Source organism: Strigops habroptila, chromosome 10 (genome assembly GCF_004027225.2).
Source record: "Strigops habroptila isolate Jane chromosome 10, bStrHab1.2.pri, whole genome shotgun sequence".
In the NCBI taxonomy this organism is placed as follows: Eukaryota; Metazoa; Chordata; class Aves; order Psittaciformes; family Psittacidae; genus Strigops; species Strigops habroptila.
The window spans coordinates 23,611,653-23,664,806 of NC_046359.1; the positions used below are offsets into that span (position 1 = coordinate 23,611,653).

Genomic DNA, 53,154 nt, shown 5'->3' on the forward strand with positions numbered 1-53,154 from the left:
CATCAAATATACAGGTTGGGGGAAAATGCCCCTGCGTATGCCTGAAATACCAGTGTGAGCATCTCTGCTTAAACATTGTAGTGTCATGAAACCACTGAGCCGTTCCAAGCACCAGGGTACTGTGATGGTGGGTTTCTGTCATTCTCCCGTTCTGCCTTTGTCTTCCATCCTGTATTGGCAAAGAGACTTTGAGAGAGATTCAGAGATTCAAGCCTCAGGGGCAGGATATTGTGTCTGCTTGTCTTTCTGTGCAGTGCCCAGCACAATTACATCCCAATTGTGATGGGTGCCTTTAGGCAGTCCCGTAAGAGAAGCAGCGCTGTGGGTTGGGATGGGTCAGCACTGTTCTGTTCTTCAGCTGTTTTTCCTGGGGATCCTGACAGCAAACTCCATGAGTTTTTTTGAGGATTGTGTCTTCATGTTAGAATTGAGCCCCAGCCTTCACTCTTATGTAGCAGGATGGACCAAATTGTCTACATGAGTGTTGTTAGGAACTGTTTTACTGGTGGGTTATATTCTTCTGGTAGGTGCACACTGCAGGCATGCTGGCAGGATGTGTGTTAGCTGCCTAATTCTGCATCCACAGACTTGTTTGGCTGTCCCAGGCTGGCTGAGTTTCACTGATCTTATTGTTCCCAAGATGCTGTTGGTTTTGTGTGCTGAGCTCCTCTTGTACTGGCATATCCCAGAGTGCAAGCTCTGCTCAAAATGTCTTAGTTTTTTTTTTTGTTTTGATGGGCTCAGCCCATCCATGAAGCCTCTTCTGCCTCTGAGCATTTCCCACTTGAGGTCTACTGGGGAATCCTCTGTGCAGCTGCAGTCAGAGAAATAGCAGAGGAGGTCCCTTCAGAACTGCAGAATCCAAGCTGGAGGAAATGAGACTTCACACAACTCTCAGGCAGGTAACAGTGTCCAAGCCACCAAAGGGTGGTCCGGCATCCACCACCTTCCCTGTTTACCCGGGTGGGTGGGGAACTTGAAAGGACCAACCATCCACTGACTTCTGGTGGGGAGACTATTTCTGGCATCCACTTCCTCACTAGCCAAGACCATAGGTACTTCAGAGGGATTTGTCCCTCCACAGGGTGGCACCTGCCCCTCCAGGGGTTCCTTTTATACAGTTACAGGGGTCTATATAAAGTGCTGCCAGCTGGAAAGTATTTTGAAGAGATTCCTCCCTGCTCTTCACTAAGGGTCATAAATTCAGCTGGTATTTGAGAGAATCTCAAATGTACTTCCAGGACTGTTTGCTGAGGGGTTTACATCCGCCAGAGGCCCCTTAAAATAAAAGGATTATTGGGAGTCAAGTGTTAGATTACCTGATGCTTGCTAATTGAACTTCAGAGGCTTTAGCAAGCAACTGGCTCTGGCAGAGAGCAGCACTTTGGCATTAATGGTGTTATATAAATGAACATAATGTAACCTAACGTCATGCTTCTGCATCATGTCACATCTCCGGGCTCAGGGCAGTGGTGAGTCCAGTTCACAAGCATACCAGAAACAGGAAAAGGCAGGGGGGATGCGTGTGGAGAGGGATTGGGAATCAAGGCCTTTGGGATCTGAGGAAGGAGTGCTTTTCAGTGCTTGGGTGTCCAGGCATCCCGAGTTAGTTCCTGCTTCCCTTTGGCTGTATGACCTTGGGATCTGATTTTGAGAAGTGTCGAGTTTAATGGAAGCAGTAAATGCCGAGACCACCTGAAAATCAAACACTCTCCTTCCCGCAGGGCTTATTTCACCTAGACTTGCAAGAAGCTTGAAGATCCTACTCTGACAGGCCACCAAAAGAAAGCAAAGGACTTTAATCATTGCTGCCATCAGTGTTCATGCACAGAAACCTGAACAGACCACAACTGTGAAGGCTCCAAGGCAGCAAGGCCTGGTGGAAACGAGAAACCTCATCAGCTATGAAAATTTCATCAGCTGGCGCTATGGAAGCAAGAATCTGGAAGTGCAGAGCAGATGGGCAGCCTGGATTCTTGGAGCCATTGTCCTTCTGCTTGTTATCTGACTCCAGCGTAGGGAGGATTTGGAGAATTTATGGGGGCACAAGTACCAAAGACTTTCTTGAAATATCCCTGGCTGACACGTGGCATGGTGCAGACGCAATCGCTGGGTGCGCAGCAGACGTTTTTGCACAATATTCCCAAGGTCATGGAAGCAGGGTCCTGCTGAGCACCTGTCTTTTATTGTGTAAGAGAGGGGACCATTTGGGCACAGCTTGCAGTGCTGCGAGCTGGTACTACCTGAATGCCAATATGAAGGCTTAGTAAATGCTGCACATCATCCAAATACTATCAGGACTTTTCTCAGCCACATGAATATCCTCTGGAGTAGGCTCCAATATTTACCATGTGAATAATCAATTCAAGGGATGTTTGTGAAAGAAACAGTAGTAGGGAAAGGGAGCAGAAGGTGAGCAAGTCCATGTACCAGACATGGGAGGCAATGGACAAAGTACCTGTGTGAGTCGAATAAATGGGGCAATTTGTTTCAAGGTTAAAATGCATTGACTTCTTGAAGTCCCGAGGCTAGAACAATAGAGTGGAAGTTTTTGCAAATGAAGACCAAAGCACGTTACTAAATTGAGTCCAGGTTGGACTAGCTCTTGTCCACCTTTGACTGTCCTCTCCTCTAAGAAGGCAGCAGTTGTCCTTGGGGACACCACCACCTAAAACCCCCAAGGTTTTAGGTGGATTTTCCCATTTATTACTCTCCCTCCTTCTCCACCTGGCCCCACGGACAGGGTACCCTTCCCTAGTGAGAGGCTGTGATATGCCCCAGTCTGTCATGATGTTTCTCAGAAAGTGAGACATATAACAAGGGGAAGGAGCTGATCCTGGACATGGCTCCCAGGGAATTGTCCTGGCTGGCAAAGAGCTGAAGTGGGCAGATCACTTTGGGGTCCCGAGTGCACCCGCAGGCTTTTTTCTGTCATCCTCATCAACTCAGGGGTTGAGCTGCCTCTTTTCGAGGTCTGCGCTCAAATCTGTAAGCTCGGGGGTGGCCGGTGAGGTGACCAAAGGCTGCAGCCCGGCTGCTCCGCTGGAGCCTCCAGAAGCACAGGCAGGGGCTGCATCCTTTTCCAGCCGGGCGAGAGGCCTCTGCCAGCGCCGTGCGGCAGCTGAGCAGCCGCCGGGCCATCAACGCATCTGCGGACATCCCACCCTGCCAGCTCCCACCCGAGGGCACCGGGTCCCGGGCAGCCGCTTTACCCCTGTCCCGTACCCGCCGACCCCGTTCCTCCTCCCTCCCCGCCCCGGCACTCGGGTTCGCTCGTCCCGACGCTCCCCCCCGCGCGGCCCCGTTGGTTTCGCCCCGCAGCCCCTCTCCCCTGGCCCGCCCCTCCCCTCGCGTTGCTGCGGTGACGGGGGAGACGCGCCGCCGCGCCTGGCCCCGCCCCCTCGCGTGCTGGGCGATGACGCAGCTGCGCTGCGGCGTGGGGATTCCGCCGGATTACCCGGCGTGCCCCGCGGCAAAATGGCGGCCTGAAGGGAGAGCGTGGGGCCGGGCCGAGCGGGGGCAAAGTTTGGGGCGGGCCCGAACCGGGGCAGAACCGGCCGCAAAGTCACTGGGACCCCGGGCGGAGCCGAGCCCGACCGGGTCAGAGTCGGGCTGGGGCCCTAGGGGCGGGGAGCGGGGAACGCGACGGGCTCGGGAGCGAGCCCGGGCCCAGCCGGGGCCCCCCGTGCCCCCGGCCTCGCCGGCCTCTCCTGGAGGGCTTCGGGCCGGCGCCCGGCGAGCGGGAGGGCTGTTCCTGTTCCCGTGTGTGGCCCGGGGCGGGGAGGAGGTGTCGAATCCCCCGAGGGGTGCGGGTCCGGGCGGGTCGCACCGTGGCCAGGGGCGGTGAGCCAGGCGGGGTGGGCGGCGGGGGGTGGCCGCATGCGGGAGCATGGCAGGGCCACAGCCTCGGCCCTGAGGAAGGGGCCGTCCCCATGGGGAAGGGTGGTACTACTGCCGCCTCGGCCATCAGGGCTTTAGGGAGCTCTCCTCCCTGGGGGGAGAGCTGTGGTGGGGAGCAGAGCAGGCACTGAAGCAGCAGGCCAGGCTAGGTCCGTGCAGGGTGTAGGCTTGTTTGGGTGATGGGAGAGGTAGGTAGTGGGGGGATGAGAAAGTATCTGTGCAGGGAGCATTGCTGGAGTAGGAGCTGGAAAGTGGAACAAGTCTGGGCCGGGATGTGTGTGTCAAAGAACCAGAGTGTAACTGACAGAGGCAGAACTGGAAGGGAGGGAGTAGCACTTGCCTGGTGCCAAACCTGTCAGGTGGAGAGGGGAAATTCTCCACCAGCCTGGACACCCTCTCTAGTGGAAGGGATGCTTCCTACTATAATAATTAGTGAGCAGCCCCTGAGAACATATGAAGACTCTAAAGAAAAACAGGCGAACAGTAAATACCAAACGCATCATGTTCTGGGCTTGAGCACACTGCATGGAGCAGAGTAAAAGATCAAGTGCTAATAAAGAGATTTTTAGATGGGCAGGAGATTGTATTGGTAGGCATCACAGTGTGCAGATGATATGCAAGTCTGGCAAGGCTGAGAAGGACCTAGATCTGAGAGATGCCAGGTGGACATTGTCCACTGAAAAGAATCATCTGTGAAATACAGATAGTTCTGTGCCAGCAAAAGCTTTTCAGAGGTATGCATCTCTGTTTTACAGGTTCAGAGAAAGAACTGAGATAAAGGGCCTACGTAAGAGGAAGCAATGAATCCTTGTTGAAGCACCAGGCAGCAGGTAAGAAAACCAGGAATGACCTGATGCTCAGTCAGACTTCATTCTTTTGATCCCACTACTTACATTTTTTTTTTGAACCACATGCCTGAAAAGCTGTCCTTCTCTGTGGTGATCTCTGCATCACAGTAGGCCTGTGTTACCTGAATTGAGAATCCAGGAGTGTCAATGAAATGGGAGTGACCTTGAAAAATTCAGTAAGAGCTCCTGGGAGGAAATTTCAGTTAAAGCTGTAAGGCAGTGCTCTTCACATGCCACCCAGGGAAGCAGTCCAAAGTCTGTGCTGAAGTAGCTGTGTTGTCTGTGTAATCACAAGAGGTCTGCCCTGCCAGAATCCCAATGAAATACATTCTGACGATCTGCTCTTCCCATAATTGCAATGCCAAAGTTAGGTAGTTCTAGTGACCCTTTCTTCTCTTAGGTTATTTCTTCCAACCGCATTGTTTTTTCCACCCGTATTTTGACTGTCCCCCTGATGGGTGCTGCAGGTGTACTGCTGGCCTTTCTGTCCTCTTCTGAACATACTGTTGAGATCCAATTTAAAGGGGCAGCTATTTGGTACCCAGCAGCTGGTCCTTTGATCATACCTTTCAGTACTTATCAAATCACTTTTAGTACAACTCCTTTCTCTTTTCTTCACTTAGTGAATCACTGCAGAAAGTGTATGTATCCCAATAATGCTTTGCATACATTGTGTTTCAGCTTCTGGATGTTAAATCAGCATTTAAGCAAGCAGGTCTTAGCTGTGGTATTATGAGCTTTTGGCTTTCTGTACCTTCCCAGGCACACAGTGCTCTTGAAATCACGGGAATGCATTTCAGCAGGGCCAGCAGAGTTCCAAAGTGCAAGCCATGGCTATCTTCATCTTTAATATTAACGAGGCAGTGGGTCAGGAGGGGAAGAGTTACGTGCCAAGACCTGTTGCCTCCTCAAACCAGCTTTCTGAACCAAAGATGACCTCGCATTCTTTTCCAGTCTGTTTCAAGTTAGTTGTTGGCTGCTAAGTCACTTGCTTTGCAGCTTTCAAACCCTGAATTCTTACCCCTGCCATCTGCCCTAAATACAATCATGTGGCATGGTATGTAGGGGAAATAGACTACAGCTATGAAAGAGGTCTAGTCCTTTGCAGGTCTGACCCTTTTTTGCCCCAGAGCAGGACAAATAAAGTCAGATGGGGTGATTTTTGGTCAATGTGCTGATGTGAACGGTGCCAGAGCTGTCTTGGAGAAAGAGTTTGTGGCAGCTGGTGTGGCATATAAAGTGCTTTTAAAAAGTTAAAGAAAGCCAAGCTGTTTGAACAATAGCAAAATAAACAAGTTTCAGTAGTATGCCGCTGTATTTTTCAGTAGTTGTTTGAAATAGACTCAATGCTTGTGAGTTCTGGAGGTGAGTTCCCTAACCTCTTAAAATGTCTGCTATGTTTTATGGAGGGTCTACTGAAAACTGGACTCTGGGATTCCCATGTATCACCACATCTAGAGCGTAGTCCCATGAAATAGTTCTGGAGATCATAACAAATTAACAGTGTTGTGTGCTTGTTAGCAAGGGCCTAGCTTTTACAGCACAGTGTGACAAGAGTAACATAGTAGTAGCTAATAAACTTCTGCCTTTCATGTTGCTGGGAGAAGTGCGATATGTAGGGGTCTGAATGAATCTGCACGTGATACAGATTGAGAACAGGATTCCTCTGCTAAGAAGTGAAGATCTGGCTTGGCACCTTTTTGACTCATCTCTGCTCTTTTGACTGGGTTGTCAGGAACTGGAATTGTCATAATAGAGCAGAATTTCTTGGCTGTTCAATTTAGTTGATGCTTTGAGATTAAATTTAAGGCCCTGAAGCTGTGTATGTTCATCTCCTTGCTTGAAGACTTTGATTGGGAAGATATTCCCTTTTTGTATGACATCTTGAGCTATGGAGAGAGTGAGTGCTTGTGGCATTTGTGCTGGCTGTTTATATTTCAAGTCACTAGTAACTAGGTAAACATGATCCTCTCTGAGGAGGATTCTTTTTACACAGGACTGCAAAGGAGCTATGTGCGTAATCTGTGCAAACAGGGATGATGCCTTAGGGCATGAAATCGTCCATCCTATTTCCCTGCCAGTTCCCCTACCTGAGGGCTTTTCCTTAGATCTAGATTGGCTGAGTCTGTAAGTGTAGTAGGAAGAATGTTACTTTTAAAAATTGAAGTACCTTTACAGCTGGTTGGAGGGGAAGGGTGACCTGTGGTCAGAATTGTGAACTGCAATGTAGGGTACCTAATTTCTGGCAGATTTATTGTGTGACTGTGTTCAGATTGTTACTGTTTCTTGCTCTTCATTCTTTGGTTGCAATATACAATTGATGCCCATCTTATTGGGGGTTTGAGGAAGAGTTCATTAAGTGTCTGCAAGATGCTTGGATACTGTGGCGTTGAATGCTTTGGTAAAGTTCAGTGGAGGAGAGATGAAAATGATATTCCAAGCTATGACTTCAAAATGAGGCAGCCTCCTATGTGATCCGCTGTCCTGGATATTCTGTAGCATGGTGAAATTGCTATAGAGTGGAAGTCAGGCCCTGCCTTGTTTAAGACAACTGGGCACTTTGAGACTCTCCCCCTTTTTTACCTTCCCAGGAGCTGTTTGCTTGTTTCCCTGGCTTTTAACACCTTATCTAGCTGAATCTTTTTGACTTGGATTAATCTTCTCTCTCTTTTGCCCCACCGTTTGTTCCAGGCTTGGAAATTGTTCTCTTCATGTCAGGATGTTCATGTATGGTCTTACTGCTCATATCCTCAGACAGAGAGGGCTGAGGGCAGCAGCCTGCAGGCTGGCTCGTATTTGGAATGACATGACCCACCCTCTCTGGAGTGTTGTCCTGGGAGCTGTGCTCAGGATGGAAATGGCATGGAAGGCCCTGTAGGAGTGTGAGAATAGCATTGCGATGGTTGGAATGCAGGATAAGCATCACTTGGGTGGGCTCAGTTTTCCTCTGCTTTTCAACAATGCTGGGTGCCAAGCCTGAGGAAGACTGCTGTGCAGAGGTGAAGGAGCTGGAATGTATTCTTCAGTTGAGGTGAATGCAATTCAGTGAAACTGATAGGCATCAAACTGAATAATGATTTTAAAGTATTTTCACATGATGTCTAATCTGTGGAAATTCACTACCACATAATAGCACCGAGGCTAAGAGCTGAGCGGGATTCAGAAAGATCAAGCGCTTATGAGTGGAAATGTTCAGACTTGCTTTAGCTAAAGAACTTGCTTTAGAAGGTGTATTTTTCAGACACAACCCAGTCTCTTAACAGGTAAAGGTTTGAAGAAAGGGCAGTTTGTTCCATAATTGTCCACTGAGACTTTTTGCTCCATGTTTTAAACCACCTTGTATTGGCGCATGTCAGAGACAAGTACTGAATCATGTGTATTTACTATGTTAGGTGGCCACTGACCTTTTTTTTTGTGATAACTGCATTAGGGAAAAAACCACCAGCCAAAACACAAACCCACAAAGCACTTCAGTGCTCTGATTAGTCCTGGCACTTGAGGATTTTAAGCTGGTGGAGAGCAGGGTCCTTGGAAAGATAGTGCAGCCCATAGATAAAGACTGTCTTATTCATGAATGTGAACACAGGTAAGTATTGTCTCTTCATGCCAAGTGGTCAGGGAAAGCGCTTTGTGCTTCTTGCCGTTGCTTGTAAAAAGGAAAGGCATGTGTGGAGTTCGGCCTCTCCACGTTGCAGTGGACTTTAGTCCTGAAGGCGACTCGAGTGAAGGGCTTTAAGGCTGTTAAGTGAGATCCAATATGCTGTAATGTGAGCCTCAGCATACTAGTGTCTGAGAAGACATAATCTGTGTCCTGTGCTCATGTCCAATCTGTGTTGAGGATCAAGAAAATTGTCAGTGCTGCTTGGTCAAGTAGGCATAAATTCGGTTTGATTGATAGGCTACTAAAGGTAAGTGGCAGTGGTATGGAGATACGTGTAAAAAGGTGTGTGTTTGTAAAGTTTTCCTAAATGCAAGGGGAACTTCTGAAGAAAAGGGGGGGGAGGATTTTCTGAGCTAGGCGCAGGTCATGCAAGCGTTGAGATCCCTGTATGGGTGCCCTCCCTATGGGCTGTTCTAGGAACAACGTGCTTTAGGGTACAATGTAACCCTTTTGTGGCAGGGGTAATAATGTCTGAGTAAAGGGTTACTGATGTTCACAGAGGCTTTGTGATGCTGAGAAAGTGAAATGGATCAGAATTGGAAAGTAAAGTTTCCTGCAACAGTTAGGCTGGTTTTTAGGCACAGAGGGTCTGGCCTGCTGCTAGTGGCAAGAGAAAACTGGTTTAAATTTCTGGGGGTCAGCAAATTCAGAACTGAAAGTCCCATAGTGACTACTGTGTCTTTGCTCGAGTTCCATGTTTGTATGTTGGCTCTGCGGTAAAGCTGGCTTTGGCAATGCTATAGGAGTCATAACTGGATTTTCTTATCTTGTGTTTAAAGTCTCAGTTGTCCTGCTGCATTAATGTAACACTCATGCATGAATGGTTCTGAAATGAAAAGGGACACATGAGGTAGTTTTAGCTATTGGGAAATTAGGCTCAGAAACAGCCTTACAGAATTTGTTTCCGAAGAATAGAAGTTATTTTCCTGAGATTAATAATTAGATAATCATTGTGGAAGTAAGGTTTTTGACCATTGTTTTAGCATATGCTACTCAGGGTAACTGCTCTTAGACCTGGGTGCACAAGCTTTCTACAATTCCCAAAGATGCCTTGTTTCATTATCTCCTAAATCAGATTTCATCCGGCAGCTTTGCTGTTCATTATTGAGGACTCTGCTGCTGCTTGTCAGGAGGTGACTTGAAATCTGGTCTGTCTCACATAACTTAAAAGTGATTGCAGTTAGTTCTACTGTCTGGTTTTTCTTGTGTGTTTTTATTTATCTTTTTTTTTTCCTTATGGAGAACTTTTCCCTTTTACCTGTGGGAGATCTATACCCAGTGTACTGTGTGCGCAGCCCTTTTAAGGGGGGGGAAAGAGGGAGGGGAAAGAAAATAGCGGGAAATGACAGGATATTTGTTTAAAATTAGAGTTGTTTTAAGTAACCTTTCTTGAGAATGGACTTCAAGTTCACATCCTACCTTTAAGTGGTTTAATTTTTCTGAGCAGAAAGTGTCTCATGCACTAAAATATGCAAAATATATTTCTTGAACTTTTAGAATTGAATTTCTAAGCATTGCTTGCACTATGGTTATGTGAATACCATGAAATGAAAACTGCTCAGAAGGATTTTCTCAGGTAATTGCATTTTGCTAGGGATACACTCTGTAGTAGATGGTTGTGTAGGCACCCAGTCCGATGTCTTCCTGGGCTGGTGCAGAGTGTCATTTTTGGGAAGCTTCTCGTACCAGGTTGGATTGATTCCTGAAAGGAAATCCTCCTTGCTGGGCTGCAGAATTCCTGCAGAGTCTGCTTATAAGTGTATCCGTTTTTTCTTGATTAGATGATGCCTTTGTAAATAGGTCCCCAGGTGCATCTGAAATGGCTATAACAGAATTCAGTGTCGCCAAGGCTCCAGCTGAATGGGTGGAGCTGTATTACTGTTCAGCTCCAGAGATGATTTACTACCTGACTGACAACTTGCAATATAAACATTAGTCCAAGCATGATCTTGTCCCAAAACCCTGCCTGCACAGGGAGCCAGGAGTCTTCCTGCCACGCGCCATAAATCGTTTACGGTTTGCTCATGCTCGTACATTTGAAAACCAGCTGTGTACTGGGGATTAGCAGTTTGCAGAAGGCCCGTGCGGGGCTAAATTAGGGTCTCTTGCCTTGGTGGTGAATGCCGGTGTCAGAATAGCGGGAGTGCCTCTCTGCAGTGGGAGGCAATTTACTCTGGGAATGGGGGGTGGATGCGGGGTGTCTGTGAGGGTACAGCAGCCATGGGAGAGCATTGCATTGCAGTGTTCAGATGCCTGGCTGATAGCTGCCCAGCGTGGTGGAAGATAAAACAATTAATTGTTAACTGTGTGTCTTTTAAATTTTATTTATGTATTTATTATTCCTGTATATTTTGTATGTATAATATATATACACACAAAATACAAGCAGACTATTTCTGTCTTCTAGAAGCTGAAGGAGTTTTGGGGTCTTTCTTTTACAGTGTGAAGAATGGTTTCCTTTTTGCTAGCCCAAGGTAGCAGAATCAAATTATATGCAAGGCCATCTGGGGCTTCAGGACTGATTTCAGCTTTTATAGAAAGTTTTACTGTGTCACTTGAATTTATTACAGCTTTGCAACTTCAGCTCCCCAAGTAAGACTATTTTTGGGTGGGCTGTGATAATTTAAATCACCTCCTGGAGCTTCTATTGACTAACTTGTGTTTATGGTGAAACCTCCCATTTATCCAAACCCTGGAAGCACAATCTATTTGATAACTGTTAAATGTACTGATGCTTTTACATTGATGCTGAGTACATCGAAGCCTGAAGTCAGTTGGGACCTTCAGGTCTTTCTGTAATAAGGAAAATATGCAGATTTTGTTGTACAAATGAGACTAGACGGTACAGTTCAGATACCTCCTATGTGCTGGCTGAAGGACCAGCTGCTGAGTAAAGCAGATAGAAATAGATCATTTTTAGCTGGGTTGGTGTCGCCATTGACAAATTCTTTCTGGGGTGGGTTGGGTAAGAATCTGGGTGGAATGTGTCAGCAAGGTGCCCTCTCCTAGATGCACCAGCTGAACACAAGTGCTTTCAGACCGTACCATGAGCCAGTGGGCTCTGGGTAAAGTAGGTGACTTGTTTCCAAAATGTTACAGTTAGAAGTTCTTACTGTTTTGTTGAAGCTGCTGCACAGGCATCCCTCTGAAATAACACCGTTTTCCTGGAGCTTCTTGCTCTCTTCTCTGTCGTAGGTTTGGGGAGAGTAGCTGGAAGGGCTCACCTTATGCTTGTTTGAGCCTAGGAGTTGCTTCAATTTTTCTTGCTCCTTTTGGTGAAGGGCTGTACAGTCTGTTTGATTCTGTGCTTTGCTGAGATGGAGGCCAGATAGCACCACATATGTTTGTGGCTGTTTGTGTGGGCATTTGAGATTTCGAAGGCACCTGCTAATGAGTTGTAGGTCATTTCATGTCAGATTGGCTAAGTTTCCATCAGGCTGTTTCTTTATTGCGGCAATGCATATGAACTGTGTATGTTTGGGGATCCCTATTACCTATCTCAGATGGAGAGGGCTTTCCTCCTGTTTGCTGCTCCTCTCTTGCCACAAGAAAAAAATAATCACCTGATTCTGGTGAGCTGTAACCTCCAGATGGAATTAGATGTTTTGCTGTTATTTATATAGACTTTCCAGGTACATACAGAGGTTAGAGAGGGGCGTGGGTGTGTGCTTGTATTTCGAGCTTTCCCTCCTTCTTGTTTTTGATGCTGCCGTTGGAATTCACCCTTGCCTTTTTCTGGGAACTAGTGTGAAGGAATTGCTGTCACCCAGAACAGAGCTCAATCTGCTTGCCTCAAGGCCTTACCTCTCCGGCTTAGGACTTTGCCTGACTTCCACTGGCAGCAGTTTGTTTATGAGCTTACATTACCTGAATCATCTGGGGTAGGTCTGAAGGGAACAATTCAGGGCAGTGGAAATCTCAACTCAGAGATGCTGGGATAGAGAAGGGAAGGAAAGAATAGAGTTAGCAATACAGTTAACTCTTCCCCCCTCACCCCCCTCCTTTTTTTCTCTGTTTCCTCACCTGCCCAGCTGTGTAGTAGGTTAGCAGTACGTGTCTGTTCTTATTCTTATGAAAGTAGACTTTGTTCTCTGGAGACTGCTAATCATGCCCCATGGGGGTGTAATCAGTTATAAGGTATTTAATACAGTGCAGGCGGGAACAGGCCGCCTGGCTGGGCTGGCAGATTGCAACACTACAATTATAAAGGGCCCCTTTCCCCCACTCACCCGCCCACCGGTGGCAGGATGAGGGTTGTACCTTGAAACAGTATTAAGTTTTTGAAAAATAAAGATGCAGTGGGGGAAGGGAGAGCAGAGTCTGAAGAGGCAGCTCCTATTCTGGGAAACAGGCAGACCCACGTTCTGTGAGAGCTGTAGCCATTGCAGGTTGCGCTGTTGAGATTTGCGGGAGTTTGGGGTTTCAGTCCTGTCACCATCGAAGTGGATTTCACAGGGATGGCCTTTGGCAACCTGTAGAGCAGCAGGGCTTCTGTCCTCCGTGAAATGGGTTTTCTTGTGGTGGCTGGGGTTGGAGAGGTATGGAGTGGTTAGAAGTGGAGGAGCCCTTTCTCCTGCATGTGATGATTTAGACACCTAATCTCTTTGGTGCTTTGGTAAATCCTGCCAAGCTTCTATTTATATCTTTGGATATAAATCTATTGGTAAATCTGGCCTTTCATGCTTCTTTCTTCTGAGTACTGGGACAGCTTAACCTTACTGGCTTAGAAGGGAGTAGATTGCTTGAGGCCTTGCATTTTAATGGGTTTGGGAAATTCTATTGGACCTCATTTGGTCTGTTCTTGTTGCCTAATACCAGACCATTCCCCTTGGTGAGGGCCGTGAAATGCACATGTGGGGTATGGAGAAGCTGGGTCATAGCCTTATAAACCATCCCTGCTCTGGCAGCTTGCTGGATGCATTGGCATGTTTCTGGAGCTTGTGGCTACACTAACCTTTCCTCTTCCAGGTTCCCCAGAGATTACAGTGTTTCAGCCCTTCGTTGGTGCTCTTTGAATTTGCTGACGCTGTTTTGTGCAGTGATGGCACCCGTCTCCCTCCGTGTGCGTGCTCTTTGCTTCTTGGAAAGTAGAAGAGAATAGGTGTTATACTATATCCATTTGTGTTAAACTGTTGCTGTCATTTTTGCCTCATGAAACCCTGCTTCTTTCTGACATCCAGAAGTTCAGAACCTGCTCTGTGAAGCACAGCAGATAGAAGCTCTTTTTTTGGCAGCCTTTGGAATATTGGTGTTGGTTCAAGTGGGATATATTCTTGCTACAGCACTTGTGACAGTGTTGGCTTTCCTGCTTGGTGCTGAAAGAACACTGGCTATTAAGTCTCACAGTTGGCCTTTAGCAATGGGCAATGGGGTTTTAGGAGTGGATTGATGTTCAGTTGTATCACACAAAGTGCATGCAGATGCAGAACATGGGGGTTCACAATACAGCATTCCTTTTGAGGTCTTGAGAATGCTGCGGACAACTTCACTTCCTGATGCATCCTCATTGTTTTACCTTCAGAATAATTTCACGTTTGGGGACAGTGAGTTCTCTGGAAAGCTTTGGGATTTGCAGGAGGCCCCATGAAGGAGGAGTAGTGTTTGTTTTCTGACTAGAGCATAGTCTGTGACTCTAGAACAGTGAGGTTCTGAGATGAGAGGTTACCTGATGGCTGGGGGTTTTGTACATCAGGTCTCTATTCTCTTGGTCACGTAAGTGACCAGGTGTCAGTGCTGTAAGGGGAGAATAATGTACAGTGAAGATCAGATCTGTTTCTGTGCACAGTGGGGACAGTGTTTACAAAAGGAATTTTGGGTAATAAGGAAGTGCCTGCATCTCAGAGAAGTTGCCTAACTTAAGGCAGAGTCGTTTTCTGGGGATGGAAAAAGGCCTGGATCCTTCTAAGCACCCCTAATGCATGAAGTCCACTTCTTACTCTGTTCTGCCCCCGCCAGCTCAACAAGTCTCAGTGTTATCTTTGCCCCTTGTCTTATAGGAAAAGTCAGGAAAATTCCCTTCCCAGGCTACTGCACAGAGCTGTTCCTGTCCTGGACTGTGGACAGGAACTTGGTGGCAGCTCTCCTCCTCCCCATGACTTATGTGCCCAGTTGATAACTCTCCTGCCTTGCTCTATTTCTCTTGCCCCATGGCTCAAGAAGTTGCCTGGAGAGCTCAAGGACTCTCCCACAAATGAATTTGAGGCTGAAGCTGTTGTTGGGGTCCTGGCAGTGGCAGGGCTGGCATGCATGGGGAGCGTGGCGGGTGTCGGTGTGGTGGGTGTGTGGGCTTGCTGCTTGTTTTCCTTCCCGGCCTGGTAAGGAATGCGATGTGTTTGCCTTCCTTGGCCTGTGGTTGCAGCCGCATTCCTGCACTGGGAGTCAGCACAGCGGCGGGCGGCGTGCTGTTCATGCCCTCTAGCTACATGCTTTCAGCTCCACATCAAAGGTGTGTTTAGTGTGTAGCTTGTGCCATTCCTGGCCACACCTGGTGGCCTGCAGGCATGCAGGAGGCGGGGTCTGGCTGTGTTTGCAGATGGCATTCAGGGTTCAGACTTCTTGCTTGTGGAAAGGCTGGAGCTGAGTCCATGCTAAACAACCCCAGGAATGCAGCGGGAGAGCTAAGCGGCACAGTCACTCCAGGGGCATGTCCTAGCAGCAATATTTCCTTTATAGCTGCAGCAAAATAACTCATGCCTGCTTCTCCAAAGGAACTGGCTGTTTGCTTGGGTGTGTTGTAGGGTTTAATTTACACCGATAAGGCCAATTAAGGTTGGCTCATCCCCCCTGCAGCCTGTGTGCTCTTGGCAATCAGTAGATGATTGAGTGGCTGGTGCCATCAAGGTCTGCTCAGTACAAACTGCATGAGATGTCTGCTTGGAGGTGGAATGGCTCTGGGATTTAACCTGAGCAGGAGTGCTTCCTCCAGTTGGTGGGTAAATGTTCTTACATGTATATGCTGCAGCTGAATTGCTCCAGTATCTTCTGGAAAAGCTTCATTTTCTGGCTGGCACCTCAAGAGATGAGGAGGGGAAGCGTGGTGAAGGATGACAGATCAGGATGCAGATGCATTATTTTGGGATTCTTGACATGATGTCTGTGAGAAAGTGTGGCTAGTTTCCTATGCCCCTGTCATGCAAGCCGTCCTTGTCCTCTTTATGTAAGCTTGGCACAAGGAAACATGGTCGCTTTTGGCAGTGTCGGTATGGGCAGACCACAGGCAAGGCCTGTGGAAAGATCAGTAGAGCATGTTCTGTGTCCTGGGTAAGTCATGCGCTGTTCACTTCATGACCCAGTTTGCTTTGATCTTTGGGACTTGCAGTTTCCCTTCTGGCAATTTCTAGTAGCCAGAAATTCTGCGAGCTGCCAGTCATTTCCATATTGAAGTTAGTTGTTTGCAGAAGACCTCCCTACTGGCATCCTTAGACAGTAGCAGGCACGAAAGAATTGGCATCAGAAGTGCTCTGGTTTTATAGCATAGTTTTTGCTTTTAAGCTGTTGCCACAGTCTCTGGGTCAGTTGCTGCAGAGCTCCTTTTACCAGACTGGTTCTTGCAGGATACCTCATCACTTTGCAAAGCAGGATCTCAGTGATAGGTGATTAGGGGAATATTACTTGTTGCAAAAGATTCTTACCATTGTGAAATGGTTGGAAATTATTCACACTGGATTCTCTTCTCTCTTGATCACATGTAAACTCTGCATTTTATTTCAGACTGATTGCCACTGGCTCCATACCTGACTTTTTGGGCTTGGGTGCTGACAAGAAAGTGTGTTTCCTGAATCTTCATTTGCCTTCCTCTGTTCTGCAGTGCCAAACTGGACAGTATACCCTGTGGTTACATGAAGTGTAGCAAAATACAATAAAGTCTAAAAACGGGTTTTGTGGAATGTTACGATAGAACATTTAAGTGTGTATAATAATTGGGCATTTCAGCTTTGTCATGCAATATAGGAGGTCTTTAAATTTTAGGATTTTTAGGAGATTTAGGATTAAATACTGCTTCTGTTGTCCCTTTCTGATTGCCAGAATGGGAGTAAGGGAGCTGGAATGAAATGGGTGTGACATTGGCTAAGGAGGAAGGAGAGCTGATTCTTGGCCTTTTATTTCCTGTCAGTGAGCTTTAATGTATTGTTGAGAGAAAGTAACTAGTTTCTTGGTTTGGCTTCCCTGCTGGCCTTCAGGAATCCAGATCCGAGTGCTTCTGTGTCCACTCCCTAACGCCTCTGCCAGGGAGATGTGCTCCTCCGGCTAGAGCAGTAACCCTCACCGAGTAGCTAGATCTCCCCCTGCTGGGACAGGGAGCAGAAAGCAGGGCTTCGGCTGGACAGTAAAACTGGGAATCGGTCTGATCCTGGGGCATCTTGAGCCGGCAACAGATACAGTATTTCTCCAGTTGAGACATTCCTTAGTCCGGAGTCACAGCCTCTGTAGAGCTGAGCTCATGCAGCTGCATGAAGCTGAAGGCATGAGTGAACAGCTTGCTGAACAAACACCTTATCTTTGCAACATCTGCCTGGCTACATACTGGCATTCATCCATGGTCTTTGCCCTTAGATGAGCGGTGAGCTGCTAGGTCTTTGAGAGGTTTAGTCTGACACTTGACCATAATAAAAAGTACCTGAACACAACAGCTTGCTTTCTTTAGGATATCTGGGGCTGATCATCTTCTGCTCTCAGTCAGAGCCCCTTTGAGGATAGGTGACTTCACTTGCAGCTTAAGTATCTCTCATTCCCAGCTTGCTCTCTCAAGAGCAGCATAGAGCTTACTTACAAAGGTTTCTACAGGGAGAAGCCCCATGGAGGTGAAGAGCTTGTCTTTGCTGCTGAAAAAGGCGAGATTTTTCCTTAACCTCAGAATAATTAATGGGCTTATGCTACCCCAAAGGATAACGGCGGTAAAAACCAAGCATTTTAGCATTTTTAAAAGAGCATTGCTGGACAGGGAATCTAGTGCTAGTCTGGACAAGCTGACCTTGTGGTAAAACTGAAGTGCTGGGCCTTCACTACAATTTCCCCTTGAGACAATTTATGCTCATGATTAGCTCCAGCTGAAGAAGAGTGGTGCTAGCAATGGTGGCAGATGTGGAAGGAGATAGCTGATGAGGGCACTGACTGCTGCAAGAAGGGGTTGTGTTTGGGGGAGGAGCTGAAGCAACCTTGCTTGGTCTTAGGTGAGGCATCTGTGGTTATAACCCCCCCCAGGAGAGGAAGGTGAACCTAAGATGTACAATACAGTACATAGGAGGGACAAGCAGTGCAGCCTGTGTCTGCTGATGACAGACAGCCTCCTCATGTACAGCCTATAGGGTATGGGGTGGAGGTGTATGTCCCCTCTGCTGTGGTTAGGATCCTGCTGCTAAAAAATCTGACTGAAGCCCAGGTGAATGGGGAGAAAAAAGCCATAGCCAGTTGCGTGCTTTATACAAGTCGCCAGATGGGTGGGTGGATCTGTTTGTTTTTCCTAAGCTGGATTAAACCATGTTGTATTTCTGTGACTGAATTCTCAGAATAAAATCTCTCAGCAGTTCAGTGGTGCTGAAGACTAAAAGAATCATTGAAAAAAAGCTTTAACACCGCCACGCCACACACCCCCCCAACCCAACAAAACCCAAATGAGGCAAACTGAGGCAATTTAACTACAGGGCCACACCACAAAAAAAGAGAGAAGATGCTCCAGGGTTACATTCTGCTTCAGGAGCAATGCTGCTCTATTTTTTGCAGAGTTGAGACAAGTTTTGTGCCTGTTTCTGCCCTTGGCTCAGGCTCTGAATCTGCTAGGCCCAAAACATGTTTTTGAAAGCTGTCTCCTTTCCTTGTTCTGCCTCTGTGGCCTGTTGAGACAACTACTGCCAGCGCGTGTGTGTGTGCACTAACAGCCTGGATGCAGAGGCTCAGTGGGAGCTGATGGGGAATACTCGATGCGGTCTCCAGGGTAGGTAGTGGCTGTCACTTCGGTTAAGTGGGAGGCATCTGTGCCTGGTAGGAATCTTTCTTTGCAAAGAAGACAATAAAAACATCATTCATAACCTTTGGGAAGGGAAAGTGTCAGGATATGATAAGCTTTGGGAAAAAGCTGTGAACCCCTTTCTTTTTTCCCTTTGGTTGGATAGGTATATTCCCCTAACACCACTGTTTCTCTCAGTGCTACGCTGCTTTTCCCTGCCAGCTTATAATGAGCTGTTGCTCATTGTAGGTGAAGCAAAGATCAGGCAGCTTGGTTGAAGAATGACCCTCACACAATGCTGGAGCCTGTAATTTTACTGTAATTATACTGACTGCTGTCTGTATGCAGTGCTGTAGAGATCATAAAATATTTCTGTGCTAGAAGTTCTTCTCTGATGAATAGCACAGAAGATGTCTCAAGTTTCCATGGCAATGCTTCTGAATGTGCTTCTGTCACCAAAGAAAGAGGGACTTTCAGTTGATTAAGATTTGAGGGTTTTGTCTGAAAAAGGGAATGGTGGTGAGACTGCATGTTAGTTGTTTGCCTGCCTTTGGCAAGGCATTATATATCTGACTGATATATAATCTGGAGAAAGAGGAAGCTAACATTTGGCTAATGGCAGAGACGGACTGTGTCGTGCAAACTACAGCTGGACTCCTGGACATGCTTAACTGTTCAGCTACAGATGCAGCTGCACAATCACCCAACAGTTAAGCCTGTACCATTCTCTGCCTCTCACATCTGACCATCTGCTAGGGAAAAACTAATTAAACCAAAACAATTCTTGCTGGGATTAAACCCCACCAGCAGAGAGAATTGAGTATAGTACAAATATTGTTCTCCTACTACTGGACCAGGGTTGCTGTTTTATTTGTACTTACAAAGAATTGCAGGCTATTCAACTCAATTGCTGTCAGGTAGGTGTTTAGCTCATGCACACTTTCCTTCTCTTTTCCATCCCAGATCACTCTTGGTTTAGGTGCGAGAAATAAGGCTGTCTTGCTGTATTTTCCTGCAGTTCCTTTCTTGTGACAGCTGAGGCTGTTTTTCTTTAACATGGAATTTCATGCAATAGCAGTTCACAAAGCTTTTTTTTTTTTTTTTTTTTCCTTTCCTACTAGTGCCTCAATTTCTTTACTTATGGAATGGAAATTGTTCCTGCCTTTCTCATTGCATGTGTTTATGGTGAGCATGAATTCTAGAGTTGATGTGGGGCCACGTAACCTTATAATTGCTAGAAGCTACCAGCGTGAATCTGAGACTCAAGACCAAACAGTTTATTGTGAAAATGTGCCTGCAGCCTTTTGAGAGTTGAAATTTACATCTCGTAAAACAGAAAATGTGGAAGTGTGGTTCCCTTAGCAACTGAACTGTTCTGTACCTACAGTCCATGTTGCCATGAGATCAGGGGTTCAAAATAGCTCTTTCAAAACCAATAAATTAAACAGACTTACAACTCTGGTTGATTTCATGGTTGCTGCTGGTACTCAGCAGAAGTGACAGCTCACCATGTCGTTCAGAGTTGTGGCAAAATTAGTTTCTGAAGGCCAGTGAGGAATACAGTTCTCTGCAAGGGGCTCTCAGAGGATTCTTGCTATTTTCTTTGCATGCTGAACATGGAAAACTTGTACTGAGGAGGAAGTTAGTTCTGTATATGATAGCTCAAAGATGGCAGTAGAAGGTGGCAGTGAGGAGGGGGTGATGGTTGCGTTGGTGGAGTGGATGTGAGGAAGGTTGCAGTAAGCTCGAAGAGGCACGGTTGAAGAAATGGGTAGAGATGAAAGTCAGAGTACCAAAAGAATGGAGATAAATTAAGTCTTGGTAGTCAAGAGGAGCAGTTCAGATAGTTTTGAGTGAGGAATAGGAAAAAATAGCCAGTAATTTTGGAATTGCTGGAATTTAATTTTGACAAATATGTTTCAAAGGGAAATGCTGTGCGAACTGAGGAGATGAGAGGTGATTTTAGAGTGTGGATTTGTAGCGTGTTATGTCTGTGACCTCAGACTTGTTTTGTGTTTGCGCTTAACCTACAGTTAGCAAGAGAGCTTCATATTTTGGTGGAAGAGGGGCAGTAGTAAGACCATGCCTGGGGGCAGTTAAAGAACATGCTCTAACTCCACACTCCAGTTGTCTCAGATAAGCTGTTGGTGAGCCATACCCTTAGGAATGAGTGAGTGGAAAACATTGCCTTCCCAGTGTCTGAACTGCTCCAGGTATTTTGGACATCAGCAAGCAAAAGCTGTGTAGGTGTATGGAAAGCAGGATACGGCGCAAGGATTTGTGATCACCCTTGCTTGGAGAGGGTGGAGAAAATGTTATGCTGGTCTGAGCATATGATGATGATGTTTAGTGGGCACAGGATTCAAATGTCAATACCTTTAATACCTTAATATACTTTGTGTAGTGTGATTAGCTTACGTTGATTCTGAGAGAGATGTCATACTGGGTTTTCTAGAAGGAAAAAGCTAAACAAACACAAAACCCAGCAAAATCCTCTTTGGAAGCAGAAAAGGGCAAAAAAGGGTTAACTTCAATATTGGTAAGGATTTTGCCATTGCAGGGAAGTTGATTTAACTTAATCAGATTAGAAACAGCTGTGATTATATTAGTGCAGCATTCTTGTATAGGCATCCTTAATTTAGTTTGTGTCTTGTATCTATCTATTTAACTTAAGTTGATTCAACGTAAAGTGCTCTTAAACTGAATTAAGAACATTTACCCAGGAGCATTATACTGCTTTACATTATTTTCTAAGTCAATTTAATTTAGTACCATGTATATGTAGACAAGACCTTGGGGAAAAATCTGATCCTTTTTATTACTTGCTGAACAGTATGTCATGTTTGGCTGCAGCCATGTGATCGTGGAATGAAAGAGCTTGTTGTGGTGCATGTTAGTGGAGGATGGGCAAACTGATAATTGCAAGCCTTTGTACAGCTTGGTCCTTCTTAGCCACAGTGTTTGATTAAAGTAGATTGCTCCTCCTTCTAAATTAGGCTTTTTCTTGTCTAGAACAGATGTGAGACTCCTGAAATGTTATTTTAAGGTTCCTCCTCAGCCTGCCAATAAAAGAGCCTTCAGACCTGGTTAGCATGCTGTGTATGCAGCAAAAGCAACATCTCAAAACTTTCACAAATGTTTAATGTTTCAAAAGGTTCAGCTGGCTGAGCAGGGTTGAGCTGGACTTTTCTGCAGTTAGGTAGAGCTTTAAAGATATTTCACCCAATTTTGTGGCTGTTTCCCAGGCACTATCTCCCCCCAGTATGTGCTTCAGTATGAATAGTGACTTACATGCATACAAAACTCATGGCCAAGGAAGAAGTTACTATGTAAGTACTGCAGATGTCACTTGTTGAAAAGGATAAATCTCTAGTCAATATATCTTGTGTTTTCTGCTGGTGAAGGCTCTGTGGGAACAAAACTGGCATGTGAATTACTCTGCAAGTGTGGCTGTAATGATAGCATTTCAGAATAAAGCTGGCTGCTGTAAACAGCCATTTCATTTATTGAAATTTGCTTTTGCCAGCACCTGCAAGCATCAGGGCTGGACTTAATGCCTCCTCAACATTGCAGATGCTCTGTAGGCTGGGTCACTGCAACAACTTGTCCATCTGTCTTCTGTAAATAGTGTAAGTAATGCGCTCTTCTCCATTGTCCGGCTGTGTAGATACTACATAGTGTCTTAGCCATCTGTGCATCACTGCAGCTCAGACAGAGGGGGGTGTTTTGGAGAGTGTATTGAGGCATGTACATAGGTTGCAGCAATGAAGCATTCTCTAGCATTGCTATTTTCTCTTCTAAGAGGGATGGCTCAGTGACATTCAGTCCCTGGCACTGAGGAGCTGGAGACTGCAGTTTTCCAGGACTTCCGAAACCAAAGGCTGAAACAAGAGGACTGCTGATATTAACTGCTAGGGTTTATGAGACTGAGGGAATACCTACAGGGGTTTTGAGTCCACTTCTCAGTGGTTGAAGAATTTAAACTGTTTCTACCTTGTCCTAATTAAATGCATTCTGATTTTATGCTTTATGAAGGTAATGTATGATTTTCACCCCCCCCTTTTTCCTCTTCTACAGCACAAAAGCTGACAGAGGTCTGGGAATTCCTACATGTTGATTTTCCATAGAAATCTCCCTCCTTCCCTTCTCTTAAAATGTTTGCTTGCTGTACCTGTTCCCTAGCTTGTGTTTGAGAAAGTTTAAGGCCATGGCTCCCAAATTTCCTTTATGTTATCTGTCAGGTTTTTGCCAGATACATGTTGTTAGAGTGTCAAGATTTTCTTTTCCTAGCAGGGCCCAGACAGTTATTTTCAGGAACTCTTTAGAATTCTCTGAATCTCCGTGAGTTGTTTTCTAATGGCCTGGTATACACCTCAATATCTGAGGAACATGCTTCAAAAGTCTTCCCATGGAAGATCTTACAAAAACACAGGTAAGAAAACAGAGTGGGGAAGGACATGAAACACATGGTGCGAAGATGAAGAGGTTCTGGAAGTTTGTAGCCTAAACCACCTTGTGAAAGTTGAAAGGATCACTGAACAAACTAAACAGGCTTCTGGTGTGTCAAGTGTTTCTGGATGAGGAGTTGTCATTAGCCCCCAGCGTAGCTGTTGGTGCTAAAGGTAACTTGGCAAATGACCTGCTGCTGCTCTAGTTCTTGTGCAGTTACAGATGTAGCCATTAAAGGTGGTTCTATGCTTTACATGCATTAGAAAGCTAGCTCTCATTTCCTGGTCAAAATCTCCCCTGGGTATTTTTATTCTCCATTAACATTCCTTCTGGGGATTGGATTCGGGTCCTTTGCTTCCTGTCCTGTTCCTGTTCAGATGTTAATCAGCTGTTGCATTCTATTCCAGTTATATGTTAGCAACGTTAGTGTTTCTTCGGCAATGCTGCCCTGTCCTGGCTTTTATAAACGGGAAGCTAAGCTACTATTAACACAGCAAAGAGTACTGATGATAAAACACATTCTTGAGGATATGGAGTGCAACTGAATTAGGGAAATGGGATCTTTGTATTGTGGAAGGAGGGAGCAGGACTGTAAGAAAAGTACAATTCTTACTGCTTTTGAGAGACTTCTGCAGGGGGCAGTAGGTATGAAAGACATGTGCTATGTCCAGTGGTATTTACATTCAGCAAGATCTGTGTAAAACTGCAGAGTCTAGGGATTTCATTTTCTTTGCAAATGTGTTAAGTGTTAAGTAGGGCTTGTTACATGGACTGTTGTTCAGCAGCTAGCCTGATCCCTTTTTCTTGATAGCTCTTGGAATTGTTCCCTGCATGGGAACAGAGGTTTCTGTCTAGCAGTTAAGGTTAATTGGTATGGAAAAGCAGGAATGAGCAATAATCCTCCTGAAACTCAATTTTAATCCAAGAGTCACTATAATGCTATTACTCAGATCTGAATTGTGAGCGTTAATGTACAAGCAGAAGTGAAATGTGTTTGCACTAGAAGCTGTCATCCTTTTATCTTAAAATGAGCTTCAAAGTAGCCAGCAACAGAATTGATCTGAACATACTTCTACTTGAGATGCCTTCTCTGAATAAAAATGTCTCTCATTAAATATTAAAATGTCCTTTAATAACCTTGCAGTCCATTTCCACTGTACTTGGCACCAGCAGTCTACAGGTGCTACTTTTAACTTCTCACAGCTTGTTTGTCTGTCCTGGACAAGACTTCTTGATGCATTTATTTCATCATCCATCTTGCTGATTAGGCTTGATCAGGCTTACAGCTTCTCACTTAGTCTGGCTTGAGACATGTGGCGGCTGAGGTTGCCTCTATCCATAAGCACAGGAAGACAACTGAACAAGCTTCTCTTGCTTTTGCTTCACATGATGCTAGTGAAAAGATGTTGTTGCATCCAAAGCGGGATGTGCTGATGTCCTGTGTTGGATATGCATTCAGAGTATAGGTTGGCCCACACAGAGTGAAAATTCTGGGTTAGCTGTGGTGATCAGATACATGTCACAGGCCCATAGCAGTGTTTTGTTTACGTGTGGGTATTGCATTTGGAGTTTTTTGGAGTACACTGATAGCCAGTGAATCTTTCTGTAGTGTCTCGTTGGAAACAGATGTAACTGTGATTGTGTTATGGAATGTATTTTCTCTGTCATACAAATTTATCTTTCTGAATAAAAAGCAAGATTAAAGAAATGCTTAGAACCAAAGCTAAGTATTAGCCAAGTATCAGGAAGACAGTAGGTGTCTGCAAATGTTGCTTTTTCTTCTTCAGTGCTTTCCCTTTTTGTCCAAAGGGTTTCTTTTTGGACCTTTTTTGTATGCTGTGGACCTCTTCTTACTGGAGACAAAGTGAAGCTAACAAGTTGTGTTGTGATTTTGCGTGCATGCCAAGTGGTTGTTAGTTCTGTGGGCCCTGTACAGAATAGTCTTAAGCAATTCTGGGCTAGATCACATCTGTTCCTAGTGTGTGGTAAAGGTTTTGCTTTTCTCATATCACACAGAGAACCTAGCTACGCTCAAGTGAATTTTACACTGAGAGATGCTTTCTGGTAAAAACAGCTAGCATCAAGGTTGGATGCTGCCTGTGCAGGTGCACTCGGTCACTGTCGCTGCACTCTCTCACTGTGAAGAGGTTGTGAGTGTTTTGTATTTGTGAGGGGGTAGAGGAATCCTCAGCTTTTTGCACTGACAAAGCAAATTGCTAGGTTTGCTCTGCAGTCTTCTGACCCTTTGTGTGTTCATGTCTGTTTGCCTGGAAGATATGACTATTGCTGATGCCTATCAGTGTGAGCCCAAGCCTTGTAGCCCTCAGCGAGCCGTTCCAGTGAAGCTGTAACTGTAAGTGAGCTTAGAAATGAGACTGAAACTACAGTGAGTAGTAGCTAGAAGAAAATAGAATTGGAGCTACTGCAGACAGTAGCCTGCTAGGAAGAGGACTGTAAATGTTAAGGAACATTACTGATGAGAGATGGAAAAGGCAGATAAAAGGAACCGGGAGGTTAAGTTTCCTCTTATATTACAGTGCTAATTAGAATAGCTGAAGAGCTACCTCCTGCTGTAGCTCCAGGCTGAAGCTGAGTTTCTCCAGGGTAGTCAGAATGTGGACTTGACTGCAAGCTCCTTCAGAGAGAGGCTTGTGAATAGTGCGATGAGCAGCATTAGTGCTGCCTTCTATTTGTGGATATTACCTATATCCATTTCAGCTTTGGAGCACATATTTGTTCTGAAGAGAGTGTCTGCTCCTCTCCGAAGGGACGTGTGGTGAATTGAGGCACCTTGGAATTCTCTCTGTGGTAGCAAAGGATGCTCAGGTATTGTAAGCAAGGAAGGCTTAACTGTGCTGTTCAGTGCAGGGAAGTCTGCAGAACAAAACTTGGTGGTTGTGGCAGGGTGGTTGGATCAGAATGACAGAGGCTGGACTCCTCCTGGTGTTGTACAGGAATGCAGGTGGGGAAGCAGTGACCCCAGCCATCTAGAAACAACAGCTGCCTTTCAGAGGCTAGTTACTGGTCTGCACAGGCATCCTGCTTAGTGGAGAGATGGTTAAAAGACCTTCCTTTTCTGGAATGCAGTGAAGACGAGCTTATTTCACGGAAGGATCCTGGCACTAGATAGTTGCCTGATGGTGCAGCAATTTGCTGCCAATTCCTGCCCTGGCACCTGGCTGTGGGCTGCTTGACGCATGTCTGGCTGTTTGCATGTGTTGTGCTGATAGGTGACTGACACCAAGTTTCCTTTCTCATGTTTCAGAAGCTGTTGGCCAGATGCTGCTGGATGCTGACAGGGGAAAGCTGAGTCAGAAACAAATGGCCAGAAATGTTTGGACACGTCGTCACTTTGGATCTGTAAGTCCTTGTTTGTGGGGAATCTTGTCTGGAGGCACTGTGAGTATTTAAGTGTCTCTGGAAATTCTCAGATCATGAGGATAGGTTTTGAATCCCAGTATCTTTTCCAGGTAGGTGGGGATGAGGTGATGGGTAGAATAGTTGCTGGCTCTGGGGTAGGAAGCAGGACAGTCCTGTTTGAGCCTGAGGAACTCTGTGCTGAGAGACAGGGAGGCCCTTGGCGTGTTTGTTCTGAGCACCACTGCAATGGGAACATGTGTGGACCCATGGGTGCAGCTGTTCCTGGAAGCCTCTGCTTGTCTGCCAGCCCATGTGGCTGATGCTGAGCCAGCTCCTGCTGGGAGTTGGTGGAAAAGCAGATTCAAACTGTGCTGGCCTGGTCCTTCCTGGAGGTCTCTGTTCTCCCTCTCTTTGCTTTCTTCCCCTGTTGCGCTGTTGTGAAGCTGGTTTTATTCCTGTGCTAGTCGAGACCTGACTATAGCATTGTAGTAAGGAAAGGGGCCAGACAGCTTGTTGGGGCAGGGCCAACACGAGGGCACCTCTTCAGTTTGTTTTGGCAGAGCTTGTGTTTGCATGGTCCTGGTTGCCTGCCTGTTCCATTCAGCTTCAATCTGGCCCTCCCTGTGTGCGTACAACTGCTGCACACCCTGTGCCCTCCCAGGGCTTGGTGCCATTGACAGGGAGAAAGCAGCACAGCAGCAGAAGCTCATCAGGGAAGAAAGGAAGGCTCCACTGCAGCCTGTCTCGTGCTAGTGGCAGTGTGTTGGCCACAGAGCTATGCTCTTACAGCTGGCTCCCAGATCAACCCAATCCTCTTCTTGTGGTGATGGGTACCTGTCATGGTTTAACCCCAGCCAGCAACTGAGCACGACACTGCTGCTCACTCACTCCCCAGTATACAAAACAAGTGATGCACAATGCAGTTGCTCACCTCTCACTGACTGGTGCCCAGCCAGTTCTGAGCAGTGGTCCCTGGCCAGCTTTCCCCTTGGTTTATATACTAAGCATGACATCATGGTATGGAATATCCCCTTGGCCAGTTGGGGTCAGCTGTCCTGGCTGTGTCCCCTCCCAACTTCTTGGGCCCCCCAGCCTACTCACTGGTGGGGTGGTGTGAGAAGCTGAAAAATCCCTGACCAGGGTAAGTGCTGCTTGGCAACAACTAAAACATTGGTGTGTTATCAACATTATTCTCATTCTAAATCCAAAACACAGCACTGCACCAGCTACTCGAAGAAAATTAACTCTATCCCAGTCAAAACCAGGACAATACCCTGGGCTTTAAAACAGAGAGGAATGTTGTTTCTGAACTTATGTTATATCCCTGGTTGGCTGGACGCTATCTTAGAAAGGCCTGTTAGCAGCAAGGTAGAGCGTGGCATACTGCTTGCTGGAAGTCAGAGTAGCTTGCCTTCCTCTCTCGTGGAGGTGTGGGTTATCACAGCTTTAGGCACGAGGAGGTAATGTTTTGGCTCAAACAAGAGCCTGATAATTGCCAGCTCATTTGTAGGTGAGAAACACTGACTTGAAAGGGTGTGAGGTAACTGTTAGCATTACCAAGCTTCCATGCTGAAGGCTTCACAGTTAGCATCAGTCTGTAGTAGCAAGGAAGATTAGCTGGGAGGGTCCCGTTTCATGGGAAGTTTGTTTGGTCTTTACTGGAACCAAGGTTTCCTTGAAGCTATTGCCTCATGAATTCTGAGTTTGTGTGGTCCCAGTTGCCCAAGTGCCTTGGACATGTCCCTGCCAGGTGCCTTTCCAGCCCTCGCTGGGCTACGTGGCCCAACTATCCTAAGCTGATTTCATTAACTTTCAGATCTGATGCAGGAACTTGGAGTGAGATGATCATACAGTTGTTCTTGGTTATACACGTTCCCTATTCCTAACATATTTATGGGGTGAGATTTCAAACCAGCTGCTTTGCTGTATGCTAAGCTATTTGTTTCTCTTCTTCAGGGCATCTGAGTGAGCGTCCCTGCTTCATGAGGCTTTGAATTTGAGCCCAGGCTGGTAAGTGCTGAGGTCCTTGTGGGCTAGAGAATGATTGTGATTTCAGCTTGGCATATCTATGTGCATCTACTGTCCTTAGCCTGGAAAGAATTGACAGAAGAGTCCCCTAGATCTCCTATTTCATGGTGTCGACAAACCTGCTTCTGCTCAGAATTTCAGCATTCCTAACAAGTCAGACCCACCTGTTTTGCTTGGGGATGCAATAGAATGTGCATTCGGTATGCTGAATGTGATTTTTCTGAAGTATTAGAGATCTCTTCACTTACTTGAGTCTTTTTAGGAGATGAGACCTTGAGGGAATGACTTCCAGCATTCTGGTGGTGGAAATTTACAGGTTAGTGCTAAGAAGTTGTTCACATCTCTGGAAAGGTGTGAGAATCTTCTGTGAGCTTACGTTTTTAGTGGAGTGGAGGCCAGCTTGCAAAGTGTAAGTGTAACGCCTGCTGTGGCTTGGAGCCACTTTGTGCTTGGTGCAAACACCTCGCATGTGACAGTCCTCCCAGGGGACTCAGTCTAAGTGTCAAGAAGACGTGGCTAGGCAAGAGGGGTAAGAATTGGAGAGAATTCTTGGGGCTCCACTGAGACACTTAACATGTAAAACTCCACTGGCCAAAACACAAAGCAAGCGAAATCTGCTGGGTCACTCGCCCAGTGGTATCCATTGACTGCCTTGAAGGTATGTGAATGGGAGTCAAATGGTCCTGCCTGTAGAAGCAGGGAGAGGGTGATATGAGGTGGCTCCTGCACTTTGAAGTGCTGCAGGTCACGTGAGGGTTGCAGAGATGCTAGGCTTGATCAGTGTTAGGATCCAGCAAGTGAAAAGGGAATGAGAAGCGGGTGCTTACCTCAAATATAGGGGAACTATGAACTATATGTTGTCACCAGGGAATATCTGGTACTGGGCTCTGTGGGGACTGCTTGGCAGCTCCAAGACTTCTTGTCTTGTGTACAGTGGGGTGGTTGAAATCCTGGCTGCTTGGGGGTAAGTCTTCCTGCCCTCCTGCAGTCCATACGTGGTGGAAAGGAAAGAGATTCTTCCACATGTACAAGATAGCTGCTTTCCTTCTACCCCATTTTTTTGCTTTTGTACTGCTACAGCTCCTGCATCAGCTCCATGCCTAGCATGGTAAAGGGACTAATCTGATCTTTCTGCTAGTGGTACTGATGCATGTTGCAAAATCTGGCTTTAGGTACCAACATCAAGGGCATTGCCATCCTAATTCGATGCCACCTATGATTTGGGGATGGTCTTTGTCTTTTCTGACAGTGAGCAGTTGTAATGGTATGGTACCTCCTTCTGACAAGCCTCCTGTGGTCTGCTCCATTGGGGTTCCAGTGTAAGCCAAAAAACTTCTGGGTTTGGGCTCTTTAATGGTTGGAGTCTCCTCCCACATAGTTCCTGCTGACAGTGACAGCACAGGATCAATAACTCCTGCTCCAGCTGTCACTGCTGCCTGTAAAGGCTTGCAGTTTCCATATCGGAAAAGGCCTTTCCTAAAGAGCCTAATCAATACGCTGCTGTGAGGTCTGTTCTCGTTTGCTATATATAATCCGGATACATACAAACTGCGTGTGTAGAGGGGGGAGAGGATGTGCCAGCCCTCTGCTATCGCTGGCTGGGAGAAGGACACAGCTACCTCTTACTTTGCTCCCTCTCCTGCAGCTGCTTCTCAAGGCTTGTGGCCACATCCATTCCCTGCTCAATTAGCACTCTGCATGGGGACCGGCTCTGGGACTCCAGGGGAGCCAAATTCCTGCTGGGTCGCTTCTAGGGTTCGATGGAGCACCTGTGACTCTCTCTTGTGTGCACTTTCTGCTGTTGGTAGGTAACCCGCTTTTGGAGCCACACAGGTGGGAGGATGTCGAGCACCGCTCCATCAAAGAAGCCTTACCGCAAGGCACCCCCGCAGCATCGGGAAGTCCGCCATGAGGTGCCCATCATCCGTGATGACCAGGATGGAGTGATCTTGGCTGAACAGAGTCAGGTAACGGCTTGCCGGGTGGCAAAGGGCTTAACACCATTGCACCAGCAAACAGGGTTTAGTTACACCAAGGCAGGACAGCTCAAGCAGGCAGAGGGGTTTGAGGTTTGCAACCTGAACTTCTCATCGTGGTCCCTGGAGTCCAGCAGTGAGAAGGAAGTGACAGGGTGCAGAGCAGAGTTGAACATCAAGAGCCAGACTGTCTCGCCAGCACTTCCTCATGGTGGAAAGATGGGGCAGCGAAGTGGGAAGCGGTGCCCAACCCGCAGTCGTGGGCACCGCAGTAGATTTGTGAGCCGTAGCATGGAGACAGTTGTCATGTCTGGAGATGAAAGACACCATCCCACTTGCTCTTTCAAGAGCAGAAGCCTGGAACGCTCACTTATGTTTAAAGAGCCTCCTGAAGTCCTGACACCGAGGAAGTTTCAGGTCTCCTCTACCCGCCTGCCTCTCAAAGGAATCCTGAAGCAGACCAACATGGGAGGCCCATGCCCTGAGAGCTTACGCAAGTCCCACTCAGTGGAGACGCTTTCCCGTGGCCACAGCTCGCGCAAGTACAGTGATCCTCAGCTCTGCCTCAGCCAAAGGGAGAAGCAGTCGCTGGAGCACAGCAGCAGCAGCGCTGCTGGCCCTGTCAAGCGCAGGGAGAAGATCACGGAGGAAAAACTGCAGTTCTCCAAATTCCTGGATGAGATTAGCCAGCGAGTGCTGAGTCCCATCCGCTTGCGTTCGCTGGGAGAGACCAGGGGAGCAGAACAAGAGCAGAACTTTACCCTTCTCCCCAGAAGATCTGTACCAGAAGGCCAAGGGGTTAAAACCAAGCGTGTAGCTGAAAGATCCCCCTGCCTGAGCAGAAGAAAAGCAGAAATGAAATGTGAGGCACTGGGAATGGCTTCATGCCAGAGAAAGTGTTCTGAGAAGGCTGAGAGAGCTTCCAGACAAAGAAAGAAACCTGTCCTTGGGAGGAAGGACAGTAAGGGAAAACTCCTTTCCATAGAGAGGAGGGTAGATGTGTGTCAGTATGAGCTGAAGCAGCTGGCGGACCTGGGGCTGGCAGGGACATCCTCCAGGCAGCAGCACTCACTGTCTTCTTGGAAAAGCAGCGCGAAGGGCAGAAGGGATGAAAGCAGTCCTTGTTCACAGCTACTACAGCCACACCATCTGTGTGCTAAACTTGGGCAGAAGAGTGCAGTGGAGCCGAACTACTCAGAGAAAGGATCCTTCTCCTCTCCAACACGTTGGAGTCAAGAGGAAAGGCCTGCCCCATCTAGAGCCTCCCCTTCCCTCAGCCTTGCACTAAACAAGGTAGGTCCCAGGGCCACTGTCTTACAGACAGGGGTCTCACAAAAGCCAAAGCCCCCACCTGGATCTCATCTAGTCTGCAGTGCCAGTGGGGAGAGTAAGAGCCTTTTGCCTGGTCACTAGTACCTGCTGTGTATGTATTTGTGGGGGCAGGGGCAGCAGTTGCTAGATGATTCTGCATGAATTAACCGATTGCCATGTGGGGTCAGGATGTGAGAAAAGAATGGATTGATGTTTTGCCTTTAGGGATAGAAGGGCGTACGCAGGTGGTGAGGACCATTCTTTTAAAGTGTGAATTAATGAAGGAAGCAGCCCCATGATGTCCTAAGGCTAGGGCTGGGATGGTTTGCCTTCTGTAATACTGCTAGTAGCTCAACAACCTCATCCACAACTGTGGCATGGCCTCTCAGCCCAGAACTGGCTGTGACACTTAATGGACAATCTGAAGCATGGCAGCACTTTAGGTTTATGCAGTGCTGTTAGTACCAAGCACCAAAAATAATCTATGGGCAGCTTGGGCCTTGTGAGAATGGTCACGGTCTTGGGCTTTCACAGAAAATATGGTTGCTTCTGGTGCTAATGAAACGTGTGCCAGCTGTGCCGGCAGGCAGCAGCCATCTCACGGGTTAACACAGAGAGCACAAAGGAAATGAGAATAGCTGAGGGGTGCGCTCTTGTCACTGCGCTGTATCTCCATGTTCTGTAGGTCCCTGCTCCAGCCAGCTCTGGAGAACTTGCCCAGAACATTAATTTCGTTCATAGGTTTTTCTGACCTTTGGTGTTTTTTCTGCTATCCTAGAATAGTTATAGTGGCTGGTTTCAGGTCTGCAGAAAGGAACTCTTTTCACAGCACAATCTGGGTGGAGGAAATGGTAGCACATTTTTCAGCTCCCAAATGATTCTCTCTCATTCTTTTTGTGGGGCTTCAAGGGTGTTGTGATTACTGTCGTGACAATTTAATCGTCAGTGTATGCTGGGCTGTGAGATTCGTGCTACCCACTAACTGCGGTTGTGGAGGAAGCTGAAATACCAGCTAAGGTGGTGATATTACAAGAGATGCTGAGATTGCACCGTGGGAGAGTAAAGTTACCTAACTTGTGTGGTGGTTTCTGGTCTAGCTCTTCTACCCTGAACCAGAACACATGGTCTGTCTTGGTATCAAACAGCTGAGCACTGTGTACTGATCCTGGAAGGGTCTAGCAACCAGACTCTGCCCTTCAAGACAGTGTGAGACAGCAACTCCTCCTCTGAAAGAGTCTCATAGCTGTTTTCTTCCCTGTGCAGGAACCCTTGACGGATGCCGAAAGGATGAAGTAAGTGTCCTGCTCCCCCTTTATGCCTGTCATACTACAACTGTGTGGGTGCTGATTCCTCACATCCTGCCTGTGCCACCTGCACAGTGAAGCTGACTGGCCCTGCAGGCTTCAATCTTCTTGAGGCCATGTGGGCAGAGCTCTAGTCTGTGCCTTGCCAACCTCTGCCTTGCATGTCTGTTCCCCTGAAGGGGGAGGGAACAGAGACCCTCATTGCAGGTGCAGGCAGAAGAGTTGGTGGGTGTGAAAGAAAGTAGGAGATAAAGCCTTTAATACAGGTGGAGAGAGGATTGCCTTTTTCAACCCTTCTTGTTTTGGAGTAAGCCACCAGAAGCAATATGCAGAAGCCTGCTGCTGACTGAGGGTGAGAGCTGAGCTCTTTGCTGGTGGTGGTGTGGGGCACAGACAACTGCTAGTGCTGAGCTCCAAGCCATAGCGAGGAGCAGGTTTGCACTGCCAAAGAGAAGCAGTGCTCTTCTAGGTTTCTCCAAACAACTGAGCACAAAGGAATGAAAAATAACAGAAAATCTTTCTGATCACGAAGCATGTCCTGGCTGGGGAGGAATGGAGTAGTTTGTGTTGGAATGGGGTTGACTGGCAGCTGTGATCACATCTGTAAATGCAGCCCACCACCTTGCTTCTGGGATTAAGGTTGTATGGAGTCCTCTTTCCACCATGTATTAAGGGGTGAGGGCTTTTGAACAGTTTCAGGGGAGATGATTTTGCTCTTTTTGCCTTCAACTCTTCTAACCTGGACTGTGATAAATTATTGAGTGGGTTTCATTCGCCAGTGAGGGACACAGGAGCTGTGCAGCTTGTCTGGCTAGTGGGGTTTATTCAAGCACTGTAACCAGAGAGGAAGCTGGAAGCTGTGGCTTGCCAGCTGGCACGTGCTTCTTCGTGCCTGTTCCAAGAGAGTTTGAGTCTCTCTTTCCTGACAAAGATGCACCTCTCACTGCATGTTCTGGAGTCTTCTGCCACTTCGGTTCCTGGCTTCACAGGGCCCCCATGTCGAGTCTTGGGCCCTAGAGCAGGGCAGCGGGGTGGAGGTGCTGGTGTGGAGTGCCCCTTGTGCACTCAGTGGTACCTTGTTCCTGTGTGCCGCAGGCTACTGCAGCATGAGAACGAGGAGCTGCGCCGCCGGCTGACATATGTGACTAACAAAATGGAGGCGATGGAGAGGGAGCTGGAGTCTGGTCAGGACTACCTGGAGATGGAGCTGGGGCAGAACCGGGAAGAGCTGGAGAAATTCAAGGACAAATTCCGTAGGTATGAAAAAGAAAACGAGAGTGGTAGAATCGGAGAGATCCCTCCCACCAAGGACTCGCTCAGCTGGCGTGAGCTGGCTGTGCCCTGTTGTGTGAATCAAAAGCATGCTGCATCCTCAGAAAGGTGCACCCCTAGACTGTGGGTGCACCTCAATTAAAAATCAATGTCAGTCACTGGTCACATGCTTATACATGACATAGCTCAGAGGAGTCCTCCAAAGTCATTCACACCCTCCCCTGCAAGATCCTTTCACCCGGCCAACCTTATCTTGCCTCCAGTAACTTGGGGCCTGAAGGCCATTATGTGGCAGAGGTAAGGCATAGCTAATATGCCTGGTTGTCTCAGTTCCATTCTTTCTGGAGTTGTGGAGTTGGTGGTTTGCTTGATAAACAAAAAAGCTATGAAGGGGACTTGAGTAGGTGCCTGAGATCCGTTCCCATGTATACAATCTTGTTTCTGTAGGTTGCAGAACAGCTACACTGCTTCCCAGAGAACCAACCAGGACCTGGAGGAGAAGCTGCATGCCCTGGTAAGTGCCCTAGTAAGTTACTCCAGAGAGGAGGTGGAAGAGAGCCGTGTGTTAGGAGCAGATGGGGTGAAGGGCCCTGGCTTTACCCAGCAGATGTGGCAGTGGGTGAAGGGTGAGATTCTGGCTGTGACTATCTATTCCCCATTCTTGCTAGTGTCATGAATTGTTTTCTTGATTTACTGAGTCCCTACTTGGTCATGCATGTGAGCTTTGGCTCCCCGCAACACATAATTGCATGGTACTCCGTCATGTTGCTTCAGTCCCTCTCAAAATGCCAGGGATACGTCAGGCAGTCTTGGGGTGGTCATCCTGGGAGGATGGGGGCAGTCAGAACAGAGCCAATGTGCGTATATGTCTGTTGTGTGCATTCATAACACTCATGGCTGTTTCTTTTCTCTCCCTCCCTCTCTCTCTCTCTCCTCCCCACGCTGCCGCTGGCACTCGCTGGGCGCACTCACCTCTCAGGCCTCTCTCAGCCAAAGCTGGATTTTTGCAGTTGCGTCTTTTCGTTTGTGTGTTTTTCCTTTTTCCTCTTTACGTGTCTCTGCCTGTTGGTTCCATTGTCAGTCCCACAAACACCACCCCAGATGGAGGGGCCCCAGCCCTCGTCCAGCCAAGGGCTCACCTGGTATCCAGCAGCTGCCCACAGATGCAGCAGGTCCCAGCTTGCAGTGCTCCATCTGAAGAGCGTTTGACTCTGAGCCAGCTGGAGCATGGCGTGTTGGGAACCGGTGCCCATAAGCTGTGGCACTGCACAAGATACAGATGGCTGTGAGCCTTGTTTGCTCCCTTTCCTTCAGCAAGTCGAACAGCTGAGATGCTGATTGCCTCCATGTATCCCAGGATGAGATTTCTTTGGTTCTAGCACTTGAATTTCTTGAGTTTATATTCATTGTGCTGGTGCCTGAAGAGACTGTATATGTGGGAAGCATTGTCCTTACCTGACCCCCCTTGTGTGTCGCTGCACTGCACCCCGATGCACAGCTGGGCCCTGATCATCACAGCCTTGAGCACCCTTGGGCAGCATTGGAAGAACTTCTTGAGAAGGGAATGGCTTGGTTGTTCTGAGCTGTCACCCATCTCTGCTATTACATCTGTGTGTCTATCAGCACTGCACCTCAACTGTTAGGGTGTCTAAAGAGGCAAGATTGTCTGCTTTAGGGAGGGCATTAACTGACCTCTAGACAAAGCTATAAAGGTCCTTTTTCTTACTAGAGCAAGGCTTAAACCCTTTAAAGATGGTAACCTCTCCCTGCCAAACCCTCTTTTGTCCATTCAGCATTGACTGCTGGATCTTTATGGGCAGTGTTCTTGTTCTGTTTCCCCAGAGAAGAGGGCTGGGTATCACAAGCTCAGAGATCTTTGCTGCCAGCGGCAGGATTGGATTGATTGTTCAAAACCACTAGCTTTCCACCAGGCACCGTGTGAACCAGGGCAGAGAGGAAACATGGTTGTGCTGTAGGAAGAGATACTGTGTTGAGGAGGTTTGAACTCTACCTGTTCTCTGTAGCTGTCCCCCTTGTCTGTCTGTCTGGAAGTTTTTGTATCCCAGCTGAGCATGTCGTTGTGCTATGCTTGGGTAGAGGTGAGTGGAGAAGCCAAGTTGTTCTCTGCTGGGGGGATTTACACCTGGTGTTCTTGTATCCCAGATTAAAAAGGCAGAGATGGATCGCAAGACGCTGGACTGGGAGATCGTAGAGCTCACTAATAAGTTGCTTGATGCCAAAAGCACCATCAATAAGCTGGAGGAACTCAATGTAAGTGTCAGTCTGCAAATGGCTGTGGAAGTGTGTGAGGTGTGGGCTTTTCCTCTTGTTAAAAGTTACTAGTGTAAAGAAGCACGTGAATGACTTCAGTGTGTGTGAAAGTGTGGAAGCTGTACACAGCAGTAAGGACAGACAAACAGAAAAGGGTCTGAGGGGTTGAGCAAGGAAGAACTGATCTTCAAGTCTGACGTATTGGCTCTTTGGAGTTTAGTTTGATCTGAGTCCAGGCTGTACCAGCGAAGGGGTCGTTTACTCGAGTGGTGGGAGGGAGTTGATGCTTTTTCTACACCATTAATAGAGAAGTTCCTGAGTTTGCTGCTTGTTTCAATTAACTGCCCTCAACTTCCTCCAGTCTGTCTGTTTGCAAGAGGGCAGTGTCTTCAGGCATGGCTGAGAGCTTTGGGATGGGATAGCAAATCTGGTGGGACTTCTGGAGACTACTTAAATCCCCAGAGGGAGAGGGGGTTGACACACTGACTGTATGTGTCTGGAACAAGGACTGGAGTTTAAAGGAACACATTGGCTGAGTTGTAAGAAAATACACAGGGGCGTGGAAAAGAGGGAATGGCAGGTGTCCTCATGAGTGATTCATCACATGCCTGTTCCTGCTTCCGTGCAGGCAGCATCTCGTCAGATAGTGCATTTTTGGGTAAGAGATGGGGCCAGTCTAATACTGTTGCACACCTATGCCCTTCTTGCAGGAGCGCTATCGACAGGACTGTAACCTTGCAGTACAGCTGCTGAAGTGTAACAAGTCCCACTTCAGGAACCACAAGTTTGCTGATGTGAGTAGCAGTCCTGCTGAGGTGCGGAAGAAGGGCTCGTGGTCCTGCCTGCATCTTGCTTTCTTCAGCTTTCTCTGCAGGGCCGTTGGTCTCATCCTTCAGCCTCAGATAGAGGGTGGGGGAGGGCTCCTGTTCCCACTCCCACTGAGAAGGCAGCACAGAGCCTCTGCCATCTCCTCTTTCACGCCAGCTCCATTTCACAGCTCAGCTAGGAGCTGTTATAAAAAGCACAATAACCTTGAATTTGATAGCCTGCTGGGTGCCTGCTGGGAGCTGGCAGGAGGACAGACCTCTCTCTTACCCTGCTGTCCTCTTCCCTTCCTCACCTGGCCACATGGAAGGTCCACGCTGTCTGATAAGGAGCTGAGCTCCAATAGTCTGGCCTGGCTTCAGTTCTTTCTCTGAGGAGAAATGTGGGAGGCGGCACTCGGGGTGTCTTTTAGGCCTGAATGGGAGAAGTTGGTACCAAATCATACTCCCCCTCGTGGAATCTGTTCAGCTCATCTTGCCCTCAGGATGAGCAAAGATGGAGTTTAGGCCTTCCACATTAGTAGCATCACTTGTTCGGTTGGAAGTATCATTCAGGCCCCTACCCCAGCTCTCTCTTGCTGTACCCCTTGTCTCCATCCCTTCTTAGGTTCCTCTCAGCAAAACCATGTGCTTGTCTTTTTTAACTTAGCAGGTGACCAATATGTCACCCTCCCCCATTGTGTCTCAAATTAGCACTCTTGAGGTCAATGTATCAGTTACTGCTGGGGTAACCTTGACCTCTCTCCCAGCTGTCTCCCCTCCCTGGAGCTTTGCATTCTGCCCCCCAGAGCATCGTGTCCCACATGGCTCCACTGGCAGGGGGTTGGTGCTGAGCAGCTGTGCAGTCTGCCTCACAGCCAGCTGTTGTCATGCAGTGTGCCCTGCATCCACACTTTCCTTCTGCCTCTGATGGGGCTCCTGCTGTGCCACCGAGTGGCTTACAGAGCTCTGCTCTCCACTTCATGCGGTGCATCGGTGTGGTGACCAAGGTGGGGGCAGCCTGGCAAGGTGGTGGGGAGAGCTGTAGTGCCCATTTGCAGGACAAGGAGCAGTGCTTACCCCCTGCTGAGACCCCAGTCCTGCAGCTTTGGTAATAAACCCCATGTTTGTCTCTCTGAAATGGAGAGAGTGAGGAAGTGGGATGTGTTGGTGAGAACAAGGGAAGGCATCGATTCTGCTCTGCGGGCAGGCTGCCAAGGCAGCATGGCTGCAGTAACTGCGTTCGGGGAGCACTGTGGATCCCAGCACTGGGGGCTGTTGAGTCACTTCAGTGCAACCACCGGCTGATTTTCCACAGATCAATAGACCCCTTCCTAGCACGTGCTGGCTGAGCCTTATCTCTCTGCTCACAGGCATGGGGGACTGAGCCCATGGGCCATCTTTCTCTCTTTGCACAATGGGGCCTGTGAACCATGGCCTAAAAACATGACTGGTGTGACAGCTAGAGAGTCTTGTCAACCCCTCATGGGACAGGGCTGCTTTGGAAAGAGATGCCTTTCTCAAGGCAAGGTAGGTGACTGTTAGGGTCAAGAGGAGGAGTACAAAGTACATGTGAAGGTTGGTTGGAACAGGCAAATTATTTGGAAGTGAGTGGTTTGCATGGCAGCCCCCTTCTAATGCCCTTTTCCTTTTCCCTAGCTTCCCTATGAGCTGCAGGACATGGTCAGTAAGCATTTGCACAGCACCCAGGAGTCCACAGGCCCTGGTCAAGAAGCAACCCACACCTTGGCTCCATCTGATGTTGTGCCCACCTCGGTCATTGCCAGAGTCTTAGAGAAACCAGAATCTCTGGTTCTGAATTCAGCCAAGTCCAGCAGTGGCAGCTGTCCCATGGCTGAGGATGTCTTTGTGCACGTGGACATGAGTGGAGCCCCTCCTGATGCCTGCAGCAGTGCAGGCCAGATGGGGAAGGAGGGAGGAGATGCAGGAAAACAGCAGAATGGTGGCTGCAAGCCTCAGAGCAGTGTGGAGAGTGTGCCAGAGGAGGTGCCTGCCTTTGAGAAGCTAAGCCCATACCCTACACCATCACCTCCCCATCCGATGTACCCTGGGCGCAAAGTGATTGAATTCTCTGAAGACAAGGTAAGGATCCCAAAGAACAGCCCCCTGCCCAACTGTACGTACGCTACACGCCAGGCCATCTCCCTCAGCCTGGTGCAGAGCGAAGACGAGAGCTGCGACAGGCAGCGGACACTCCCCAGCAGCCCTGCCTCGGAAGGGCGCCGTTCGGCCTCCAGCTGTTCCTGTCAGCAGTCACCCAAAGCAGCCCGGGCTCATGGCTCGTCCCAGAGCAGCCCGTTCAGCAGCCCCCCCCAGATCCCCAGCGCCTTCGCCAGCTCCGCCAGCTCCGAGGAGGACCTGCTGGCCAACTGGCAGCGCATGTTTGTGGACAAGGCACCCCCCACCTCGGAGCGGGTGCTGATGAACCGCACGGCTTTCAGCCGCGACACGGCCCCCGAGCTCCAGAAGAGGTTCAGCCGCTCCATGCAGGAGCTCGGTAGGGCGGCCTCGGCTTACTCGGATGGTGAGGAGTCTGCACAGAGCTGCAGCTGGACCGTGAGTCGGGACTCGAGCGTGGACACAGACAGCACTGAGTCCAGAGCCCGCAGGAGCCATTTCTCCTCAGACTATGGTACAGATTTCTCCCAGGACGAAGCTCAGAAGCTATTGCAGGAAAGCGGTGGAGGTACCGCTGAGCCTGGAAGCCCCTCACCAGAGAAGCGCAAGGACTATGTAGACCTTGGCTTGCCTGAGAGCCCAGCTGAGGAGAGAGAAATGTTGCTCCAGGGAAGCAAGGAGAGCAACCAAGGAGGTGCCCAAGAGGAAAGTGGAGAAAGCAGGGTCAAGCCTGCCTTCAGTCGGCCACACCGCAGCCCCAAGAGGATGGGGGTCCACCACTTGCATCGCAAGGACAGTCTGACGCAAGCACAGGAGCAAGGCAACCTTCTCAGCTGAGGCAGGGCAAGAAGCAGCCACATGCTGCAGAGCTGTGGGATGCCTCCATCTTCTGAGGAAGGAACCCCCCTTAGTACCCTCCTCCTGGGGGGCCTCTGCTCTGAAATTTTGTATTTATTCTCTTGCTACCTGGAAGAGCTGGGGTCCACCTTCCCCAGCACCTCAGACCCACAGTACTAGCACACACAGTGTGCAGAAGCACGTCCACTGCCCTGGCATACTTTCAGCTCTCTTCACAGCCTCACACTGGTGCCTGTACCGGAGCTCATTCTTGGTACCCCTTGTCCTGGTGCCTGTGCCTCTTAATGCTCACATCTTCCTTCCCCCTTCCCACTCAGGTACCTGAGGCCCTGGGTACTCTCATGTTCTTTGCCTGCAGCTGCTCTGCTCTCTTTTAACTTGTGCCAACAGGGCAGAGTGCCTGTGTGGTGGTGTCTGATTCCCTGGGAGCCCCCAGGGGCTGTGAGTGGGGCACCAGGACTCTCCCAGCAGATGGCTCTGTGCCCCTGGGGATGTGCTGGGATTTCTGGTGTCTCATTTTCCTGCTGGGTTTTGTTTTCCCCAGCTGCCCTCTGGGTGGTTCTCCAGAATCTGCCTCTGCAGGTCCCCATTGCTTGGCTTCTGTGTTGGGCTCAGCACCCAGCCCCCCCTCAGGCAATGCACGGGTGCTGGTGCTGTGGCGTGGAGCACGGGTGCTGTCTGCTGGGGTGCTTCGGGGACGCACCTCCCGCTAGGCACTGGGATCTGTGTTTGTGTGTCTCCTCCCTCACACTTCTTCCCCCGCTCTCTGTGCTGTTTTGTTTGCACGGTGCTGATGCTTTGCTCTTGGGTGGGCTTCTTTCTTCTTTTCAAGCCTTTGGTTTTGGGGTGTATTGTCTTTCCTTTCTCCCCGCCCTGCATAAACAGATGCAGCCGTTGGCAGCCAGTCCGATGCCTGCATTGAGGATGTGTTGAGGAGGCTCAGCTTGGAGCTGCGCTTCCCTCTGATCCTGGCCTCCAACCTGCAGAAACCCCTCCAGACTCAAGAACAGCATCTCACTCCTGGCGATCAAGGTGTGAAGGACGCCACTGGGCTTAGTGCAGGGTGGGCAGGGATGGGAGGGCAGCGTGCTGAGGAGCTGCTCCCTGCAGACACACTACCTCACGGCTCAGCAGCAGCCCTTTGCCAGGGGCTCCTCGCACACCCCGTTCTCTGGGGGCTCCAGACTGGCGCTGGTGCCTCTCTGGGGCCTGCCCTTCTGGATAGGGCCTCTCTGTGTGTTTCTCCTGGTGTAGTGTGATAATGTGTGACTTTTCTTCTCAGTCTTGTGTGCTCGGTGTCTTGTTGGGGGGGAGGGAAGGGGAGAGGTCTGTAGATGTAGGTATTTTTTTGAGGGCTTACAAAGCCCAGGCATCCTATTTTAATATTGTCCTGTGCCCTTGTCTGTCTGGTGTTTCTTGGCTCCCTGAGGGGTGCAAGGCAGGGTAGCCTGGTTCCCTGTGCTATGCCTCCCTCGAACCCCACTGGCTGTTCTCAGCCTACTGTCTGGTTTTTGAGTTGGGTTTGTGTCGTCCTCCCACCCTACTCATCGAGGGCTCTTCACTGGGCTGTAGCGAGCAGCCCTCTCTCTGGGAAGGGAGCTTCCGTTCATATGCTTGCAGCAAGATGTGCGGCCAAGAGCTGCCTCGAGCCCTGCTCCCCTCCCCAAACCCCTGTCTCTGCAGAGGGCCTGCAGCTGGGGCAGCCAGGGCTTCAGCTCGAGCCTGGAGGCTCCAGGGCCTGTGAAAGGGAGCTGCAGGCGCCTCTGGCGGCTCTGTAGGTTGCTTTCTGTCCCCTGCTGCCTTGTTTCCCACCTCCAACATTGTGGAGCTGGATGCCACCCTCTGGCGGGGAGGTGGAACTCGGTATTTCACTACAGTGTTTTGCTCGATACCTGTGCAAACGGGCTGGTGCTGAGAGCAGGAGCCTCCTCTGAGACTGCAGGGTGTTCATCTACCCAGAGCTGAATGTGGTGGTGGGGTCCTTGCGTTAGCTTTCATCAGCTGCTCCACTGCTGCATTTCTTCTGTTCTTCTGCAGCGTTGCTGAGGGCTTGTATGTGCAGTGGCTGCCAGCTCCTGCCTCACGGACATCACCTGGGGTTGGATGCTCACTGAGTGAGCTCCTCTGGCTCCCTGAGGGGGAGGCATTGCCCCATTTCCTGCTGTGCTGGTCAGGGGACGAACCCCACTCTTGCTGAAGCAGCTAGTGCTGATGGTGCTGGGCAGAGCCAGCCTCCCTCTGCTTTTAGTCAAGGTAGGCTTAAAAGAGAAATGGAGGGGTGGCAAAGGAGTGCCCAGTGCCTCACCAAACCCTTCTTCACAGCATTAGGCTGCTGGCAGAGGTTGAGGAGGAGCCTCAAGAGGAGCAGAGCCCTCTCCCAATGGACAGGGTGCCTGCCCTCTGCACTCCTGCTCACCTCCAGCAGTATTGGCTCTGGGGCCCTGAGCTGACCCCATTTTCAGTGTCCCAACTCCAGACTGTTAATCTGTAACTAATGTGTTTTTTTCTGAAATTTTCAAACTGATGTATATTTTAAGACCAGAAATAAACTATTTTAAAAGTAGGTGGCAATGGCTACAGTGTTCTCTGTTGGTTAAGATCTGGCCCAGGCTGATCCTGAGCACATGAGGGAGCAGAGCCTCTCATGGTACAGTGTTCCAGGTTTGCTGAACTGTGTGTGCCACCCATTAGCTCTCACAGGGAGAGCGATCCTGTGGCCTGTAAGCTTTCCAGGAGGCTGTGAACTCACTGGTCATCCTGACTGTGCACTTTAGCAACAGCCTGATGCAAGGTGCTTGTGCAAATCAAGTCATCTGTGTTGGAGAAGAGGTGCAGTCCCAGGCAAGGAGTAATGTGTGGGGATGAGCTGTGGTTTTCTTCTTTAATCTTATCCAAGCTCTGCGAACTTTACTTTGAGTCTGAATGTAGACTGGCAGCTCAAAGATCAGACTGAACCTGTGGACCAGAATCCATTGTTCACAGCAGCACTTGTGTCACTTCTGACTCAGCTCACAGCAGCTTTAAAAAGGGCAGATTATTTAACCAGTAAACTTTGAGAAACATTAAAAAACAATGTGGGTAATTTTCACATTACTTAAAGGCTGTAAAGGCTTGGCTTGTAAAGGAACTCTGCAGGGAAGCTTATTGTGCTGTAAGCAGCCTCAGTGTTACTCATAAAATTCTGCCTACCCCATTTCAAGCATTTTGCTGCTGAGAGGTCAGAGGGCTCTGATGAAATTTCCTCTATCTCCCGAGTTATGCTGCCTGTGCCCTTCTGACCTAGGTGTATGTAACACAAGGGCAGTTTCTTGTTTCTTTGTCCCCATAATTAATGATTTTGTTCTGTGTTCCCTTGAGTAGCAGCTGCTGCCACAATTTAATCTTCCAACCTAATCTGAGCCTTGAAACATGATATTCCTTACCTAGCTCCAGCAACGGCCACTTGGCTGAGCAACAAACGCTGGTGCTGCTGCAGCCACCTGGTGCCAAGCCCTGTGCAGAGGGGCTCTATCCCAGCCCTCTACTTGCTGGGCAGAGGGAAAGCCTGGGGGTCACTAAATCAGGCTATGACCAACCTCCCTGCAGGGCCAGGTGACCATCCTAGGACCCTGCCCTTGCAGGGAGCAGGAGAGCCCGTGGGCTGGGGGGGCTGCTGCCGGTGCTCCCGGTACCTACCAGCATCTGCCCCGTTGCGGAGGGCGCAGAGTGATGGAGGGGACACTGCCATGAGTGGTGCCATGTCTGTGACCTTTATAAAACTCTCATTGCGACAGCAGTACAAGCAATAGAAAGAACATCTCTTATACACATCTGAATAAATACAGCCTGCGCCCTGCGGGCACAGCCGGGCGCGGGGGAGAGGCAGGGCAGCGTGAGCTACACAGGCAGCGACTGGACAAGCACAAGCGGCCAATGTGGTGCGTGACAACACAGAGACTTGTGTAGAGATTCGCTCGGGCCAGGCTCCGGCACTCAGAGAACCAAGAGAGGCATCAACAGGACGTGAAATGTGTGAGAAGAGGGCTGGGGCAGCCCGCGGGCAGCAGGGGAGCCGTGGATGCACGCTGCCCCAGCGGGCACAGTGCTCTTCTCGGCAGAAGCAGGCAGGGTAGCCCAGCTACATTTCTGTTTCTGCTAAGAGGCTGTCACCGAGACCTGACGTCATCAGGACCATCTGGGAGCTGGAATCTGTGGTGAGAGAGGGAGGAAACCATGAGCCGCTTGGGCTGCCAGAGCATGCCAGGCTGTACTCCAGATCCAGAGGTGAGGATGAGGAATTATAGTGCAGCAGGGTGGGAAGCAAACTGCTCCGAGGATTGTGGGATTAAGTAGGAACTAGGTCTACTCTGGCCATGCAGCAGAACAGAATCGATGTCTGGGGAGGAGGGAAGGCAGAGACAGCACCAAGAGCCCGGGGTGGGTTATCGGCATTTGTTATCTTGGCTGTTGAGAGGAGCATCAGCTCTGAACCCTCCCGACACACACTTGCAGGTGACACTGGTTGTGCTGACCCCACCGTGCCTTACCTAGCCCTGCACAGGCCTTTAAATCTGCACTCACCGGCTGTCTTTTCAGCCGGAGAAAGTGTCCAGCTGGGACAGGGCTGGCAGGCTGCAAGCCATCCAAACCCACATAGGGCAGTGGTGTTGCCTTCCCAGGAGCAGGGAAGGCAGTGGGCAAGCAGCCATTTCAGGGCAGCAGAGGCCTGGAAATCCTGACCTTCTGCGCTGCATGAATGGAGGGTTTGTGCAGCCCTTCCCTTCCTGCCTCAGGAAGGTGAGGGCAGCTCTCTGGCTCTGCGATGGCACAGAACGCCAGCCAGGAACTCTTCGCCATGCCAAGTGAATCAGCTGCAAGGAGGATGGGCACGCATAGCAAGTAAGAAACTCAGCAGGGTACCAGTTTCCCATCCAGAAGCCTTTTTAAACAGAAAACAACACTGTTTTTTCCTGTATGTGAGGGAGATCTTTAGTGGCCATGTTTCTGTGTGATCCTGTCCTACACATTGATCCCATTGCATGGGATCAATATTTTGGGGATTAATTTCTGAAAAATGGATCCAAAACTTGGCCAGAGCTGTTAGTAAAAGGATTTTTATGGCTCTAATAAATGAGGATCAGATGTTTTGAGGCCCAGGGAGTGGTTGGGTTTGTCTGCTGCTAGTCTGATATGAGAATTGGGAGGGGAGAAAGGACAACTAAAGGTAAAAAAACCCAACACAAAATGAAAACCAGCAGGATCACGACACAGGCAGGACAATATACAGTATCATATATACAGACAATACACAACAGGCTACTGCTATCTCCATAATATGCCTTTCTGTGTGCTACAAGCAACAGACAGGCTGTGACACCTGGCTAACCCTTCACATGTTTGGGATGCAGAGATAGGAATAGGTGATGCTGTGCGGATTGCAGGGAGGTTCAGGAAGCATGAGGAATGACATGAGTTTTGGCTAGGATATTTAGCAAAGGCCCCCGAGATCTTTAATGCTCCTCTCCTTGAGTTTTAAGACTTTGCACAAAGGTTTTGTTCCTGCAGCATCAGGGAAAATGCCTCTGAGGCACCATTGCCTCTCGTTGCAGCAGCTGCATTGTCCTCAGAGGCTGCTTTTCCACGTGCAGCTTAGCCCAATGCTACTTAACATGAAGGTTGCACCTGGAGGCTGTCTGGATTCGAGTTCACAGGGAGAAGGGACAGATCCTCTTCACCAGCCCTACCACAAAAAACCAGACACCCCAATTCCTGCCCACAGCCCAGGTCCCACAGCTCTTACTGTTCTGGCAAATCCAGGGGTTCTTCTCCCTGGTTGTGACTTCGCGAGCCTCTGTCTCCTCCTCTTCCTCACCCTCTGAGAGCAGGTCAGAGATCTGCTGCTGTAGCTCGGGACTGATGTTGTTCTCTGCCAGGATGAGTGTCCGTAGGGCTGTGGGGTAATTCTCTACCATGTCCAGCAAGGTCTAGGTGGAGAGCGAGATAAGCAGGCTGTCAAGCACAAACGGCAGCTAGGCTGAGCAGAAAGAGCCTCAATGTTCTGTCTCCCTGCAAACTCTAGCCCTCCTCTTCTTACCTCAACCTTCCCTTGGCCATGACCTCCCTGCACCAGGCTTTCTGAGAGCCTGAGAACTTCCCATCTTTCTGTGGGAACAGCTGAGCCTGGATTTCTTGGCTCTATAGGCTAGACCCCTCTTCCTGCTGGGAGCTGGGACTCAGAGGAGAGCCTGCGCTAACAAGCCTTGGCCTGTATCTGTCCACAGAGCTTTAGCTCTGATCCTCATCCACAAATCCAACCCCTTACTTTCTCCAAGAAAACCAAACTACAAAGAGTCGTGTGTTTCTCCCTGATGACTTGGGGAAGGTCCAGGTGCCCTAGGACAGAGCTGTGCCTTATGAGCTCCTCCTCGAGCTCCGGAAGTGCCAGGGGAAAGCAACAGCACCCCTGGGCGCAGGGAGGGAAAGGTGTGCCTGTGGACTTGGGGAGGGGAGTGGAGGCAGGTATAGGTCCTGGGGCCTCTAAAGACAGCCAGGACCTATGCCCTTGAGATGTCAGTGATGGTGTAGAGTAACAGCATGCTCTCATACCTGGGCTGACTGGTTGGTAAGTCCTGTTCCCTCCAAGTCCAGAACTTCGAGGGTTCGACTGGAGGCCACAGCAACAGCAAGCATCCCTGCTACCTGGTCACCTGCAGGAGAAGCAAACCGGGGCTGTCAGCAGCGCCTGCCTTCCCTCATGTAATACCACATGCCTTCGTGGGCCTTAGGCTGTCATGGAAACATCCTCTGAGTATTTAAAAAATCTCCTGATCTTCAAATCTGTTACCTTGGGGGTGGAGAGGGGGGAAGCTGTTAACTGGGAAAAGAGACAAGGTAAAGGTACACCATTTTGTGGTTATGGGAGCAGTCACTGATTATCAGGGGGAACACAAAGGAACACAGTGAAATTGGGTTTATTCCACAAGGAACCATATCTTCCCAAATATCTTTCCTACTCAAGGATGCGAGGGCCTTTAACAATCCCTGTAAGGCATCCCACATGCAGAATAAGGAACTGAATACCTCAGTCTAGGGGGAGGTTGGAGCCGGACAGAGGACTCTGCACTAGCTGACAGGCTGTCTCCCTGGAAAGGGGGCAGGCTTTGGGGGTGGCTGCAGCAAGATGAGGAGCATTAAAGATTGATGCTGCTGAAGAGACAAGACTCCAGCATGTTCTCCTGATATTCCCTGGCGAGTGCCAAGATACCATGCAACTGTGACACCTTCTCTTGGAAAGAAAAAACAACAGGCTGCTGCCAGGTAACCCCCTGGGACCTTTCCTGCCCAGGAGGAGGTACCTGGTCAGACAGACAGGGCCTGGAGGGAGGCTCCTGTTTGCAGACCAGACTGGGTGAGGAGGGGAGCGCCCTGCTGATGCTCGGGGAGGCACGGCCTGGTCTCCTCCTCACCACCTTGCATCAGAGCTGAAGAGAGTTGGTTTCTATGGCAATGAGTGCCAGGCTCTCCTCCTCCTCCTCCTCCCTGCTCTGCCAGGAAGACGAAGGGGGGAGTGCGGGGACATACTGCGTCTGCCAAACCAGCGTCCAGGGCTTCAGGAACAGGGGACACATGGAGGGCCAAACATGATGACAAAGGTGGTGGAGTCGGCAAGGCACAACCTCCTTTCTGTGCCTCCCTGCAGGGCATGAGGCCACCTCACACAAGGAGAGCAGCAAGGGTGGCTTTCCCTGCACCGAAGGCACCTGCCAGGGTGAACTCGCTGCTGGGGATCAGAAGGCATCTATGCAAGAAACTGCCCCATCCCACTGGCGATGCTTTACCACCACCTTTGTCGATCTTGGTCCCCGGCCATCCACTGGTGCAAACTGCACAAATGCTGAGAGGCAGGAGTGCAGCGTCCCCTGCTCCTCCTCCCTGCCCCCCCCAGCTTACCTAGGGGGTTGTAGTCCAGGTTCAGCACACGGAGCTGGGAGCTGTGAGCCACTGCAATGGCCAGGCGTCCCCAGCCTTTGCTTGTGACGCCTGGGTTGGCGCTCAGCGTTAGCTCTTTGAGGCCTGGAGAAGAGAGAGAAGCCAAACCAGAGCCTTAGGGTCACCAAGGCAGTCTCAGGGGAAGTAACCAGAACAGCTTTGGGTCATGTCTCCTGTTCTCTGACAGAATAAAGGGTATGGTTTGCTCTGACAACCATCATCACATATTTCACTAAACAGTGAAATATTTCACTGCTTTCAGCAGCAGCTCTTCATTTTCCCATGCTGTGACCGCCCCATTTCTCTGCTCCCATCCTGAGTCCTGCTACCCTAAATAGAATGGAAACAAGTAAGGTGTGTGTGAGATGACTGACGAGGAGGAGGTGGCATGAAGTGACAGGTTGGAGAGAAGATAACAGGGACAGTGGGCTCTGAAGCCTGCACCTGGGGGGTGTAGCCAGCAGAGATAACAGCATCAGTAGTACTGTAAGCACACTCATAGAAGGTGCTGGAGAGAGGTGGAAAGCACTTTGTGAGTCAGGAGAGAGAGGTGGTGTTACCTCAGCCCATGCCAGCTCTCAGCTTAACTAGCCCACAGGCCTCTGACCACCAAAGATCATTCCCTGCAAAGATCTGAGCCTTGGCACTAAGGTTATTACCATGCAACTACACACCCACAGAGCGCACCCGCAAGCAGGGACAATTCCTAGGCACTGACAACAAAGGCAAGTGCCAAGGTGGGGGCACACCATGTATTTATCTGCGGTCATTACCAACATATAAATGCAAAATAAAAAATTCAAAGCCCAAGCTGTACCCTCCTCGTTTCAAATGCTCCTGTCATGAACAAGAAACAATCTGTTGGTCCCTGAACTCCAAACTGTCAGCAGGGCAGATGAATAGCAGAAAGTCCATGTCTGCCCAAGGGAATTGCTCCTCTGTTGCTTGGCTTTTCTGCTTTACTTAAGTTGGGGAAAGAAATTCCTCAGCCCAGCCAAATGATAGAGCCGGCCTCCCCCAGGGCTGAGGATTTACTGCTGTGTGCATCTGCTCTGTGTGAAAGCTCCACTGGTCATTGTGCAGCCCGCAGCCCCTGGTGCTTACCGGACTTGGCCCCGTCAGGCGGCAGGAGCCCACAGATAAGGTTGATGCCTTCATCACCCAGCATGCAGTCTCCTAGATCCAGAGCCACCAGCGAGGGGTGGATGGAGAGAGCAGGGTTGAGGAGGGCCAAGCCTGCATCTGTCAGGGGACTCCCATGGAGGCTGCGCAGGTAAAAGGGAAAATTACTATGGAGCCTTCATCCTGGGGGCTAACTAACCTTGATGGGGAAGGAGAAGCAGACGAAATGAGGAGGATGATAAATGTTAACCTCACGTGGGGAAAAATCGCTGGGAAGCCTCAGCCGCTACGGTGTCCCCCCTGGGGTGCGCATGGGATGCCAGCGGCGCAGGGGCAGCCCCACCACCGGGACAGCCAGGCTGGAGGGGCTCAGACTGAGAGCCGGGGCCGTGCCCAGCCGGCGGGACAGAGGCGGCTCCCGCCCAGGCGGGTGAAGGGCAAGGGGTTACAGCGGCGAGGGCATTTTTCCTCCGGCAAGACTTAAATTCAGGGGCCATCCCGGAGCTGCGAGACCCCGAAGGACTCGTCCCCGCCCGGAGGGGGCCAGGGGCACCCCGCGCTGCCCCCGCCCCGCCGCACTCACAAGAGAGACTGGACGGAGCGGTTCGTCTTCAGGGCCTCGGCCAGCTGCTTGACGCGGTTGATGTTGGAGACGATGCCCAGGTTGAGGTTGAGCTGGGCCAGGGAGCGGGACTCGGCCGCCCCCCGGCAGACATGCCCGAAGTCCCGCTCGGAGAGCTGGCAGCCCCGCAGCGACAGCAGCCGCACCGAGTTCTCCCGCAGGCTCTCACAGATGTCTCGGATCTCAGCCCCCGACAGCGTCTCCCCGGAGATCTGGATGGACCCCGGCAGCATCTTCCCCTGGCTCGGGGACCCGCCAGCCGCCGCCAGCCGCCGACCCCGTCGTGGCGGTTGGGCGCCGGGGGCGAGCCGCGCTGCGCGCTGCGGGCCGGGGCGGGCGCCAACGCCGCCGCTGCTGCTGCCGCTACCGCCGCCGCCGGGCAGTCCCGGCCCGGCCCACCGCGGCCCCGGGGGCGTCACCGCGCAGCCTTACCGGCGGCTGCCGGGCCGACCCGCGCCACCCGGGCGGCGAGACCCAGGGGAGCCATCGGCGGGGGCTAATCCGCACCGGCGCCGGGCTCTGAGCCCCGCCGGGCCACACCGCCTCGCTGCGCTGAGCCAGCAGCGCCGGGCGGAGGCTCAGCGGCCCCTCGGCCCCCCGCCCCGCCCCGCCCGCACCTGCCGGGCTGCCCCGCCTCCTCCCTGCCGCCGCTGCGGGCCCTCCTACCGCCCGGGGCGGGCCGACACCGCCCCCTGCCGGGCAAGACCGCCTCCTGGCGGAAGGGGGCGGGCGTGTGGGAACCCCCCACCCCATACCGGCGTCCCACGCCGCCATCTTGGGCCCCGGCGCCACTCGAAGCCCATGAGGGGTGATGCTGGTGCCCACTGGCTCCTGCCTGCAGCCTGGGGGCAGTGGCGGGGCCAGAGGCGGCTGGGGCTGCATGCCCGGCGCTGAGGGGATGCAAGAGGGGAGGGAGAGTGGGAGAAGCCCCTGGGAAGGGCTCTCCCTGCCTGCCCTGCTACAGCCTGGGCAAGAGGCCAAAGGCATTGGCATACTTGGTCTCAGAAACAGCAGTCTTCTGCCAGCTTTAGTGACATTTATACTTAAACCCACTACACCCCAAGCTTGGAGCCATGGCTTGATGTTGAGGTTGGTGTGAACCTCTCTTCATGCCCACGGCTTGCAGAGCTGGTGCGTGGAGGCAGCTGGCGAAAGGTGGAGGGTTGGGGAAGTGCCACAGGCTTCCTTACCCCTGCTGCACACAGCCTGCTCCCTCAGCCCAGCCTGAGGTGTGAGGGGAGTACCTCACCCCCTGCTCATTCACAGGTATGGATCAGAGGGATTTGTCCCCTCTGCCCCCCTCATCGCGTAATCCTGTACTTGGAGAGAAATAGGAAGCAGGGCCCCTGCATTTTCAAGTCCACTGAGCTGAAAAAGGAAGCCAGTGATGTGGAAATTAGGTTAAACCGCCTAAGTAGGCAGCTTTCTGCACATAACTAATCTGGCTGCTGCACACAGCAGCGCTCAAGTGAATTCCAGTCCAGTGGGTAACTCTGGGACAAACCCAGGCTCCTCTGCTTGTTTTGCAGGCCAGGGTGGGAGAGAGGGGATGGAAAGTGAGGGGGAAAATAGGAGAGGAGGGGGACATGAAGCAGTTCTCCATTTCAGTGGAGGAGCTGGTCACCTGAGCTGAGAGCTGCATGTTAGGTCCTGAATAAGACAAGGGGAACAGCAAATAAGAAGCTGGACTCGGATGTCAGCTTTAAGACTTTGGCTGCAGCATCTAACTTACAGTGTAGGTGCCACCATGCCCTTTGAGTAATCCATTGCTGTTCTCTAGAACTATCTACGTACCTACATGGGCTTGATACTGTACATGCAAGACACATCAAGAACAAACCACTGGCCTGGCAACACATCTGCTCTGGGATATGAGCAGCAGCTGCGAGCATCCAGCTGTGTTACAGGTGATGGCTTTCAAAAAAGATGCAACTGATCTCTAAGGTCACATTAAACGGTCCAGATGAGAACCGGATCCTATGTACTGCAGGGCTGCAAGGGGCAGAGGCTGGATGTCAGAGTGGTGGGCAGGGGAGTAGCTGAGAAAATACCAGCTGCTGATCTGTACAGGTCGACTGGGAGGCTGCACTGAGTCTCACCTTGTAATTAGCTCCAGGCACTAATTAACCCATGCATCGTTAAACAGGCTATTATTAGAGAGGTGCTTGGAGGAGAGCCCCTGGGACGTGTCCCACTTCAGTTGACAGCAGAGGCCCTGAAGCATTGATGAGGATGCCCTAGTGCTGGCATCTTCACTGCCTGTTGTCAGGAGCAAGAGCACATTGAGGAGACAAAGGGTCCTACCTCGCTTTATGCTCAAATATGTTATGAAAAGCGGCACAGAAGCTAATGGTTCAAAGCTTTGGCTTTTGGCTCACTAAACCTAATTAAGGGCTATGCAGAGGGGAATTTGGCAGTGGTATTTTGTGAAGAACTAGATATTGCTTCCTTGCCATATGCAGTTACCAAGCAGGTATGAGGAAGGTAGTTTATTGTTTACCTACTGGGGGCACAAGGAATGGCTGACTCTCTTGACTGATGCCAGTAAGTGCTAACACTTAAACAGAGAAAAACAGTGAATGAGGAGCAGCTGGAGTGAGACTAGATGCAGGAAGGAAAGCAAATGGGAGAAGATATGGGCTACCTGTAACCCAAAACGCAACGAAGTTGCAACAATTAGTGCAACAAGGACAGAAAGGATCCCCAGGTACTGCAGAGGAGAGGAGGTCAGGGATGCTTAATCTTCCTCTTTCTGACAGTTTTTTATGATTTTTTTCACGTTTAATAAAAAGGGGCTTACACAGTTCTCAGAGAGCTAACCTTCCTCAAAAGGGGGAGGTGATGGGAGGGGAATTCTTTCAGATTTGCTGCAAGGGAGGAGGGGGGAAATGATTTTAGATTTGCTGCAAGAGCCATGGCAGGAAACAAAGGCAGAGATAGGCTGGCATGATAGGGCTGTAAGGCTTGTCCTGATAACTAGAGGACTTGAGTAAGCACTGAGATGCCCTCCCACAAGGTCTTTACTAAGGCTGCGTGCTCAGCATGCTCCCTGGAACTGCAGCACGCATGTATTTCCCTGCAAAAGTGCATTCTCTCAGTCAGCAAAAGGAGATGCTGAAGCTCTCAGCTGAGTACTGTATTTCTGGCAGTACAGAACAGTTCAGCTTCCAGCTGCTGCACAGAGAATTAATCAGGCCTGAAGAAGAATTGGAGCAGAGCAAGCCCCACAGCTTCCGAGAGGGTGCTTGGCTGTCACCCTGGCCATGTGTCCCCAGCTGACATGGCACACAAGCTGCACGGGGGAAGCACAAAGAGCTCA

General features: G+C 49.7%; 2 protein-coding genes across 6 annotated transcripts; one reads left to right on the forward strand and one right to left on the reverse strand.

Moving 5' to 3' along the window:
- The first annotated feature begins 3,450 nt into the window (after positions 1-3,450).
- Positions 3,451-42,686, forward strand: TJAP1 (tight junction associated protein 1). 5 transcript variants are annotated; one of them, XM_030500028.1, is made up of 11 exons: positions 3,451-3,600; positions 4,656-4,730; positions 26,067-26,161; positions 28,118-28,171; positions 29,998-30,156; positions 32,740-32,768; positions 33,876-34,037; positions 34,500-34,566; positions 36,216-36,323; positions 37,034-37,117; positions 38,786-42,686. In XM_030500028.1, the coding sequence occupies exons 5-11, from the start codon at positions 30,031-30,033 to the stop codon at positions 40,100-40,102; spliced, it is 1,893 nt and encodes a 630-aa protein (XP_030355888.1). In that variant the 5' UTR covers positions 3,451-3,600; positions 4,656-4,730; positions 26,067-26,161; positions 28,118-28,171; positions 29,998-30,030; the 3' UTR covers positions 40,103-42,686. The 5 variants fall into 5 exon arrangements, with proteins under 5 accessions (XP_030355888.1, XP_030355884.1, XP_030355885.1 ...); XM_030500024.1 differs by lacking the exon at positions 28,118-28,171 and adding an exon at positions 35,032-35,061 and having other exon boundaries at positions 3,458-3,600; positions 29,998-31,458; XM_030500025.1 differs by lacking the exons at positions 3,451-3,600; positions 28,118-28,171 and adding an exon at positions 3,742-3,857 and having other exon boundaries at positions 29,998-31,458.
- Positions 42,687-43,849: 1,163 nt separating this feature from the next.
- On the reverse strand, positions 43,850-50,554 carry LRRC73 (leucine rich repeat containing 73). The gene is made up of 6 exons (XM_030500034.1): positions 49,797-50,554; positions 49,196-49,356; positions 48,053-48,175; positions 46,709-46,809; positions 45,903-46,086; positions 43,850-44,311 (listed from the first exon to the last, which is right to left on the reverse strand). The coding sequence occupies exons 1-6, from the start codon at positions 50,066-50,068 to the stop codon at positions 44,241-44,243; spliced, it is 912 nt and encodes a 303-aa protein (XP_030355894.1). The 5' UTR covers positions 50,069-50,554; the 3' UTR covers positions 43,850-44,240.
- Positions 50,555-53,154: the final 2,600 nt, after the last annotated feature.

Coding starts and splice junctions, on each gene's coding strand:
- TJAP1 (XM_030500024.1), top strand. CDS start 26,081: ATGCTGCTGGATGCTGACAGGGGAAAGCTGAGTCAGAAACAAATGGCC. Junction 26,162..29,997: donor CACGTCGTCACTTTGGATCT/GTAAGTCCTTGT, acceptor TGCTGTTGGTAG/GTAACCCGCTTTTGGAGCCA. Junction 37,118..38,785: donor GGAACCACAAGTTTGCTGAT/GTGAGTAGCAGT, acceptor CCTTTTCCCTAG/CTTCCCTATGAGCTGCAGGA.
- LRRC73 (XM_030500034.1), bottom strand. CDS start 50,068: ATGCTGCCGGGGTCCATCCAGATCTCCGGGGAGACGCTGTCGGGGGCT. Junction 46,087..46,708: donor TTACCAACCAGTCAGCCCAG/GTATGAGAGCAT, acceptor CTCTCCACCTAG/ACCTTGCTGGACATGGTAGA. Junction 44,312..45,902: donor CCCCTGGATTTGCCAGAACA/GTAAGAGCTGTG, acceptor CTCTCACCACAG/ATTCCAGCTCCCAGATGGTC.